This window comes from Embiotoca jacksoni, unplaced genomic scaffold (assembly GCF_022577435.1).
Source record: "Embiotoca jacksoni isolate LCO1_2020_lvr unplaced genomic scaffold, fEmbJac1.0.p SCAF_31, whole genome shotgun sequence".
NCBI classification, from domain to species: Eukaryota; Metazoa; Chordata; class Actinopteri; family Embiotocidae; genus Embiotoca; species Embiotoca jacksoni.
In genome coordinates this window covers 3,532,075-3,592,046 of record NW_027185383.1, presented here as the reverse complement: position 1 = coordinate 3,592,046, position 59,972 = coordinate 3,532,075, and the positions used below count along the sequence as shown (strand labels likewise).

The following is a 59,972-nucleotide window of genomic DNA, read 5'->3' as shown; positions in this document are numbered from 1 at the left end:
GATAAATTCACATGAATCCGACTAAATCCGTTTGTCCCGTTCAACCCTCCCCAGACCAGCCTTTTGTATCACCAGTAGAGGAATGGGAGTGAGAGCAGGGCCGAGCCCCAGCCCGGCTTTCTGAAATGGGCCTCAGCATCATTATCATCAGCAGCGGGCCCTCTCAGATGCGCCAGCACAAGATCAAAGGAAAGCCTCTCAATCTTCTCCCCTCACTGAGGCAGCACAGAGCTGCTCTATAACTGGCATCTTGGTCCTGCGATAATCCTCCCATTGATCTACTTCACAGAGTTCAGTCTGCACCGAGGCTTCTGGGTTGAGGGTTAAAGATGCTGAGGAATGTCTGTCAGAGTTTGCAGCACTGGGTGCCAGATCTTATTAAGCCTTACGCTGGCCGAGTTGCTTTACAGTGTCCTTTTTATCGAAGCAACTTGTTTTTCAAGGTGCTTTGCTTACATGAGGTCATTTTAATGTTTTATGAGGGCCCCGAGCATTTGCACAGATTCTACACACGTCATCATTTAGGCTTTTGTAAAGGATACAAAAATAGGTTATGTATTTAGCACAAGCAATTAAAAAGCATATCCGCTGCAACATGTAGGCACGGGATAGAGGGGGAAATTAATTCACCTTATTTTCTAGTTCCCTCCTTTCCTTTGAAGTCCATGAGGGGGAGTTTAGACTGGAAGGCAGAGGGAGAGGGTGGAGGGTGAGGATGAATACAAGGAACAATAGAGCAGAGAGCCATTACCTCAGCACTGCCACTCGGTCTATCGCCTCTCAACGTCTCCATCTGCTGGCGGCTCGAGGTAGTGCCAGCTCGTCCTGCATGGTTCTGCTGACTGGCACTGCTGAGGTTGACAACAAGGAACACCTGAAAAAAGAAAAAGAAAACAGGTGAAGAGGCTGCATTTTGAACATTTCTGCTCATGAAAACACATATATATGACCTTTATTTAACCAGGTAAAATCAATTGAGAACCAATTCTCATTTACAATGATGACCTGTCAGCACATTTCTAAGGATGAATGGCAAGGTTGATGTTTGGTCAGTGTAAAAGCTATTAAGTGTAGTCCCCGAATAGTCCTGAATGCCTATTATGTGTTGGGACTTCTTTCTGCACAGGGTTAGTGCTTAGTTTTTATGTTAAGCAAATTTTTATTTTTTTTCATTTTTATTTGGTGACCTACATGTTATAATCAAATTAACCTAAGACCAATCACTCAAATCTGTTAAACTTACAGTGAATAACGTTTACATGTTGGTGACCATCTGTAGCATTTAAGCCCTCGCCAAAGGAATTCACACAATACTGAAAAAGCCGATCACTATCAGGTACATCTTTCTGTATTTCACAGTAACCTGAGTTTTTATATCTGGAGTCTGGTGAGACATTCCCACGTTGGCCAAATAAATGCATACTGGGCATACAGTAACTTCCAAGTGACAACAAGTAAATACAGTTTACTTGACGGGGGATAAAATCGAACTTGAATGGATTTAATTCGGAGGATGAAATATTTCTTGAAATAATTTGTCCACTTTTTTACGGGCACAACATTAATGACAGCGTTGGCTACAGTGGAGCCTTTGATCTAAACACATGCCAACAGTGTTTTTTGTGATTACTGTCAGTAGCAGAAGGAGGCAGACAAAAGTTCTGTTCTGGGGATTTAAATATGAGGCTACAACCAGAGGAAAGTTTGCTTAGCTTAGCACAAAAAACGCAGCAAAAAAAGTCTCACATTTAAACTTGCGTTCTGGTTTTGGATGAAACTTAAACAATATATAATTTTGTGAGCTTCCTTTTGAATAGAGCTGCTAGTCTTTTCCTTCCATTTGCAGTATTTACCCCAAGCTAAACTAACAAACGGCTGGATATAGCTTCATATTTAAGTATGCACACATAGGTTTCTTTGAATATGAAGCGGTTGTTAGGTCAGTTTAGTATTAACACAGCAAGCTGGGGAAAGTTGCTGCGCTAAACTAGGAAATACTCCAGCACATAAACCTGTTAATCTCAACTCATCACTTTTATACTTCACTCTTTGTAAATATTACACAAACAAGGTTATCTAATAACCTTTGGCTCTGCTGAGAGGCAAAAACTTCCCCTGTGGACACAGCCAGACTAAATGTTTTTCTGTTTTTATGCTCAGCTAAACTGACTGCTAGCCGTAGTGTCATGTCCAACAGATATCAGAGTGGCAATCTTATTATTTAACTTTCTAAGAAGGCAAATAAGTTGTTGTTTTTTTGTCCAAAATGTCAAACCTCTTTAATCTTTATTTTATGTTATAACACTAAAAGTTTAAAAGACTGAGGTGAAAGTGAGGCAGATTCCAGGATTTTGTATAAGAAATAAAGTGCTGCTAAGCCTGCCAAAAAATGTGGTTCAGGTTGTAGAGGCTTGGTCACCGTGTATTAATGTGAATTTTGTTCCCAGCCAGCTGGGAATTTGTACTAGTTGAGACTTATCGCATGTGTTTTTCTCTTTATAAACACTCTTAGGCCAACTCACACACACACACACACACACACACACACACACACACACACACACACACACACACACACACACACACACACACACACACACACACACACACACACACACACACACACACACACGCCTCCGTCTTAACCGCACAATTTTTCCAAGCTTGGCAAAATACATTGATAAGCAAGTGCACGCATACACACACAGATACACTGCAGTGTGAAATTGGGTCAGCAGTGGAGAGTGGGCTTTAATGCTGAGCACATACGCTCTCTAAAACTGATCTGCATATTCATGTGGGTGGCTATCAAAATGACACACACACGAGTAGACACGCGCAGATACAAGCACGCACATAAATAAGTACATGCATGTACACATTGGCCTAAACTTATCCATCCCACACACGTGCCCACATGCACGCATACATGCAAATGTGCACACACACACACACACACACACACACACACACACACACACACACACACACACACACACACACACACTTACTGAGACAACAAAGCACAAAGAAAACCCTGAATCTCATGGATATTGTAACTGTCAGGGAGCTACAGGGGGCATTTATGTTCTACTCGTTCTAATTCTGTAGTTAAAAATGAGCTTCTTCCTCTCCTAGCTGGACCATGTCAATCATTTTTTCTCATTTTCCTTTCACTTCTCTTCCTCTATTCCCCTCTTTCTCCCGCTGGCAAAAAGCAGTGACCATCTTTCAAGAGGAAAGTGAAGTCTGGCTGATGCTGGCCGTCCGGCAGAACGGCTCCCATTACCGCAGAATTTGTGAGTGAGTCGTAACATTGTCAGAAGTCTCAGAAGTGCTCACACTTCTCCAAAAAGATATCCACGCACCAAAAACGGGGAAAAGAAAAGAAAAGAAAAGAAAAAAAAAAATCACCATTGCCTTGAATGATTCTGCTGCTGAGTTTTGGAGGAGACTTGGAGAAAGAGAAGCAAAGTGAAGGCGAGGTGTGAAAAAGGGAGGGACCGTGGAGGGAGGGGGGGAGAAAAAGATGGAGAGAGGGAGAGAGAATGAGAGGTCTCTCCCTGAGGATATACTTGTCAAAACCCCCTACTTTGCGTTTCTGACTTTTTTCGGCAATGAACAACAGTTTTCTCTGACAAAGCATTTTCCTGCTTATTTGCAGACGGAGGGAGGAGACGGGGCTCAAGTTGGAACGTGAGAAACTGAAAGGATGTAACAAAGGATTCAGAGCCAGTAAGCAGATAGCTCTGAAGGCCGCTAGGGGCCGGGGGAGAGGCGAGGGGAAGGGTGGAGGGAACGGGTGGTGGTGGCGGAGGTGCGGGCTGGGGGTATCTTTTGAAGAGAGAGATGGTAGGGGAAAGAGAAAGGAGGAGACCGAGAGAATGAGACACGGAGTGTGTGTGTGTCTCCTGTGTATGTGTTTGGGGACCCACACGGTGAGGCCTGAGCATGTGATTTATTTCAGAATACTAATGTCTCTTTGATCTCCTCTGCTTAAAAAAAAAAAAAAAAAAAAATAAAAACCACCCTACTGGGATCGTGGGCGTACACGCGCACACACACACACGCACACAAATGCATATATGTATTTATATACCAGCCTGCACACAGGCGAACATACCTACGAGCACACACCCACATTAACATTATTGTGTCCCCTCAACTGGCTGCTGAACAGGGTTCATTTATGCGCGCGCGCACGCACACACACACACACACACACACACACACACACACACACACACACACACATGCAGTCACACACACGCACACGTACTCCAGGGCGTCTAATCTACTTTAACTATCATCAAATCCATAGAGATCCAATTACAAAGATAGAGGGATATTTGTTTTTCTCTGTACATCCTAAAAGACTAATTAAATTTTCATGTAAAGATGAAATTATTTGATACAACACAAATGTCTTTTCATTTTCATAATTGTAACGTAATATATTTTAATTGGGAACACTGTGACTGTTTCTGCCTATTACAGCTGCATTTGTAAGCCTGTTAACCTGCACAGCAATTTCTCTCTCTCACACACACACACACACACACACACACACACACATAAAACAGACTTATGTGCCTCTCTTTTTACCTTGCTTTCTTGTATACTTCCATCATTATTCAAAGTCAGGGTTATAAGGGTAAGAGCATATCCCACAATGCACCGGGCAGAAAAGCAGTCAATCATGTAGCTAACAAAGGATGCCGGCAAACCAGACATTCAAACTCAAAACAGAGAATTTTCCCCCTCTGAGATGCTTGTCTTTCATTTCTACCCTTACCTTGAAAAAGAAAATCAGAAAATATGTTACATAACAATGAATATCAGACAGAGTGCGTGTTTTGGTGGTAGTAGCAGAATAGGAGATAGCGTGAATAATAAACAAATAATGAAAACTTGATGAATGAAATAAATGAAAAAGGAATAGGAATAGAACTTCAATGCAATCGCAGCTGCAGGTGGTCGGAAATACTCAGGTGAAAACCTGCACTGCAGGTTTCTTGCAAACTTAACGCGAGTCTACAGTCTCTGTGAGGCTGTACTTGGGCTCAGCATGCTGCTAAAGGCTAACATCATCAGCATACTGATGGGTTCACAATGAACTCGCTAACATGCTCATGTTTAGTGTTTTAGGTTTGCTATTCTCTTATATATTCCTGGCGAAGGCAGGGTACACCCTGGGCAGATTGACAGTCTATTGCAGGGACAGAGACAGACAGAAACAAAGACCTCATTCACGCCTACGGACAATTTTTCAGAATCACCAATTAACCTGACACGCATGTCTTTGGATGGTGGGAGGAAGCCGGAGTACCTGGAGAGAACCCACGCAGGGAGAACATGCAAACTCCACACAGAAAGGCCCCGGCCGAGGTTCAAACCCACAACCTCCTTGCTGTGAGGTGACAGTGTTAAGCACTGCACCACTGTGCCGCCCCCATTTGCCAACTAGCACTTTATACAAATACAGTTACGGTTTATTGGACCGTCATTACTAACCAAGTTACATTTCATGAGGATGAAGCTGACTGTGATGGTGATGTAGGCGGTCAGATTTACTTTATCCTTTGTTGTCTGCAAGGCTTTTTATGATCTAATGTTCCAATTAAATGAAAGTAGAGCTTTTTGTTTGCTCCCTGCTGCTTACTGGATGTTGGCACAGCCTTGAACGAACCAGAAATGATCCAATAAATAAAGTTAAAACAAATTATTTGTGCTAACTTACTTATTACAAAGTTTCACAGCAACCTATCCAGTTGTTGTTGAGATATTCCACATTTATGCTCCACAGTCAACTCCTCTTTCCGACATCGTACATGTCAGCTTTTATAAACACCAGATGTTAACCGTTAACTGCAGTATATGCATAGACATTATATAACAAATGTACATCTGGTACTTGATAAACTGGCATCTCAGTTGCTTCTATAATTAGTTCTCATATAATTACAGATCAATACAAATTATCAACCTTGGGCAGAAGCTGCTTTTCTTTTGATTCAGATGCCAACACCTCACTTTTAGTGTTGTTGATGCACAAGTTCCCGACAGCTGAGAAATTATAGTGCTGTGAAACTGCGGCTCGGCTGGAAATATCTTGACGTTGTCGGAGTTTGGACAGTTATCTGCAGCGGTGAGAAAAATACACCACCACAAAATGACACAATAGGTCTAGAAATGGAAGGTGTAACGTTGAGCGCGAGAGTTTCGAGTGTATTTTCTTTTGACACTTGCGACATGTCTCTCCGTACCGCTCAGGCTTGAAATACCAAGGGGTTAGTCGCTTCTCTCCTCCGGCAAGCCCCTGGTCTCAGTTGATACATGGTGTCTGTCAGCTCCTCCCTGATGAACACCTCCAGCAGCCGCCTCAGGGACGTCAGCGCATGCAGCTGCTGGCCAGGCTCTTCTGGGTATCCAACCCTACTTTTCACAGCAGGCAGCAGATGTAGCAGCTTGGTGATGCCATCTCTCATAAGGGACTTTCACGACGCAGCAGCTCCAGTGGCTTATGGAATCAGATGTGGTCATACTTTACAGAAAGGTATAGATGATCTGACTTGCTTCAAGCCCAGCAGACAGAAACCTCCTAAAACATCAATACGGCCTTCATCTTTGAGATATTCATTAAAAGCTGCAGTAGATATAGTTCATATTTTAATATTTACAACGGAACATATATGTCTGCTGAAGAGGTGGCAGACCCACAGATAACTAGAGGGACCCTCCACCAAGGCCATTAGTTTACTCTTGTATGATATGCAAATCTGCAGCTGCAACCACAGTATATGTCTGTATATATTTCCATAACTATTAGAGTGATGTTAAAATACACCAGTGTTAAGCTGAAACCTTTCAGCTGTTGTAACGGTTCCAGTTCTCCGCTATGAAACCACTCCCTCCTGTTTACTCGTATTTATCAGCATTAATTCGAATTAAATGATCGTATGAAAACAAATGTCAGATTTATGTAAAGCATCACAAAATGAGCCTACAAATCTACGAGCAAGTGATGTGCAGCATTAAATGTTGCTGCAGCAAGGAATTGTGGGATGGCATTATCGTTCTTTTCATGAAGGTGGTCTAGGGTATCCTATGTTGAAGGAAGTATGAATGGAAGCATTGAACCACCTTTCCTAAGCATTTTGACAATTCAAACAGCTCTCATTATGGCTGCCACTTATTTTCTTCCAGGTCATTTTGCTCAGTTATGACACTCCTAATTAAAACTGACAATCTGAACTGTCGCTCCAAAACGACTGCTTTCTGTATTACATTTGAGCAAGTACATGTGTATCCCAGAGGACTGCTGGTACCTGTGAATGTGGATTGTGATGTGGAGTCATCATATGTCTGGGATGGCCCATGTTTTGTCACTATTAAACTTTACTGCCATCTGCTGGATTTTAAGATGTACTGCATTTAGTTTGCTAAACGTCCTATCTTCCATAATTTATGGATTTGCCCCTCTGTTTCAGATCTGCTCCATAATTTAAATGCTTCTTCCTTGATGCATGCTACAGCCTTTCACAGAAACTCGGGTAGGCAGATTTTTCTGTTATTCTGCGAACTAACAAACAAACCACACCAAAAACATAACCTCCTCAGTGAAGGTAATTATCAATAAATCCTGCAGGTTTCCTATAAGGTCTGCAGGGGCTTCGTTTCTCATTGTTTTTTCTCTCCTGGAACTTTATTGTTGCAGTTGTCTCTCGCCACTCTCATCAGCATTGTTTTCCGGATGCAGCAGGCAGCTGCTTTCAGTAAAACTCAGAAACAGTCAGTAAAAAGACTCCAGGTAGATATTCCTGTCTGGAGTAGATACGAAAACAAAGCTCATATGAGAGTGAATATTGGACGTTTATTGATCACATGGCCACAAAGGCAACTTCCATTGAACACTAATGCTGCTACAACTGAATATATGACGAGGCCAGTGTTTGCCAACACATTCGTCATATCAACTTGTGTCTACAGTTGTTTTTACAGCCTCTCTTGGGACAAAGACAAAGATCAGTTAATGCAGCTCTTTTCACCCAACTGAAAATAAATAAAAAACACAAACCTGTGTCCACCATTTATTGGAACTACCCAGTGATTAGTTCCTATGAAAGCTGTGACAGTGCAGACAGTGAAGCTAAATTTGAATACAAATGTTCAATTACCTGCAGCATTATCATCATCATCATCATCATCATCATCATCATCATCATCATCATCATTCCAACACTTGGGCAAATATTGTATGGTTGTTTCATTTATTATTTATTGGTATTGCCAATGAATTGTCCCTGAAAAGCCAAACATTTTAGTGTCTTTTTGCATTAAAAAATTGTTTCCTTCTCTGCATTGTTTGATCAATCAAACCGTCTATCACTTGAGTTCGTGATTTCTAGTGTTGCCATTAACGTCTCTGTGGGCCATAAGGATTAATCTTGACTCTGTCATGAGGCTTCAGCTGCAGCTCAGGAGTCAGCCTTTAGTCTTAGCAGCTTTAACAGTCACCCTTTTTTTTAAAAATCAGTGCTCGTACTTAATAATAAAACATGACGCAAAACAGGACAAACTAGACTCAAACAGGATGATACAGCAACAATACATCTTAATGACAGAGTCTTAACAGAGAAAGCATCTGATTCAGGATCTGAGGAGCGCCATGTTTGTGCAATGGAAAGGTTTCCTCCACCAACAACCGGGAGTAATTGTAGGGGGGAAAAAACATGCATGAATAAGCTTTTGCAGCTTCCTTAGTAAAAAGGTGGAGTTCTATGGTTACTTAGTTGTTTAAAGACCATGGGAAAGCCCTGACACCACCCCCGGACAAGCAGGTGTAGGTCAGGAAGCAACTGCCACCCAAAGATACCCTGAAGCAGCCAGGTGATGCAACACAACTGTCTGCTTTGGGACAGCTGAGCCAGCAGCAGCAGGAGTAGTAAGAAAGTAAAGGGCGCCATCTTGTGGCCTCTCCATTGTTTGCACTGGGTGGGTGGAGCCAAACAGGAGGACTTGGTCTGAACTTGCTCCGCTTCTTTGTTTTGTTTTGACACTAGGAAGTGAGGTCGAGATGGTCCTCGAGGAGCTGAAGGCCCGTCTCAACAACAAGGAGTATACAAACTGGCTGAAAGCAGGCCAGTGTCTGATCGTACTGAAGAACGGCCTCCACCCGTTCACCGACCGACACATGAAAGCTTTCCACGGAGACCTGCTCAACCAATACTCTCCGCTCCGCAAGGCCTGCGAGACGTCTTCCTGTAGCTCCAGAGGAAACAAGGTAGTTTAGACTGTATGTGTAAAGAGCAGGAGTCATCATTTAATGCATGAAACACCTGTGAATCACCTGCAGCTTATGAAACGGCCGTGACTCAGTCGAAGTTTGCGTACTTAAATTAAAGGCTGTTTTAAATCAACATGTTTCCGACTTGTCACAGTAATCTGTAGATGTGTGCGTGTGCAGCTTTCCTCGTCATGCAGGGTGTGTACAGAGTGGAAGAAGGTGATCCTGAAACACCACAGACAACCCGATACCACGGTCAACTGGGACAACTGCGTCCCTCCTCTCTGGAGGACAGACCACTGGGAACTGGCCAAGGTCCTGCAGCCTGCACACACACACTCAACTTTAACCCTGCTGGGATTAACATTTAACATAAACTGTCGTGAAATAAAGGAGCTGCTGGCCTGGATTTCTTTACAAAGGGCCACCGCGCTTTACAGGAAAACAAACACAGCAGTAAAACGTGCTGTTGCTCCAGTTTTAACACACCTAAGTGCACTCGAGGCTTATGGGAAATGTAGTCCAGTTTTGATAGTGGTACTGAGTCTGCCGGTCGGAGATCACCATGAAATATCTTTCACATGTTCTTGTAGACTTGAAAATAAATAAATAATACATTTAAATAAATAATACATTTTAACAAAGAGACGATGTTGCTTTGACATCGCAGTAGGTCGTCTTTGTGTATTAAGATTTAACTGACATCTATAACTTCTGTGCATTGCATTTGGGGATAATCAGAAACACTTCTGGTCAGGAACTGTATAATCAAATAAATAAGTACAATATTAAAGCTCGAGATTTGTAAAGATTCAGGTGAGATTTTGTTTGGACTGCCATCTAAAGTAAGAAACTTTGACTAGTGTTGGTCTAAGCTGCCAAACAAGATGCTCTTTCTTGGAAGAAACTGTTAATTAACAGGATCCATGATGATAAACCTGCTATTGTAGTACTGTGTTATTGGGACAATTTTTTTTTTTTAACTTTTTGAAACGGCTGGAAAGGAAAGTGTCAAATTATAAGGAAATATATAAATTAAATATTCACTTGAAACTAGTGGAAAAGATAAAAAAGTATAACAGGATCCATATTGTGTTTGAGATGAAAATATACACTAACAGGATTAGAAATGGGTGTGATGTTGATTCTCAGTAAGTTATTTAGAAATCAACAGGATCTCCTGAGTGTGTGAGTCTGATGGACATCTCTGTCTCTCTGTCTCTCTGTCTCTCTTCAGGCCTACATGCCACGAGGTCTGGCGAAAGTGAAGGCGGCAAATCAGTGTGACGCCTCTGCTCTGCTCAACCTGATCAACTACTGTAAATGTTTCCAGTCTGTGAATCTAAACCCAGTGAGAGAGGTAAAAGTTCATATTGGTAAATAATGTCTGTCTGCTGGAGATGGTTATTTTAGATTAGTGTAAAGACTTTTTGAGTTTTAGAGGTGCTCGTAAATGGATTTTGTTATGTTAATACAGAGCCTATTGTTTAACCTGTTTTCAGTCTTTATGCTAATGGCCTGCAGGCTCTCGCCTCATAATGAACACAGACATGAGTGGTGTGAATATTTTCACCTCACTGTCAGCTAATTGCTCCTCTAGGTGTAACAGTGCTCCAGAAAAGAATGGCATCATTGCTAGAGGTTGATATGATTGATATTAATTCATTCTAATTCATTCAAAATTAATGAAAGTGGATTTTTCTTTTTTTTTTTTTCTTTTTTTTTTCCAAAAAGGAGCCTTATTTGAACAGTGTTTTAAGTGATATTCTGTAATTTGGCAAATAATTTGTGTGTCAAGTCAAATCAGTTTATTTATCTGTCAGATTAACAGAATTAAAACAAACCAGACTTGAAACAAAAACAATTAAGCAATAAAACAAAATTAAAAGAAATACAAAATAATATTAAGAACAAAAACAATGAGCAGGAAATAATATTGGGAAAAATAGAATTTAAGATTGAGCCTAATATGGAAATGCCAGTAGAAATAAATATGTTAACCTAAAGATTGACTGAGAAACGTAGTCACTCATGTTAGCAGAATAATCAGTAGTTCCTTTAGTTTAGAGCAGAGACACAGTTTCCAACGCACTCCTCAGGATAGGAGATACGAATCTCATGGTACACAGATCAAATGCTGCAGTGACATCAAGTAATAAAAGGACAGCAGGATCACCAGCTTCGGCAATGAGTTCAAGTTTAATGAGAAGGGCAGACTCGGTGCTGTGATGAGATTCAAACCCAGACTGAAAAACCATCTATCGCAGAAATCGAGTGCAGTGTGTGTTCTTGCAGGTGATCCGATGCAGGAATGAGTTGATGCATTCTTGTGAGTTTCGTATGAAGGACAATTGGATGAGACGCTACGAGACCAGCCTGAAACAGTTGGTGGAGCAGTTCGACCGTGTTCCTGAGATGGCCACAGCGGAACAAAAGATAGACGAGGTGAGCATGTTTGTGCACCGCTGCAGCTGAAACGTGTCCTGTGATGAGAAGAACTCTGCTGTGTTGTTTTCTGACACAATTTGTGTGCTCGTGGTTTTTTTTGTCCAGATTCTGACCGCTGATTTGTCAATACATGTCTCTGGTTTGGACCACATGGATGGAATAGAGTCTGATTCTGTCAGCCAATGGGAGACCAATGCTGACTTAGTCACCCAATGGGAAGCTGAGCTGCTACAAGAGATGTTGCGGGAGTTTCTGCATGTTGCTGATGATGATGATGATGATGATGATGCAAAGACACAGGTGGGAAGAACAAATACAGTTTTCCATATGCACGTATACATAGCACATAAAACAAAATATGTTCTATGACCTCTACTTTCTGTCTCGTCCTCAGCACACTGAGCAGTTGAGGAGTCTGGGTGGCTTCCTGCAGGCCAACAACGACCTGAGCGAGAGGTTTGCTACAGAGCTTCAAGCCATCAACTCACTGCGGGCCAGAGACTAGTAATGAGGACTAGGGGAGGAGGTGACTGTACACTATATCTTTCCATTATTATTAAAAATAGGTCAAGGTCAGAATTTAAGTTGAAGGAAAAGAGATTTGTGACAGAATGTATGTTAGCGCTATTATAAATATGTAAATTTAAAATATTGACCAAATTCATTGTTCTTCCAGATTTTTGCAATTTTTTTTTTATCTAAACTTAAATCTAAATTAAAAACTGAAAGAATGTACCCATGAGTTTAAATAGCCAAATTAATCATCGTCAAAAATAATTTACGAGAGTGGCCAAATAGGTGTAGGTTGTACCTCGTTATGCTTACCCTTCTCAAATACAAAAATGAGACGTGATATCGTGTGGTCTTTGTGGGATCTATCTATCTATCTATCTATCTATCTATCTATCTATCTATCTATCTATCTATCTATCTCTCTATCTATCTATCTCTCTATCTCTCTATCTATCTATGCCTGATGTATCAGAAATATACTGAGTATTTGTTTGAGAGGGGTGTTTTGTATTTGTAAACAAAATTGTGTTTTTAGTAAGTCATGGGGTATTTGGAAAACATGTTTTGTTTTTTGTTCGATTTTGCCAGAAATGAACTCTATAACAACCACATTTATTTTCTCTCTGCAAACAATATAACCTGAGTTGTTAGTCATTTTTTTGTTGGGTTGTTACTATAAAAGTAGAGATTTGGCAAAGGGAACCAAACACTACTATTTGTTAATTATAATTACCATTAATATGCTTAATCTCTAACTTTTAACTACAGCTTTTAAATAACCTGAATGTGGAGTAAATACATTTGCCCCCTAAACATATGAATACAGTTTAGCACATTATATATGTACTCAGTGCTTACCTGGGATTAAACTGGTTGTCCTCAGGGGGTCTCTGCTCCTTTGTCAGTCCGTCATACAGTCCGTGTTCCTCGGCCACAAAAAGCAGGTAAAGGCAAGATCAAAATGCCACACAATGATAAGAACACAACACAACATAAAACACTATAGCAGCCACAGATTACACGAAGAAATCATTTATTTCTTAGTTTTCTTGAAGCAAACGGGGTACACATTGGAAACATTTAAAGTTTTGAATCACACTCTATTATCCTCAAAACAACACAAAAGTTCATTTATGCACTCGTGGAAGAAGCAGGTTATTTAGCTCTTTTACTTAAGTAAAACTACCAATACAAAAAAATGTTCTGTTGCAAGTTAAAGTCCTCCTGAAAAATCCCTCTCAAGTCAGTTTTAGCATCAAAATGTTGTTAACGTACTGGTTTGGTCCCTCTGACCTCTGATATATGACTATACATGGCATCATTACATTATCAATAGTGAAGCATCAGTGTGTAAGCAGCATGTTACTGTTGTAGCTGCTGCAGGCAGAGCTAGTTTGAACTACTTAATATTCAGTTTTATAATCAGGGCCAGCAGATAAATCTGAGGGGTGGTCAGATTATTACTGTGAGGGGAAAGAAGAAAAAAAATAAATTCTGATATGTTTTCAGGTTTTTGGACTTTTTCTCTAATCTTTGATTTTTGCTGAAATGTTGGATTATTTTAAATAATGTGAGAAGTTTAGAGGGAAAAACATGATTTGGTGGAGCTTCTAAACACTCTTAGACGTTTGAAATGACTACTGCTTTTTGTAAGACGTCTGAACCCAAAAAACATTGAAAACAACTGGTTTAATCTTTAACAATGTATTGTATGTTAAATATGAGTAATATTATCCATTGTATCAAATCTTTTGAAAGGTAACTAAAGCTGTCAGATAGATAAAGTGGATTAGAAAATGATTTCCTTCTGAAAAAGTTGCATCAAATTGAAACGCTCAAGTAAAGTACCTCGAAATTGTACCAATACAGTACTTGAAGAAATCAAATCACTGGATGTAAGTCTTTCTTTGTATTCCTTGTCGTCACTGATGTAGCGGAGTGCAGCCTCCTAGACAGTCAACTAGTGATATTGCAACCAATTATAAGATTTACATTATCCTTTGGGAAAATATCAGTGTTAAAACTCTTTACGTTGTATATTTACTGTATTTATCATGAATGTGTCTAGTTGTTCTAAAGCCAGCCAGTATATACAGTAGTTTGGCTCTTTGCCATGTGAATTATATAAAACCAGTTAACTGGGTAAAGACTGAGCTGCCATCTTTCTTCTAGTCTTTTCACTCTTTTTTTTACAACATGAAAACACTCTTGACAGCACAAACACAAACCGCAGCTGTGACTCATGTTTTTATTCTGTGCATGTCGGTGGTGGTTTACATGTTTGTGCACATATCTGTCTGTTTAAAACTACTCCTATTTGTTTTGTCAATCCATCTGATGGAGTCCTAATATAGGCTTTAGGATTGTGTGTGTACATGAGCTTGCAGTTAAACAAATTCTCATGCAACATGTTAACTGCTGTTAAACTGATTTAAATTTCTTAACACAGCAAGAGAAACCCTAATAAAAATAGTGGAGCGCAATTTTCTTTTTTCGTGTTTTGTGGAGTAACTAAAACAACAAAGCCAACAGTTTGCTTTCGCTTTCCAACAGATAAAAGCTATTATTACTTTTTTTTTTTTTTTTTTTTTAAGTGCATGGCCCGTGAGGTGCAGCTGCAGAAAAGTGTGAAAACCAGAAAAGCTTTTCCTGCCTCAACCTCTCACACACTCAACTGCTGCTACAGTCTGCTATAACCTTCAGCAACACGGCACAAATGAGTGCCTGGCTCTGAGGCAACATGGAGACGGAGGGGATGCTGGTCCAGTCTATTTACTACGGGAGGATTGGAAGCGAGGCCACAGAGAGGCTGCTGGAGAGGTTCGGACGTGACGGCAGCTTTCTGCTGAGGGACAGCGAGACAGTGCACGGGGCCTTCTGTCTGTGTGTAAGGTGAGCTGCACGAATAGGACATTTTTCATGCAGACTCGTGCAGTTTCAGTTATGTTTCTGCATTATTATTTATTTAATGTGTCTGTTCATGAGGAAATACACTTGTGTGCGTGTAGAGTGTTTATCTCCTTTTTTGCCTGTGTAACACCTGCCACTAATAGATAGTTCTGACCACAGACTAATTTCAGAGCAGCAGTTCATAACCAGAAACTTTAAAGTAAAATACCACAGATAGTAAACTTGTCAGCTTATTTATGTAAAAAGATAGAAACTACATACAAAAGTTGGTACCAAAACTCACATAAAACACACATGAAATGTAAATACAAATTTCTTTAAAGCAAATGAAAATAACGTTTTAACCCAGTGACAATTTACCTTTTGTCTGGTTCACTTCCGTTTGCTTGTTTTCTTAAGTTTGTTTCACCCTATTTGAGTTAAACAATTTTTTTCCTCAAACTACAGGTTCCTTTAAATTTTTAGTTTAGTTCCTCCTATCTCTGAAATTGACTTAAATTTAGATTTTATATATCTATATCTATATCTATATATCTATATATATATATATATAAATTCTCCACCTCAGTATATAATCAGTCCTTGAGTTAGGTTGCTCAAAAGTCCAAGTGAATTCCTCTGGTGAGTAAGATGTTGTCCTACCGCAGCTGGGATGTGTGAACCTGTGTCCTTAAAGGTAAAGTGTGGGTCGATCTGCAGAGGTGTTCATCAAAAGGGATTTCCCCAACTCCACTCCACTCCGAGGTCTCAAGTGTGCTAATACCAAAAACTTACCGTAACTAAAGAAAACAAACTCGGCCACATCCTCCTTCAAATCAACCAAAAAAAGGAATCCAGCGACATAAACTGAGCGTGAACACAATCCCTCCACGAATTATCTAAAACTTGCTGCTTTTTCTTCCTTCTCTGACTCCTGCAGTTTCTGTTGTTTAATGATCTCTTCCCTCTTCTCTCTCCCTCCCTTGTTTGTTTTATAGCAGCGCTGTACTCATTAAAATAACAGCACCAAAAGTTAAACGATGTTGTTATTTACCTTTCTAGATTACATGTGTAATTTGATTAACCTCTAATTTATTTAATATCTAGGTTAAGCGTGATTTGCAGATTGTAGAAGAAGTCATGTTTTAATTTAAATAAGTAGACTTTCACTGAAAATCACTTTACATGTAAATTTATAGTATTTTGGGTCCCTGGCACCTTTATACTTATATGTTGAATTGAACATTTATAAACTCACAGCTGAGTTTGTCTTGAAAGAAAAAGAATGTCACTAATATCACAAAGGAGACTCAGAAAGTCAACAAAAATTGAGAGAGTTCATTCAAGAAATAATACTGAAAACTTTTTGATACGGTACGTGTAGCTGTTAACCATGAGTTAGCCTGAGTGTTCCTCTGAGTAGATACAGTACATAAACTAGTTAAACAGCATATCATTATCTCTACAACAATCTTAAAACTGTAATACTTGAGAACAGTGGAGGAAGCATTCAGACCCTTCACTTGAGTAAAAGTACAACTACCATCATGTACAAATACTCCATTCCAAGTAAAGGTCCTGCATGAAAACATGAAAGCATTAAATCAAAAATTAAAAGTGTACACACTCATGCTGAAAAATGACCTCTGTAAATAATGTACTATTATTTAATGTATTATCTGACTGATGTTGCTGATGCAGCTTTATAAATAAAGCAGCATTTTACTGTTACAGTTGGCTGAGGAGGAGCTCATGTTTTTGCAGAAGTGCAACTAATGACGGTTTGTTTCAGAAAGCTCTAACAATGGTAGTAAATGTCACCACAGAGCACAAAGTGACACCTTCACCATGCTTTACTTTGTTAAACCAGCAGTCCACACTTCAAGGATTATAAATTAAATTCATTAAAATGATTTAAAGGGGGCAAAAAAAAAAAAATTCCCCTCGGGGATTAATAAAGTAACTACCTAACCTAACCTAACCTAACCTAACCTAACCTAACCTAACCTAACCCAAAGGCAATGAATTCTCACATTGTAGCAGCTGCAGTCATGAAATCTGAAGTATTCTTTCAGGATAAATCATTTTCATGATCATCCAAGTAGTTGATTTTCTGACAATCAATTTATATGCTTAAGGTGCAAAACTGTGTGAAATAAATGTAGTGAAGTAATACACATTTCCCTTTGAATAAATGTATAGTACAAGAGCTTTAGTTTTCTTTTAGTTATTATCAGTTAGCCGTATTGAGTCTGCACATTGGTTTATTTAACAGAAATACACTTTTGGTTGTTAAAGAACCCACAGACATTACATAATTTCAGCTACAGATTAAAATACTCTGTCTATACTTTTAATAAAAAGAGAGAGGAAACGCATGGTTGGATATTTTCATATTAATCTGCTGAACTGAAACAAAACTTTTTTGATAGATTTTTTTTTTTCTGAAAATTTTTGCAAAGGTGTCAAAGACCAACGAAAACTTTACTGCAGTTGAACTCAATTTACAGCAGCACAAGTAACCCCCCCCCCAAAAAAAAAAAATGGAGACAGAAATAAATCCAGATTTTCATTACGTCCAGTTTCTTAAAGCAGACAGGGAAATTATTCCTACATTGCAGGGAGAAATATTTGATCATTTTGACAAATTTCTTCTCAGATTGAGATTTTACATGCAGCAGCATATTGTGTGCAGTGGCTGGTTTCACTTGAGTGTGCTGAACAAACTGAGTCATCCTTGCGCCCCTGCTTCATACATCATCACGTCTCTCAGTTTTAATCATCACATCCCAACATGCGCTGTTAAATGTTTACACGTTTCACAGAAAATGATTAAATACTCTGAACTTTGGTGTCACAGGAGAGCGCCGTTCGTGCACACCTACAGGCTCATGCACTCCACTGACGGCTGGTGTCTACAGGTGGGTGAGCGTCTGTATGCAAATCACACACACACCGAGGAGATTATTTATGTGTGTGTGTGTGTGTGTGTGTGTGTGTGTGTGTGTGTGTGTGTGTGTGTGTGTGTGTGTGTGTGTGTGTGTGTTTGTGTGTGAGCTGAGCAGGATTCAAGAACGAGACCGCAGAGATTCAGGACTCTGGAAACCCTGATAGAGAACTACAGAAGGGCCACAGTCTCCGTTGGAGGCGTCGCCCCGCTCACAGATCCACTGGACAAAACACAACTACCACACATCGTTGGACAAGGTACAACACACACACACACACACACACACACACACAAATGCACATACACTTGTGCTACTTTATGTGCTGCAGTTAAAAATGTCCTCCAACTAGTCGTACACTTAAATCTGGTCCAGACACAGACACACACAAACAGAAAGCCACACATTATGTTTTGTTCTTTTTCATCTATGAGCTGTCTGTCGCGGTTCCTGACTCACACACACTCTAACACAGTTTCAATGGTCTCCAAATCAGAGTTTGTCTATATGGAAATGAGCAGCACCGAGGCCACGTCAGGAGCCGAGGAAGATGACAGAGACACGTAGCACCTCACAGATCTGTCCATCGCTTTTTGTGGGATTTTTTTGGATATTTTTTTTTTTAATCAGTACAAGTTTCCCTTTAGTTTAGTTTGAAAAAGAGATATTTCAAGTACTGAAGAATCCTTGAAATTCATTCAAATGTATTTAATTTTAAGCACAGTTTAAATTTCGCACACTCTATCGTCGTTGATGTGGTTTTCATTTTCAGCCGACCATAAAATAATAATGTGGTCCGTCATTGTATCTATTTGTACGTGAGAAGAAGTGCGTTTGTCTGTCAATACACCGGAGGTTTCCAATCTAATCGACTCAGTAATCTGGCTTTATGTTTGTATTCAGATATTTTGTGTCATGTAGAAAATGATATTTTACCATATTTGGTTGATCATGGTTGATGTTTTGTGTGTGTTTTCTATCATGTTGGGGGAAGTAACACATGTAACTTGTGTTACTTCCCCAAGTAACACTTGGCTTATCCTTTTTGTTTATCTCTGTCTTTGTCTCAAGCCATGAAGCTGAATAGCCTCACTGACTGTAACAACATAGGAAATGTAGTAATGCAGGAAAGGCAGTCTGTTGGCCTCCACACTGACAGAGACAGCTGCTGCCTGAGGCATCACATTGTCAGCTCGTCTGTACATATCTCAGGAACTGAGGGAATTCTTCATATTTGGCACAAACATTCACTCAGACTAAAGGATAAACTGATTGAATGTGGGGGTCAGAGGTTAAAAGTCAACATCAGTGTAACTTCACATCTGTCCTGTTCTCTTGATAACAATATATGAAACACTTAGCACAAATGTCCACTACGACTCAAGGATGAACTGGTCAAAGGTCAAGGTTGATGCGTCCTCACCAAACAGGGTTGGTGACATAAAGAAATAATTCACATGCTAATTATGACAACATTGCCGCACTTGTAGGAGTCTACCCTCTTCATATCCTCTCCCTGCATGACTACCAGGACAGGGAACCTCCTGTTCCTCTCTGTTAGTCGCACCACAAGATTATTGCTTACTGAGCTGCAGATGTTTGTCGCTGCACCATGTAATAAGGTTTTCCACTGTCCTCGGTACCTCTCTGTATAAATAGTCTTTAAGTGTAGACAGTTTGTTCATCACAAACAATTATTCACGGGAATCATAGATGTCAATATTGTAATAATGTCATTTTTGCCATTTTATTTCATTAAAAGTCTTAAATACATACTGTATCAGTCTGGATGTGAATGTAAACTACAACTGTGAGGCGGTGTTCCTAGTTTTTCTTGGAGCTCTCTGAGATTCCTGTAGGAGATTTCTTTAGAATTAAAGAACTGTGACTGAGTACATTCGTTTGGGAAATGTGTTTATTTGCTTTCTTGTGGAGGGGTAGATGAGAAGATAGAAATTATTAAATCAAATGCAGCCAGTTAGCTTTGCTAAGCACAAAGACTGGAAACAGGTGATAACAGCGAGCCTGCGTCTGTCCAAAGGTAACAAAATCTAGCTACCAGCACCTCTAAACCGCAGTGAATAATGTGGTATGTCTCTTGTTTTTTAATCTCTACAAAAACAACAATTTAGAGTGTTGCATGCCGTATTTCTGAGCCATAGCACGTAACAGTTAACTCTTTGTAAGAAGGGTATAAGTGCACTTCCCCAAATTTGGATCTTAAGCTACTTCAAGGTAAAGTCGCCTCATATTTTATGCAATGCTGGTTGAGTTCAGTTTTTGAGGGCTTTAATGTCTGAGATTTTTGCTTTTACTGTTATTGTCCTGTACATACAGGACTGCAATGCTTAAGAGTGTAAACCGCTCTCACTGGACCAAAATCTATGAACAGGGATTAAGGTGAATAAAATTGAGTAAGTGAATGAATTTTAAAAGATCAGATGACAATATCACACCTGACTTTATTTCACACATAAAAACTTACACAATTTCTGGAGAAACATTTGAGAATGAGTGAACTGACTTGTTCGGCTCATGTCCCTCTTTCGTGAGTTTATAATGAAACACAATTAGCTCACTTGAGTTACATAATAAATCATAGCATGCTAGAACTAAATTCTCCCTAATAAAAATAATAAAAGTATGTTGCTGTCATATATGGTATATTTAATAGTCACAAAACATTGACCAACTTTCTGGACCCAACTGGATGGAATAAAAATATTTATGAAAATATTTAACCATGTTTTCCACAAAAACACATCAACACACATTGAATGCATTCGACACATATATGCAAATTCCTTAATGGAAATATTATATTAGAAAGCTTGAAAGTGCAGATATTGACACATTTAGAGTCATTTTTCTGTTTTGTTCATCTTGGATTGCTTTTAAGATCTGTTTCCAGGGTTTTGCTCTGCGTATTCCACCACTGTGATCTCCTCCTCAGGCATTGTGGGCGGCGCAGAATGGAAGAACTGACAATACAACACAAGAACCAAAACTGTTCAACCATTTGAGTACAAATGTTTGTGGTTAAGTGTCTAATGTGTGTGTGTGTGTGTGTGGCTTACATTCAGTGCATCATTTTTTTCCAGGAAATACTTGTACTTTGGCGGCGGGCAAGGAATCGGAGGAAACAGAGCCTGAGACAACCTGAGACACACACACACACACACACACACACACACACACACACACACAAATGAGCCTGCAGCAAGATTGTCAATTTTAATTCAGCTGCAGTAAAGAAAATAATCATTTTGATTGACAGATTTTAACAAAGAACTTGTACAACACTTAAGGTCAACTTCTGTGTGCAATTTAAGGAAGTTTAGAGTTGATGATGGGTTGTGGCTTTCACAAATAAAAAACACTACCATTGTCCTCTTACTTCTCCTTTGTGCCCTCTGTTTTTGAACATAGCCTCTGTGCTGCTGCTGATAATGGGGGACAAATTTGTCTTTTTTTCTGACACAGGTCCTTTTCACACTTACAAGAAAGGACAGATGTATCAGATGTGAAACAGCTCAATGAGGTGGTTAAAAAAAAAAAGTAGGTGTGAATGGTATGATAAGAGGTATGATGTCTGTGAGGGGCTGTGAGGGGATGTGGGGGCGTGGGAATGTGTGCGAGTCACGCATCAGTCGACAGGTTGGTCGGCGGTTCGGTTAGAAACTAACTGTACCTCTGATGGCGCAGAAACAGCAGGACAGCCAGGAGGATCATGGGTATTCCGAGTGAGATGGAGATGATCACCAGAGGGTTGACAGCACTAACAGACTGTTCCACCGCTACGAACACACACACACACAGATACACACAAAGACGCTAATCATACTGAGGTTGTTGCTTTTATAAAATATAGTGTGAAAATATGAGTGACAGGCCACCAGCCGTCAGTTAAAAGCACTTTAACAAACCGCACTCACTGACAGTGTGACTCCAGTCACTCCACTGAGAAAATCCGTAGCATTTTTTCGCTATTCTGGTCCTCATTCTGATTCTGTAGGTTTTTGTGGGATCTGCATTCAGTTCTGTATAAGAACGCTGGCCAGTCAAGTTTTTGAAACTTTCCTGTTTTAAAGATTAGACAGTTCAGACTTTGTGGACTTGTTTCCATTAAATCAAGTTTGTCTTGTTTATTTGTGTTGTTGGAATACAGAAAATAATAAAATAAATGGCATGTACTATATTTGGAATAATCAGCACACGTAGTGATCGACACACTCAGACATACTGCACCTGGTCATCCATGTCCAGCTGGCATTCAAAACATTGAGGGTTGAAGTTGGATCGAGTGTGGGGCAGATCCCACACTACATTCAGGTCTCCACGGGTGACCGATGCAGAGATGTTTTGGGGTGGAGACAGCACCTCTGTAACACACACAAACACATCATTAGTAACATAATTGATGATTGATGAAAAAAAAACTTTAAGATCTGCTGTGGACTCTGAAATACAACCTCAGCTGAACCTGAAACTTTAACTTAACAAACTAATTCATAAATGTATCTTGTATATGCCTAAACCGAACTCCAACTAAATGTGAATCACAGCCCCCTTACAGTCAAATAATCAAATAATTGAAACCACTGATGCAGAAAAATGGCCACACGGTTTCAGAGCGGGTTACATTCACAGACTACAGCTGAACTATTATAAGAATAAAGTTTTAGTTTGAAGAAAAATGATCCAATAATAAGGGAACAAAATTGCAGAGAAAGAAAGTGAGTTAGTTATAAATATATGATAATAAAACCATTTGTGTCTTTTTTCCAATTTGAAAAGTTGACTCTCTGTCGGTTCTTTGATCCATCACTTAGGTCCAGACTGAAATATTTCAACAGCTGTTAGATGGACGGCACCAAAACATTGTAGATAGATTTGTGGTTCCCAGAAGATGGACCATCATTGTTCTGTGATCTTTTAAATTTCTCCTCAGGCGTTTTGTGAGCTCCTTTCCTCCAAATGCATGCTATACTCTTGGCAGTTTAATAATCCGTGCACACTAATTGTCGTGAAACAATTTTCAAACTAACGCCTATTTGTTTCCACCATGTGACCTGTCACAGAAACTTTTTCACAGTTAACTTTGTCGATACAGATTGTGTTGCACCTTAATAAGTCATCTGATAAAGCATGTTTACTGTTTTAAAAATACTTCCCAAAAACAGATGTTAAAGATCCACTGAGATCCTATTTAAAACCTTATCTGGAGTACTAGCATTTGTAACTACTCAACAAAAGTGACAGTGTTTGTGTGTGAGTATTACCGAGGATGTCCATTTCGTACATATAGGTGTAAGTCGTCCACTTGTCGTTCAGGGACATGTTAAAGTGGAGGACTACATTTGACACCTCATGCTGGCTGAGAATCATAGACATCGATCCGACTCTTTCCACAGACGTACGGTTTAGAAACTGAACAGCTTCGTCGTCATCACAAACACTGAGCGAGGAGACAGAGAAAGAGATAAACACTCAAAACAATGTTCCAACACTATAAATATGTTCTGATCTCTTAAAGGTGAACTGTACTCTGTCTGCTTGAAAAGTGGTTACGCTAACCCAGTTTGGTATTAGTCAATTATTCATGTTTATTGTCACAAAGAAAAAAAGCCACCTCATGTCTTATTCGGTGGTGAAACATCCTATTCTTTGAGAGATATTATTATCTATTATACATTATATACAGAACATACCTAGATATAAATATGGGTAATGTATGATTACAAAAAATTAGAATACCTGATATAAACAGAGAGCTGCATGTCCTTCTCTAAAATGTGGAAGGACCAGGAGCAGTTCAGCACATTTGTGGAGTGAAGGAGGCAGGTAAAGGTTTCTTTCACATCAGTCTTATCTACAATGGTATCCAGCCCTGCAGAATTCTGAACAACAAGCTGGAAGAGTTTCACAAACATAAAGAACATAAAGAATAGAAAATAAAACAAAGAAATTAATTAGATTTACTGCATCTGTGAGGCCAGTTGGCAAGTTAAAATATTATTTTCATTACCACGTTATCTATGTCCATCTGACAGACATCTGAATCGTTGCCCTCAGTCTCTGTTAATAGAAAACATACATGTAGTTTTCGCATGAGAGAAAACACAAATATAATTGATGGTAGTCATAAAAGTTTTAAATATGAAAACATGCACATAACAATGTGCAGCCCAGTGTGGACATCAACATGGTCCATCAACATTAAAACATGCAGCACATTCTCCTTGGCAGTACGCAGATATTGTATGTAAAAGTGAACGTAGTCTACGGGGCTGAAAAGTGAAGAGATGCAGAAATGCTTTAAAGTGTAATACCAATGACGGCCACCAGGGGCTGGCTTCAAAATATCTCTGGCTCCAATTCAAAAAGCATTAATTTCTCTTATAAAATAAAAAGTCAATACATTTTTGTGATGTCATTCACGAAATTCACTCCCTCTAAAAAATAGTAATAATTATTATTCTTCTTCTAAAAAAAATAAGTTTTTTTCCTTGAACATTTTCTACAGAGAAAGATCAAAGATGACGTGCGACCCCACCCTGATTAAAACAAGCTTTCATAAAGAAAACCTTGTTTACCGCAGGAAAATTGTGTGGCATGTTTTAATAGCCATGTTTTGATAACCTTTGATCACCATGCATGTCTTGTATTAACAGTGTATGTGCACGAGTAATGTCAGAGGTCACCCACCACTTTGTGAGACCCACAGAAGCAGCAAACTGGACCACAGTATTTGATGAACAGGAAACAGCTTCATAGCCAACCTATGGGGGTTTTACACACACACACACACACACACACACACTCCCACCCCACAAACTATATAAAAAAATCCAAAACAAAACTGAATCTTAACCCGGACCCTACCAAGTGTTAAATCTGACTCTTCCCAGGGGAATGTCAATTTTTGTCCCCTAAGTGACACATGTCCCGATGGGTTGGTGTGCGTCCAGGTTTAAGTCCACACCAGGATATAAAAACAAGCATACAAACACACACAAAGACAGAGAAACAATGAACATACAGTTAGCAGGGTGTAAGTGTGGAGTGTTGTATCACACTACACTTGGCAATTTTCTGTTTTTTCATACTTCCCCTTTTTAAGTGCTTACATGCCGAAGCTGAGTGCCAGTAAGACGTTTAGACAAGTAAGCACATAATCAAACCCAAAGAAACTTCTTTCTTGAGGTAAATTCTCTTTAGGTTGTTGAGTTTCAACAACAAAAAGTTTTTGCTTTGTTTACACACTCAGCTACTCTCCTTCAAACAATGATAAATGGACATAATCGCAATTTTCAATTCAGGGTTAAAGCTCTCTAGAAAAAAAAGCTTACACAGAAGACTCCTGCCAGTTATATTATAATAACAATATTGTAAACAGCATTAATAAGAAGCCGTTACCTCCTGCTGTGCCGCCACTCTGCCGCTGACTATTGTTCTCAGCGCTCTCTGCCAGACGACAGTGACACATTTCTGGGGAAAGATTGAGCAGTGACGTCACCTACTGTACAGACCTCCAGGAAACCAAGGCTTTCTTTCTCTTTCTTTATGCTTGATTCATAGATTTTTATTTTTTTTAATCATCCTATCTTTATGAGTTTCTACACAAGTAATGTTTTGATCATCAATACTGATGAAAGACAGAATCAATATATTTTGTATATGCTTGGAAACTTTTGAAAATGTTACAGAATCAGTAACTTAATAAAACCGATTTGTTTTTTGTTTTTTTACATGTTATGTTTCAATTTGCTTACTTACAGGCAGCAATAAAAAGGACGACATTTTCTCAGCTGAATTTTTATTTCATGCATCATAATGAAGGCTTTGAAAAGTATTTGGATGTTAGCTGAATTAAAAAATATTTAAATTTAAAGTAAACTTCACAGATTTTCTTTTAGTTTTCTGGTCTAAATCTTCTGGTGTGTAAAATCTGATCTTCATAGTTCAAAGGGCATCCTGGTTTTGGGTGTTTCGTGGTTTGATAGCTTGAGGAAGGCCATAGAGCCAAGACAGGAGCACTCATGGGTTTCACTTCAGCTTAGCAGTTGGCAAATTATTCACCCGTGGAATGTCCCGCATGTGATGATTTACATGATTTACAATGTAAATCATGTAAATTTGACATGATTTACATGATTTACCCAATCAGTGAGGGAAAGGTTAAGAACAGTTGCTATAAATAACAGGATGGTTGCTGCCTGAGGGGCATTTGGCAATCGTTGGCTTCTTTAATTCAAGATATCAAAAAAACGTGTTCCCTGACCGGGAATCGAACCCGGGCCGCGGCGGTGAGAGCGCCGAATCCTAACCACTAGACCACCAGGGACAACTGCGATGCATGATCAAAGAAGTTAGAATACATTTTCTATCACTCCACACTGTCATCCTATTTTACGCACAATAAGGCAACGTGCATCCTTGCTCGCAGTTTGTCCGGTCAGTTATCGGCTGTCCTGTCTTCGCTTCACTGTGGTGCGCTAAGTGAGGAGGTAACGGCTCATTGCTGCCTGAGGTGGCGATAGTAAGAAAAAGGGTTTATCTGTTTGTTTGGAGACTAAAAACTACAGATATCAATGGCTTTTTTGTTTTTTCATTTTTGGCAGCTGCCGTGGCTGTTTCCCACCCGGTAGTACTTTCTCCTCCACTATGGGCGTGAACACTCGGGTGTCTGTCACTACATCCGAGGCGTACTGAGTCTCACAATGAGCTCTTGCACAAAGATCAGCGTCCTGACAGCGACATGGTTTTTCTCTGGAAGCTGAGTTTTGAAAACGAAAGTAGCTTCCTACGTTTCTTCCTGACACACCACCTTTAGTATCTGGAAAGGAGGACTGTCTGACTGTAAGTACTGAATACTGCATTGTGCTGCATGCGTTACATAGTTCAACGTGCTGTAGTTAATTTGGGTTTCTTTTTCTTTCAACATTATAAAAAATGTTTTTTGGGCCCGAACACCGAATGGTGCCAAAGCCCTTTTGTTATTTAAAAGATGATGATGATGATTATTATTATTATTATTATTATTATTATTATTCTCCAGAAAGAAATGCATTTTTGAAGGCTTTCTCATATTCAAAAACTCATGAAAGGTGATAAACATATCTCTCCCGCTCACGACGACTGGCTCGCTAGCGCCCCCTAGAGAGATGCGGGTACATTTACCTACATGCACCTTTTACCTTTTACTTTCACCTTTTTGAATTTAGTCCCCATTTTTGGCGATTCGCAAATTATGTACTTTAACGAAGTCCTCCTTAGAGATTTTGTCGGATCGACTTGAATTTTTTTCTGCGCACTCTTAATGTTTGGGATTAAAAGATGTTAAAATAATTCGTAATAATACGAGACAAAAATTGCAACTTTAAGCGGGGATATGCTTGCAGTTTAAATTTGTTTGTGTCTTTCTCTAAAGCAGACTCAGCATGTCGGCCAGAGACACAATGAAGCGCAACAAAACAGCCATTCAGACGGCTTTGTCTGGAGACTACCGGCTGATCCTCAACAAAGTTCAAGAGAATAACCTGATAACCACACGGGAGTACAACAACCTCAAGAGCATCAACAAACAAGACGTGGAGGGACACGTTGTTGAGCTTGTGGATAAGATCATGAATAAAGGAGAAGACACCTGCGAAGCCTTCCTGGACCTCCTGCAAACTGACGAGGTTCAAGCAACTTACCCTGAGCTGAGGAACATCCACCTGAACGACACCATGCTTCTACCTACACCTGTCCAAGTCTCTTCAGTTCACAGTGGTACGTGAACACATAACACTGGTATAGACATGTGCTGTCTGTCACATGAAACTGCATAAAAATATTGTCAGAGTTTCATGTTTAATGTGTAACTCTGCTTCCCTCTTTCCTCAGATCTTCTGCCACAAGAGAGCAAGAGGCGAAAGATGGTGAGGTGTTGATGCTGAAATAGTCCGATATAAGAAAAGAAATAGTTACATCTCAAAGCCTGTGGACACATTCGTATTAGCTGGTATTAACACAGAATTAATATATAAGCTACTGAACACTATTATTTTAGCTTTTAAATGGAAGTGTTTGTGTCCATTTGTTTCCTCTGTTTTCAGGATGATCTTTATCAGTTGAACAGCAAGCCTGTCGGCCTCTGTGTGATCATAAACAACGAGAGTTTCATGGACGGCACATTAAGAAGTGGAACCGACAAAGACGCTCGTATGTTATAGACTATTCACTTTTTGACAGCATTGTTGGTGGTTGAAGCATTTTTTTTCTTTGTGTCCTGCAGAAAGTTTGGCAGAGGTGTTCAGCTGGCTGGGGTTCAGAGTGCTGATGGTTAAAGACCAAACCAAGGACCAGATGGACCGGGTACTGGCTTGCTTTGCTTCTCTGAGTGACCTCGCTCAGCTGCAGGAGTTCGGAGCTCAGGAGTGGTCTGGCAGCAGATTCACAGATCCTCAGCAGGACGTGAAGCACGGAGACGCCTTCATCTGCTGTGTTCTGACTCACGGACGAAAGGGTGTGGTTTTGGGGACCGACCTGAACCCCCTCCCCATTAAGCAAATTACCACAATGTTCAAGGCGACCGAGCAGTCAGCGCTCAGCGGGAAGCCCAAAGTGTTCCTGATCCAGGCCTGCCAAGGGAGCCAGAAACAGCACGGCGTGTTCGTGCACGATCTGGAGGCTGATGAGCCTCTCTCATCATTCATCCCCGAGGACGCAGATCTTCTGGTTGCTGTAGCCACTGTTGAAGATCATGCAGCATTCAGACACAAAGTAGAAGGGAGCTGGTTTGTCCAGACCGTTTGTGAGCAGCTGAAGGAGAGGTGTCCCAGGTAAATCCTGAAATCAACAACATCCACAATATATTTGAGCTTCTTTTTTGTTTTTTTAGATCTGATCACATGATCGTCTCCCATGATCATGTATATTCTACATGTTACCTAGTTATAATTTGTGCACTGAGAGTTATTGTAACACGTTTTTGTACGCTGTACTCGTTACTTTAGGGGAGAGGACGTCACCACCATCCTCCACCACGTGAACTATGGTGTAGGTCTGAGAGAGGCCTCCACACAACATGGTGCAGGAAAGCAGATACCTGAAGTGAGGTTCACCCTGAGGAAGAGACTCGTGCTGTCACCACATCACGAGTGAAACTTAATCACCGCAAACACATCATACTTTGCCTCTTAATGATATGTACAATAAGCTCAGGGGAATTGTTTCTTAAAGCTTTTTTTATCTTTGTAAAAATGTTTTATTGTTTTAAATCTTAGTTTTACATTGAGCCCCTGGTTTTTATACAGCCACTGATTTGTACCAGAGAATAAAGTTTAAAGTATGATGATCTGTCGTTGCTGGGTCCAAGTTTTAACAGGAGTTATTTAGGCTATAGAGATTTTCTTCACTAGAACTTTTTACAAGCAAAAGCCCTAAATTCAGCATCGTGGTAACATTTATAAGTGTGGCAAATAAGTTGTCAATAGAAACTCAGATTTTCAAATTTGTATTATTAGTCAACTGAAACCAAAAGAGCTGTAATACATTCAAATGGAGGAAAAGTTATACAACGTATAACAATTATAGTAATAAACTTTATGTAGACAGCCTTTTAAAACAAAGTTACAAAATACTTTAGAAACCGGGATTAATACATTTCAGAACCAAGGCAAATAAAATAATACAAATAAACTGGAAGAAAAATCCTAACAATAAAGATCTAAGACACCAATAGTAACAGCTAAGAGTTGTAAACAATCTGAATTACAGATTAATATGTATTTCAGTCCTTTTTCTGTACAGTTGGATGAGCTTTTTTATTTCTGTTAAAAAAAAATATTTTATCTCATACATTGACTTAATGATTAACTTGCTGCTTTGAGACAAAACGTTGACTTTTCAACCTCAAATTGATAGTTTTAAATATCAAAATTGATTTGTGGAAACAATTTAGTAAGTCCATATTTAGTATTTGAAAGTTTGACATTTTAAGTTACAAAAGTAACAATGATTAATAACTTTATCATAAATAATGTATAGTCTCCAGCCCCCCTCGTGACCCTGTCCGGGGTAAAGCGGGTATAGATAATGGATGGATGGACGAATAATGTTTTTTATCCAGATGCGGCTGCGCATCTTCACTGCGCTCATACAACGTTCTTTACGGTACCGCAGCGTCGTTGCCATGACAACTTGGATTCGTCCGTATTCTTTTTCCGTATCGGAAAAGAAGCTGAACAGAGAAGTACGGAATAAGACCGCTTTCCTCAACAACAACAACAACAACAACAACAACAACAACAACAACAACAACAACGAAATGACAAAAAACAACCTTCCTGTCGCGACAAAATTGTGTCTTGTGAAGCACTTATAACTGCGCAGGGACTTGTTTTAGTAGCGGGAGTTTCTGCCGTAAATAAAGACAGCGTTGACGATGGAAGCGCCGCTGGAGGACGTGAGTCCTGTCGGAGCCGAGCAGGAGCTGCGAGCCTCTGATGAAGCTGTCGGAGCCGAGCAGGAGCTGCGAGCCTCTGATGAAGCTGTCGGAGCCGACGAGGAGCTGCGAGCCTCTGATGAAGCTGTCGGATTCTTGTCCAGCATCGGTGAGTTGACAGTATTTGGTTCAGTATGATTTAGAGGATCGGTAGGAGACCAGAGCTGCGCGCACTTGAGTTTGGCACCAGCTGCTTTTGGCATCTTGAGCTGCTCCAGTCCAAAAAAACAAAACAAAAGAAGAACAGGACAGGAGCTCACTTCACCTGAGCAGCTGACAGAAAACAGAAAGTGCTTCAGAAATATTGAAAACTGTGCATTGTGGCTGATATCCAACCTAACAATTGCCCAACTGAACTTCTGTCAGAGCCTGCAGAGCTGCAGAAGTGCGTGTTTCCAGACAGCCTGCTGACCGCGTCGGAGGGCGGCGGAGACCTGGGCAGGTTCAGCGTGACGGTGGAGTTTGCTCGCAGAGTGCAGCAGCCCTGCATGCTGCTGCATGCTCAGAGCCACGGAGCCATTGATGATGAGTCCCCCTGTGGAACAACAGTGACAGGTGACCGGACGCAGAAGGTGCTGTCAAGTTCACCCCCACTGTTTCACATCAGTTTGCTCCTCTTCATCTATTCTTCTCTGCCTCGTTTCACCATTTAAGCCTACCTAACCTCTGACCTGGAGGTGCTGGAGGAAGATTACCACGAGTATGTCCAGGTGAGTCCCTGCAACCCTCCCCGGCTGTCTCATTTTAACTGGCATGGACCAGCTAATGAAACCATTGTGCCCTCGCCGGCCTTCCATATTTATGACACATCTTTTTGTTTTGATTTTGCATTTTTTTTCCCCCCATAAACACGCCTGAATCTCTTCTTTAGCTGGAAGGCCACAGTTTGGACAAAAGGTGTCACATGGTGCAGCGTGATGGGCAGATGGTGATCGATAGAGCTTCCACTGTGGGAGAGGTAAGAGAAGAAATACAGTGAGAGTCAGCTGGATGAAATACTGACAAAACTGGGCTTCAGCCCCATTTCGCTGCTACTTCTCCTCCTCCTCATCATGTTGCTCCAGTTTGACTATAATTAGCTCACTGTTAAACCACTATTTATCAAAGTCGTGCTTGCAGATGTCGTCAAACCTGCTGTGATGAAATGACCGTAAGTTGTAACCCTTCTTGTGTGTGTGATTCTGCGTACAGGAGGTGACAACGGAGTGTGTTTCTTATCCCATGTCTGTCCTGAGAGGGCTGGTAACTGAAGGCTCCTGCTTACTGCTGATGCGCCTGATCGCTCTGAGGAAGAAAGTGCCAGAGCACATGACCTTTGTCTCCTTCGACCGACAATCACACATCATCCACACCACCTTTGTGAGTAGTTACACCTGCGGAAGGCTTCTTGGTCCTTCAGTGGCGTACTTGAGAGTTGAACTCTGATTATTTGTCTGTGTGGTCAGAGTGAGCTGGGTCTGAAGCAGCTGGAGGTTGGGGATGAGGTCCTGGAGGTTTTTGGGGTGGAGAAGATTGTTGACTCTGTGGAGGACGGCCCCACCACCTGGCAGTGCTACTTCCTGGATGACGGGTAAACTCAATGACGATAACTCTTCAGGATGTTAAACCTGTTGGACAGTCTCACTGTATACCACTATAAAGCAGAGTACAACTGTTGATTGTACTTTTTTATGATTCTTTTAGTCTTTGCAGCTCACTGAAGGCCTGAATACTTGACTTGAGTTTTAATTAGGGCTGGTTGATATCGACAAAATCTAATGTCACAATATTTTTGCCCAAAAACCTCTATATCAATATTATGACAACATTGTAGGGATGATTATTGGTGCTTTTACATAATATTTACAAAATGAAAAAGTGTAAAGTGTCCAAAAAAGTGTGGGAAATTGTTTGTACCTTTTATCCTGATAAGAGACACAAAACCACTGACAGGATAAGCATTAAGTATAATCCAACAGCCGAGCAAGAACTCTTCACTTCAAAGGATTATAATGTTCAGTTTTTATCAACCTCATTAGTTAAAATGGGAGGTACAAAATATTACAAACACCTCTCAGTATAACCCAGTTCAGTTCAACAGCACCGCAAATTACAGTCTCCAACATGACCAGGAAAATACAAACAATACAATTTAAAACAAAGGGAAAGTAAAATCTTATGAAAAGAGGATTAAATGCTAGACTGTTGTGTTATACCTAATGCGTCACCCTTCAGTGGTTTTAATGTGATGGCAGATCACTGTTTGGGGTATTTGAGTTTGTATATGAGGAAGTACAACATAGAGAAAACTCCTTGAAGGTCATTTTGTTTCTGTGCGTGTGTATTAGTTGTTTTTCACGACATAATGTCATCACAGAGGCTGTACAGATCCAACGGCCCTCACGGAACATTTGTAGTATAGAAATGAGACTTGACTTGATGAGTCCATTGCGTTCATACTGTTTATGTCACTTTTTGCAAAATCCATCACTTGAGACTTGAATTGTTGAACATTTTGTTTTCTCTGATCAGACACTTGGCCAGCAGAGCTCAGGTGGGATCACCGGTCACCATGAGGCTTCTGCAGCTGCCATCACAGATAGAAAAAGGTCTCACACACACACACACACACACACACACACACACACACACACACACACACACACACACACACACACACACACACACACAGAGAGAGAACAGACATTCATCTAATGAAACGCAGTCACTGATGTTTGTGTGTGTGTGAATATCAGGTTTAGAGAAGATCCCCCTGGTGTGGGAGGAAGACATCCAGATGTGTTCTAAGTTCCTGGACAGAAAGGTGACACGTGATGCTCTTAAACGATACAAAACTGTTTTTGTAAAACACGTGTGTTTTCTTCCGCACATCTTCTCTTGTTGAACAAAGTATAAATGTGTGTTTATGTGTGGTTGTGTCAGGAGGAGCTGAAGGCGGACCACGCCTCTTACCTGAGACAGCATCCAGACATCCGAGCCCTCATATCGGACTTCCTGCAGTTCTTGTTGCTGAGGAAACCAGATGATGTCTTCCAGTTTGCCAGAGAATACTTCCTCCCTTTTGCTTCTCGCCGTCCACCAGAACCAAACCTGACAGACCCGTCCCTCTGAAAGCACACTCATATGACTCACAACTCAGTCTTTTTTTCTTTTTTTTTATAACTTCCTGTTCATTTATCACTTAAATTTACTCTGAAGTTTTGAGGTTGTATCAGTCTTGTGAGTGATAGATGACTAGTAGTATAAAAGGAAACACGGTGGAGAGGAACGGTAACTTTTACACCTCAGACTGTGTGACCTTTACAAAAAACGTTAGGGAATAAAGTAGTTTGTTTTAAACACGGTGTTTGTAGTTTGGCCTCTTTTAAGTGTTACGTCAGACCTGTTTGGCCAGAGCAACCGTATTCAAATTTGTCCACTAGAAAAAGTCGAAAACAGAATTGAACTTCTTAAAACGGAAAGAAGCTGGTGTGTTTTCAAAATAAAAGTATGCACCCTGAAACAAAAATATCTGAAATACGTTAACGCCTTGGGCTGTGGCTGAGAAGTTGTGAAGTCACGCAGACTGGTCTTCACCTGCGTCACGTACACGTAAACTTAAAATGACACGCAATGCTTATTTAAATCCCTCTACTTGTGAATAAAAATGGCTTTTACTTTTGACTTGAAGCGGAAGTGACTACTCTGAAAACAGGCGCTTATTTCCTGTGAAAGTGAAACGCGTGGAGAAGCTCTGAAGAAGTGAAGGTGTTACGACCTCAGTTGAGAGTTTTTCCGCTGACAAGAAGTAATTTTACCGAATAACAGAAGACTCATCTTTTCTCTTTTGGGCCGTCAGCTGACATCGACGGTTGTGTCATCAGTGGTAAGTTTGATCTCACGTGATGAAGACTGTAACGTTCACTGAATTTACTGTGATGTACCCCTATTTTAACGTTATATTATGAAACACAAAAGTTATCATTTTGACCGTAATGTAATACCATCGTCAAACCGAATCAACGGGACAATCATTTACAGTGACGCCCAAACTTGAGTTCAAACTTTTGAATTTACAGTTTCACAAAATAAACCGCGGCTTATTTTTTTACAGTGACGTCACAGCAGTGTATTCCTGTAAATGTCAACACCGGAAGTCCAAAACACTCACAATTTAGCAGTAAGAGTAAAGGTCTTTTCGTGATAGCGGTAGAAGATATGTTTTCAAAAAAACTAAGAAAAAGTGAACAATAGTAAATCCAATTAATTAGCAAAAAACTAAACAAGTAAAATGTTGCTTTTGATAAAAGCTGACTTTAAAAAGCTACTTAAACTACAAAGCAGAGGTGACCACATCAAAAGCTCTCATTTTAGTTTTAAACCAAGGCAATGGTTTCGTGTCTGAGGATGTGAGACTGCAGATATGTAAGTTGTAAAAGAGAGTGACTCAGTGATGTAATATGGCCGGGCGGTGATGTGTTTTAAAAAGTGATAGGTGCTTTAAAACAGGTCAGCAATTACCTTCCTCATATGTTTATCAGCTATGGTGTAGATTTCTATATTAATCATGTTAAAACAAGTATAGAGGTGATATTCAGCAGTGCATCAGTTAGTCCTCCTTGTACTGTGTGGTGTCTGATTTGTATCGTCTTACTTCATCAAGTTTTTGCCACGGCTGTTTCAAAAACTCTCATTGTGGCTCCTCCAAAACATTCACAGCTAAACTTTTTCTCTGTGGTTGTTTCTGTTTCTCGGTCTCCTTTGATTCTTCTTCTCTGACAGCAGCACTAACCTGCTTTGACCCGAGCAGCAGGCCCGTTCTGCTGGGAGCGGGTCTGTGATGGATCGACTGAAGCTGTCCCGCATAGACGATGAGCTGGACTCCTCTGAGGTGGCAGCGCTTTGCTTCTTGTGTCTAGATGTTGTCAACAGGAAACGCCTCGAGGGGGTGAGTCCCACAAATATATACTGCTGCCTTTACACTTGTCTCAATGTGTGACAGTGTGCTACCTATAGACACCTTATACATTCAAATTCATAGATAGACTTTCTAAAGTTTCTGTCCTCACAGTGAGCCATTGTGTTTGTGTATTTCTTGGTTGTTTTCTGAAAGATCAAGGATGCAAAAGACCTGTTCTTGAGACTGGAGGAAAAAGGTCTCCTGGAGAACGATGCTTTTCTTTCCCAGCTGCTCAACACAATCTGTCGACCTGATCTGCTCAAACTCCTGGAGACAGACAGCAGACAACGAGAGGAAACAGATGCTTATCCTGTCCTGTCATACTACAGGTAAAAACACTTAAACAGTACAGGATACATAAAGTAATAGTAATACAGAAATAATACTGAAATATTTATACTTTAAAATATTTTTAAAATTTCTCTTTTGTTCCCTTGTCTTTCTCTCCTCTTCTTCTGTTTTGTCAGGGTGATGCTGTACAAAATACACGAGGACATGGTTGAGGAGAATCTTGACAAGATGAAGTTTCTGTTGACCGACAAGCTGGGCAGAAGACAAATAGAGAAGAGCGATGTGAGAACACCCACACACCTTGCCAGCACTTTGAAAATCAACTTGTGGCACCCACAGTTATATAAGACATAATGAGAAAGCTCTGAATTCACAGTTAACAGTTAAACTCTCTCAGCGTGACCAGCATAGATAGATAGATAGATAGATAGATAGATAGATAGATAGAAAGAAGAATGGCTTCCTGTATCGCTCCTTTATACAATGAGGTTGAATGAGTCTGTTGCTGAACGTTCCCTTTAGTTTGTCCAGTTTGTTGTGAAGCAGATGGGAGGCATTGTCCAACATGACAACCTCCTCCAGCGTGATGTGCGTCGATCCGACAACAGACTCAGCCTTTCTTATGACTTTGTTCAGTCTGTTGGCGTCTTTTGTTTTGATGCCTGCACACCACAGCAAAGAAAATGGTGCTTGCAACAGCAGACTAATTCAACATTTGGAGCATTTTGAAGACAGTGAGGAACCTGAGCCTTCTCAGGAAGTAAAGCCGGCTCAAGCCCTTCTTGTAGATGGCCTCAGTGTCAGTAGACCTCTCCAGCCTGTGCTAGTAGCACGACTTGGTGCCTGTAGTACTAGATTTGCAATGTAACTGCAAAATTTTTAATAACAACAATACTCCTCTGTTCTAATTACAGACTGTGCTGGATGTGTTTTCTGAAATGGAAAAACAAGGTTTAATGTCAAAAACAAATGTCAATGAATTGCATGCAGCACTGCTGGAGTTGGATCAACAAATGGCATCGACTGTGGAGAAGTACAGGCAAGGTATGAGACACACTTTCATTCAGAGGCACATTTACATACTGTGTTTCTGGAGGATGGATCAAATGATTGGGCTCTTTGCAGGCCTGAACCAGCAGCATCAACACACAGTACCTCCTGATGCCAGCATGGATTACCAGGTGTGTGTGTGTGTGTGTGTGTGTGTGTGTGTGTGTGTGTGTGTGTGTGTGTGTGTTTCTGAACAGTTGATCCTGCAATGAGTAACATTTCTGACCTCTGTGACTGGTTTCTTCTCACAGGTGGTCACCAACAACCCTCAACCACAACAACAACCACAACAACATGTTCTGTCCATGTCTGAGACTCAGCCCAGCAGTAAGTTGCTCCTTTCACTCTTCTGCTTTTTATTTTCATCATACTCCAACTACACATGTGAGTTAACGTTGTTTGTGTTCTTCCGGTATAGAACAGAGTATTTACTCTGATTCACAACCAACCATAGAACCCTATCTTTCTGATGAGGTAACCTTCTCATAGAAATACTAATCTCATTCATTCAGTCATTCATTCTTATATCAGAACATTGACATGAGTGATTTGTCTCTGGTGCTGTTCTTGTGCCCCGTAGAAAGATTACTACACTCTGACTCGTAAACCTCGTGGTTCGTGTGTGATCATCAACAATGAGTTGTTCGAGGGACCGTTGAACCCTCGTGGAGGAACTCAGATGGATGCAGGTATGTTCTCTCGCCTTCAAACTGCCACATTTATGCTTGCAAGACTATTTTATCTGAAGCCTTGAGCCAATCAGGATGCTCGCAGGTAATGTGAATATCATGTGATATAATGATGTTCTCCACTGATATGCTTCCACAGATTCTCTGAACAAAGTGTTTACCCGCTTTGGCTTTACGGTGGTGATTCACGACAACCTGACTGCAGAGAACATGCGATATACACTGACGGAGCTCGGAAAAAAAAACTTTATAAATGATGACGTGTTGGTGAGTAATGTCACACACCTCCATACCTTTATCTTCAGTGATCACTTTATGTTACAGTATTAGTTACACTTGGATCGACATTTTAGGAATAGCCTTTTTGCGTAATTGCTAAGAGTTAGAGGAGAAGATCGATACTACTCTCATATATCTGTTATAAACAGCCTGAAGACAGGTCAAGAAAGAGTCCACTGTACATGGTGCAATCAAACGGTTCAGAGACTGCACTTATAATTACCAAAAATTGTTGGTAATGTAAATCTGGCCTCCAGCTCCTTCAATGAGGTCCCGATGTGCAGCGATACACCACCCTCAGCGCGCCTTTGAACGCTCCCTGAAAGTCCTGTTCTTTAAGGACGTCAAGCACCATCTTCGATTTGCGCTGGATCTCCTCCACAGATCCAAAACTTGGTTTAATTTCAATTTAATTCAAATTGATAAAATGTTATTTATATAGCGCCAAATCACAGCACAAGTTCTTTCAAGGCACATAACATAGTTAAGTCCTTCCAACAGAACCGTCCAGCATTATAGAAAAATACCCAACAATTCCCACATGAGCGACAGCTGGGAGGAAAAAACTGCCCTTTAATAGGAGGAAGAACCTCCCATAGAACCAGGCTCAGAGGTGAGCGGACATCGGCCTCCAATTTCATGTTGAGGAACAGAAAGAAGAACCAAAGTGCCATCAAACCACAGTTCTGGCCGTTTGCACCAAATGTTTCCTCTCAGGTGCAGCAGAACTCTACAGTAGAGCCCTGTGTTGACAGTCTGACCCTTGGGGTTGAATTCACGGTGCACAACCCCACGAAAAGTCAAAGACAACTACCAGCCTGCTTTTGGATGCGCTCCTGAAACTGATGCACTTTCTTCGGTCTTGGACAATGACGTTCCGCCCCTCTTTAAATGTCACTCGAAATACCTTGAACGCAGGCTTTCTGAAGCATTTTAAAGATCTCTGTGGCCGATTTCCAGAGCTTGAGACATAATTTGATTTGCATTTAGTCCACAGTGAAATCACAAAACTGCCTGTGGTGACCAGTGGTCACAAAAACACATGTAACAGATTTTGATGTTGATCAAACAGCTTGACTTTGGCGTAATTACTTGCATTTTATATTTTATATTTAATATTTTTTACTGCTATTTTACTGCTATTTTATTGCTTTTCTATTATTATCTTATTGCTTCCTGTATGCTGCTGTAGAGAAAAAATTTCCCCTCGGGGATTAATAAAGTAACTACCTAACCTAACCTAACCTAAACTTATTCTGTGCACATTAAGATGCTTCACTCCATTTGTGCACATTAGTAACAGTCTCTGAACTTTTTGATCACACCTTGTCAATTTTTGTACAAATGTTAATAAACCAGCTGCTGCTTCATATTTACTGTACAGAGTGGTATCAATCTTCTTATCTAGCTCTTAGCGTATTTTAGAAGGGTTAACCTGCAGGTTTCTGTGATAGATTGGGATTGTTTACAGGGTTAGAGGGTATTATCTCAAAAAAAAAGAAAAAAAGTTGAGACATAATTCACATTAAAATATGTGTGTGCCTCTGAACTCAGGTGGTGTGCGTGCTCTCCCACGGAGAAAATGGATGTGTCTTTGGTACTGATGGGCAGAAGGTGTACCTGCAAGAACTGACAATACCCTTCAAAAGTGATAGAGCCCGCACTCTGGCAGGGAAACCCAAACTTTTCTTCATCCAGGCGTGCCAGGGCAAGGACTACCAGACAGGATCCATGCCGTGCTCCGCGATGCAGGAGGTGAAGGAACAACTGAGCCACCTGGAGGCAGACGCGGGTCCCCTCCAAGACGAGACGGTGCCCTCAGACGCAGACTTCCTGCTGGGCATGTCCACCGTGCCAAACTGCAAGTCATTTCGAAACACCTCCACCGGCTCCGTCTACATCCAGGAGCTGTGCAAGCAGCTGGTCAAATCAGCAGAAAGGTGAGAGACGCCTTCGGGAAGAATTTGGGATGATGATGTGCTTTTAGGCTGAGCTTTAAAACCACGCTTGACCCTGACTTAATCCCAGCTTCTATCATAAAGGATGATCACTCACTTACTCATAATCAAATAGTTTCCTGTAAAGATAGATTTTTCAAATAGAATCTGTATACAACTACAAGAATATGGCTCGATGTAATCCACTGCTTATTCAGTTGTTTTGCATCGTTGATAGAAATAAATGATAAAACATGTCAACGTACTATGAATTACAAAATGTTTTACTGCAACGTCACAGTTCTCGGGAATGAAATTTGAATACACCCCAAGTATTCTCAATGAATCTTATTCAATCTTTCTATTTATGACCGTTTTCAGGGATATATTTATCAGGGATAATAAATAAACCATCAATATTGACTTGTCATGTTAACGATAAGCTCTGAGCACACCGTTATAACAGAAAAGTCGTCCCTTGTTCCAAGACAAAGAACAAAGAAGGATTTCCTTCTGCCAGATTTGTGAACATGAGTAAAATTCATTCTATCGCTGTACCTACCTGTTGGTCTGCTTGTGGTGTTTTCAGATGTCACACAGCAGGACATTGTCAATTAAAGATATTATCATTTGTAATACATTTCCGATGTTTTCTTTGCAGCTCGGCGATTGATGACATCCTCACTGTCCTGACTCGTGTGAACGGGGAGATCAGCAAGGGAACATTTTTGTACTACAAACAAATGCCTGAGCCCAAATACACCCTCACCAAGAAGCTTGTCCTCAAATATGTGAACTCACCTGGGTCTGAGTGAAACTTGAGAGTTTGAATTTGTACCGTGTGTGATATTGTCTCTAGTACAAATGGTTGAATGAGAAAAAAAAGAATCATAGTCATTATAAAATTGTATTCCAGAATGTTTTCCGTTATTCTTGTACCATTTTCTCTAAATAAAAAAACAAGAAAACACTATTTTAATAGTTTTTTTTCTGTCACTTTATTCCAGACCAAAACAAAGTGGTTGTAATTAAGCAGGAAATTCATGTTGTCACCTGTCCACAAACCTCCCATTTACTTCCAACTGATTACAGATTAGTATGTAGTATAAGCGGGGGGTGGTGGGCAGTTATCTGACTAAAAACTATACATTTTCTTGTAATTTTGAATTATTATCATTACAATATTTATCTGAAAATGTACTACATGCCAAATAATGATCACCAAACATTGGCAAAACAAACTTAAACTGAAACTATAGTGGCTTAGGTGCTTTGAAAAAAGAATTGGGTCCTGCTCATAGTGTTATAGTGGTAGGGAAAACCATGTGATCAGTAAATATCTTTATAGTGTACATATTAGTTCTCAAGATTATGCTCTTTCAAGATGGTGTGATTTAATGAGAAATTAATATCATTTATAAAACTCCAATAATTTTAGAATCCAAATCTTAAAGTAAAACCAGCACCACTTTAAAATACTATTTTAAAATATTGAATTTAAATAAAGTACAAATATTAATAGTAAAACGCACTAAATTAACTTAAATTATTTAACACGTCACATAATAAGAAAAAAATGTGCAAAATTACATTTACGAAACAAAATTATTACAAAAATATATATTTTATGTCAAAGCTAGGCAAATATCTACTTTATCATCATGACGGGCAGATTAATGTTAGAAATCCAAAACATTTAGGAATTTGTCGAGCTCACTTTCAATATAAAATTTTAGCTGCAAAATAATTATTAACCCGCTGAAGAAAAAAACTGCTTTCAGACTCAGAACAACATAGACAGGCAACAAGTGAAGTGCTGGTGTGGTTGTAATGCGCCTTTATTAGGTGACGCGCCTGTAGAGGATGAGTCAGCGACGACCAGCGCGCCGACCCGCCCTGGTTGCGCCCTCTCTCTTTCTTTGTGTGTGTGTGTGTGTGTGTGTGTGTGTGTGTGAGAGAGAGACACACACATCCCTCCGGCTCCACCCTGCTCTCCACCGTTCCCGGAAAAAAAAAAAAAAGTCTCTTCACTGCTGTTTCACATCCGCTGTCCAGATTAAGACCGGGACAGCGCCTGCGAGCACACACAAACAGAGACAACACGGTAACAACAAACCGTGTACAAAGTAACCTCCAGCTGACAGCGGAGGGGTTTATCTCGTTTCATAACCGGAAATAAACACGACCAGGTGGACGTCTCTTAATTTGGTAAGTCGAGCTGATTTTCAGATGTCATGTTTTTGCCTATTCGGCGTGGAGACATATTTGAGTCGTGGGGTTGACTGAGTCTGTTGCTGTTTGTGTGGTGTTTTACGTGTACAGACGGCACTCGGACGCCTCAAAAGGCTTTTTGTTGCTGCCCGCTGTTTGGTGAGCAGGGTGGAGCGGGTGCAGAGCTCTGAAGGATTCACTACATTACGCAGTCAACTTTCTTTCTTTCTTTTTAAGTAAAACCTTTCAGCGGTGCAGGTTTAATTTCGCTGTGGTTAAGCTGCTCAACATGCTGACTGCTGTCTATGATCTTCTGTAGGTATATGAAAAGGAGAACTGGGATAATACACATTTTGTGTTGCACATCATTTTGTCTGCTTATTTTATTTTTCATCCATGTCTACTTTTGATATTGTGTGTGAGTAAACTTCAACCCGGAATGCATCTGTGTTTAAGAAAGACATTTTGGCTTGTCAGACCAGGAAAGTCACAGGTGTTGGTAATAACGTTAATGACGGCTTCACTCCAATAATGTGTCCCAGTCAGCCAGCGGGGATCATATCTGGATCATATCTGGATCACATCTGGATCATATCTGGATCACATCTGGATCAGAAACACCTAAAGGGAGTGCTGCAGGTATCAATGATGGCCTCTAATTAAATACACCTGTTGTTCAGTGATAGGAAAATTCCTCTAGGTTCATCCACTCAGCTCCCAGCCAGCCTCTACAAACACACACACACACACACACACACACACACACACACACACACACACACACACACACACACACACACACACACGTTTGTATAGTTTATCAAAGGAGAATAATTTATAGGGTTTTCCTTTTGTTTTCTGGATGGCTGACGTGCTCAGTGGTCACAGTGAGGTGGATTGGCGGGTACTTAAAAACGATCCATTTTCACATCATTTTTTAATATTATCATTATAGAATTTATTTTTAAAAACACACTGTGTGCCGTAAAAAAAAAAAATCTAATAATCACTAAATATCAGTACAAAGAGGAGTTTAGTGCAGTTTTCTCATCCTCCCACAGTCAGCACTCAAAATCGTTTTTTTGTTTTGTTTTCAATTGGCTCAGGTGCTGTGAATAAGTACTTGGGTGCGGCACATAAATGTTATAATGGTGGTGAAATCCCTGATGAGGATTCAAATACTACTGCTGAAGTGTCTGGTCTTTAGTAAGGGACTGCAGAAATAATCTTGTTAGTTGGCAGGCTGATCCTTAAGTTTCTCTTTGCAGAAACTGCGTATTTATTTTTATTATCCATTAATCAGCAGGTTATGTTCTCCATTAACTATAATAAACATGTGAAAGCAGTGAAAAATCTCCATCATAGTATCTCAGAATCAAAGCAGAAATCTTTGTATGTTTCGTTTTGTCCGGCCAATATCCAGAAAGTTATTTACTGCTGTTTAAAGGCAAGAAGAAGCACATTTAGGAACCTGGGAACTTAATTTCTCTTTTGCTTTGTTGCTTCAAAAAATTACAAACTAAAATAATAATAAAAAAAAAGGCTGAAATAAAGTATAAATTTAGGATAACAAAATAAGATCCTCCTCTTTTTCTCCAAGTAAAGGCAGACGACTCTACGTTCAGTCAAAAGAAAACATACAATACAGCAAAAATGAATGTGACTTTACAGTTGACGGAGCCAGTGAGTATCTCAGGTGCGGGGCCTCGCTGCCAGGCATGAGTGAGCAGGTATTTGAGGAAAGGCAGTATAGTTTAGGCTACATGCAGGTAAACGGACTCGTTACAGTTGTAACTATGCAGTCTTGGTTACAACTCTGACTCAGAAACCACATGATGACTTTGACTTAGTGGTGACGATGAGGTCCGCATATTAATCAGACGAGGGAAATCCTCTTGAGTTTCTTGTCTACCAGCCACTGGGACATTTTCCAAAGGTAAACGCTCCGGGAGCAGAGTTACACCCTCCTGTTCAAACGCACATGAACATTAAGTCCTCTTGTTTTCAAACTGTGTCTCGGTGGCCAAGCAGTGATCAGCTGTGTTACTCATTCGGCTTGACTAAGACACTCTGAAGCACTTTTTTCCACTGATTACACTCTGTTTTGTTGCTTGGTGCTTAGAGTGTGATGTAATGGCAGCAAGAGGTGGAGCCAGCTCTTGAATTCCTTCACTGTGTATTCCCCTAAAGGTCCCATTGAGAAGGAAGCTCTGCTGCATTTGAACACTTTTAAAATAACTGAGCAAACAGGAGCAGGCAAAGAAACACAAGTCTGTCTTATTCAAGTGGTTGCCTGGTATGTATAGCAGTACCGTAAGCAGTAAATCTACAAAACATGGAGTACAAATCCCTTTTTGGAGAGGTGTTTGAGGAACGCCTATAAATGATTCACACTGTAAAACTGGGTTAATTTTGCTTGTTAAGCAGTTCAAATAAGTAAAAGCATCACTTTTAGGATGGGAGGGGTATTATTGGAAATTTCCTTCAGAGGTCAGTGTGGTGGTTTCTGAGCCCATGATGTTTTTTTGTGAACCACACTGCTGAGCAAATTCTTATGTTCGTTTTAACCTGATACAACTCCAAATCTATACAATAGAGCTGCTCTCAACTGGTGGGTTGCAAACCCGAAGGTGGACCGCAGAGCCATTTTGAGTGGTTGTGGGAAAAAAAAAAAAAAAAAAAAAACGTTGAGGGAAAACAAGCCAAACCTTTATTTTGAAGTCTAGAATTTCTGCTGCTGCGCTTTTATTTTGAAAGAAAGCATTTCCCATACAGTGGCCATTTTCTACCAGTGCTGTCAAAGTGACAGTAGGGCCAAGATCCCAAATTGGTAGGTGGCGTGTCACTTCGTGGAAAGCGGTACGTACCGTTTCCTAGTGGTATGGCACTTGGACTTTTGAGAGCTGTCAACTTTTTCACACGGAATTGGTTTATTGAGAAACATTTGGAAAAAAAAAAAAAATCGTTTTACCATTTATTACGTATGCTTGTGTTTCATCAGGGGCCGAGTTTATACCGATCATAAACGGCAGCATTGATACCGGATCAATACCTAACAATTTGGGATCTTGCTGTCTCTCCAAAATGATGGGAAGTAAGCTGACCCCTTAGCACATGAACAGGGTAAAGATTAGATAAATTTGACTTTTAATTTAGTTGAAGAAAAGTCTTTTTTTAAAAAAAAATAAAATTCTATATTATTCTCCCTTTTAGTTAATATTTTATACCATTTAATTTAGATGAACATCACCAATTTAAGCATTTGAAAAACATTTATCTGTAGTTCAATCTGTCGTTTAACTTCATTGAGTATAGTTGCACTTTTGTTGCACTTAATTTAGTTTTATTTCACGTTTCTAACAGGGCATGGAGGCATCGTGTGTTACTGCACTATTGTTTTGTGGCTCAGTAATGTCAAAACTTTGGGTTGCGACATAATGACTCTGGAAAATTGTGGCTCCTCAGGCTGGAGCGGTTGAAGAGCGAGCTCGAGTACGATTATTACCCAGTTAAAAGTCCTTTATTTTTCAGTGTTGACATGAATGTGGTTCAAACAGCAGCTCAATACACAGGACGCAAACCAATCTGTGCGTTGTCATATAGTCACTGAGGGCAGGATTATGCGTTTGTTTATTTCTTTATGTTTGTGGTGTTATACGAGAGGTTTGGGCCATATGACAATATATACCATGAAAAGATGATTGTTTTTTATTACTAAAAATGTAGTACCGAGGCAACATCCTTTTAGCGTCGTTGTTTGTGTTTAAAATCAATAAACTGAACTGCTTCAGGGCTGGATTAGATTTCCTGCACACGAGTTTTCAATTTTACACACAATGTAAACAAGAAAGTTGGACATGAAAGAATTTGGATGGTTTAAAGATAAACTCTGATAATTAATATGACTAACATGTTAGCAGGCAGTTCCCTTTTTACACATGCAGAAGATACTGAGCAGTGTTGTCATGTGTTCGGAGTTGTGTTTCTGGAAGCCTCGTAAATAGAAGCACAAAATACAGCACGTCTCATTGAAGTTTGTCTTAATCCTCCCTAAACTGACGGGAGACTTGACTCTTTTCCTGCTAAATGCTCCACTTTGTTCAGCTCCTGAGTGACTGGTGCATGTTGCTGGGCAGGTAGTGTACATGAGAGCTTTTTTTTTTTTTACTGCTGTGGCTGCAAATAACACTCTTTATAGCAGTGAGATTGACCCAAAACCTTAAAGGTGCAGGGCGTAAAAACAAGACGGGGATCTGACAGACAATAAAATGTGATCGTTCTCTGTGGGTTCAGTAAACAATGTAAAACAGGCGTGAACTGTATCTTTTCCGGCTCCTCTCCTCACAGGCGTCATGTCCAGGTCAGACTACCCACCAGGGTACGATGGCTCCCGTAACCCGCTGTATCCACCTCAGGGAGGGAACCAGCCACCGCACCCTGGATATGGCTTCCCCTCCTACGGTGGTCCCCAGCCAGCCCAGCCCTTTGCTCCTTACCCCTCCGGTCCAAACGCCCCTTCGTTCCCAGGACAGCCTGGAGGCTATGCTCCGGGCCCTTACCCAGGACAGCCTGGAGGCTATGCTCCAGGCCCTTACCCAGGACAGCCTGGAGGCTATGCTCCGGGCCCCCACCCAGGACAGCCTGGAGGCTATGCTCCGGGCCCCCACCCAGGACAGCCTTACCACGGTGGGCACCCGGGAGCAGGCTATCCCGCCCCGCCTCCCATGCCCCCTATCATGCCTCCTACCATACCATCAGACGTCCTGAGCTCTGGTAAGACAGCCGCTGCTATGCATAGGTATTTAAAATGAAACATGGAAGTACGAAGCGTTTTGTTACCATGTCCACATATTTTAAAAACAAGCTACAACCAACCGGCAGTACTTAACGTGACTGGCCAAATTTTGATCCCATAATTAGATGGAAAGAATGAATATACTTGAGGAAATATGCTTATTCACTTTCTCTCTGAAGGTTAGATAAGTCAATTAATATCACTCTCATATCTGCTGAATGAATGAACGTGAAGCTACAAATAGCATAAAGTCTGACAGCAGAAGTCTGTCAAGTCTGTTGCAGCACGAAAGTGAATATGTGCATTTACCAGAACATCCAAAAATGCCTTTAATCTCGTAATGTTAATGGAAGTTGGCTTTATTATGTTTCATGGGAGGCTGTGGCTCAGACGGTGGAGTGGGTTGCACACTAATCTAGAAGGTTGGTAGTTTGATCCCAGCTCCTCCTGTCCACATGCCTAAGTGTCCTTGAGCAAGACACTGAACCCTAAGTTGCTCCCGATGGCGTCCCATCGGTGTGTTGTGAGTCGCTTTGGAGAAAAGCGTCAGCTGAATGAAATGTAATGGTGAGATATTGCTTGTGGCTCTTCGTGCTCTTTTGGTGATGCAGGTGATGAGTTTGCAGCAAGCGGCAGCGGTTGGGACAGTCTGAGCATTCGACATGCCTTCATCAGAAAGGTAGAGCACGATCATTACACTGAAGTCAAAGAGCAAAGCACACGTATCCTCTAAGAGCCGTCTCGCCAGCTGGACCGAAATGGATTCTGTGGACTTCACAATTACAAAAAGAAATCTTAACGCCTTCCTGAAGTTGAAATGATGTATTCAGTATAGATAACAAAACAATAAGTTACATGTGACTAGTAAAAATAGACTGTTTATTCAGAAATTATAACTTACATGAAGCTCTAACCATCATGTAAGACATATTATACATGGATGCAGGTAAGTCTAAAGAGTTCACTTCCTTTTTTGTTGCCCTTGTGTAGAAAATGTTTTCCCATTTTTGGTGCGAGACGTTTGATGGCTTCTGTGGAAACGATATTTGCATGTTTTTCCAGGTTTATCTGATCTTGGCGGCTCAGCTCCTCGTCACCACGGCCATCGTGGCCGTATTCACCTTCGTGTGAGTAGACTGAGTGATTGTATTTGTGCAGCCGCGTGTTTGTGTGTCCGCTCGCGTTTAACGGTGCTTCGATGCGTCACAGCGATCCCGTCAGAGACTTCGTACAGCGGAACCAAGCGGTGTACTGGGCATCATAGTAAGTCTCACTGTGCGACATCAACCTGACGGACTTCAAATCGCAATAACGATTTCAAACTTTGCAAATATCACTTCGTTGATTGATGTCTATATTTTTCCATTTAGTGCCGTCTATATCGTCACCCACCTTGTGCTGGTCTGCTGTACGGGACCCCGGTGAGTCGGGCCGCTTTAAAAACAGTGTTTGTACAAAGAATACTTGCAAAACAACGTTGTGTTGAAATGTATTTTATTTTGTAGGAGGAAGTTTCCCTGGAACGTCATCCTGCTGCTCATCTTTGTAAGTCGGACAACGGAGGAAATAGAGGCAGATAATTACTAACTGAACTTGGACCAAATCTATTCTTTTGTCCGACAGACTTGAATTTAGTTTCTATGGATAGAAAACATGTTTGGGATTAAATCTTCTCAAAATAATTAGTTTTCATCGGTACGTGTGCCCGTAAAGAGGCGGCCATTTTGAGCGTCTCGCCATGAAACTACGAGTTGCTTTAAATCTGATGTACATGGACCGACCTTGTCCAAACATCACAGGTATGATAACAGCCCCGCCCTGAAGACACCTGTGGGGTATTATTAGCTCATAGTCATAGCGCCCCCTGTTGGCCACTGGAAATGACACTTTTCATACTTTCACATTCTACGTCGAGCTGGTTGATCCCATGAACCTAAAGTCGGGTCACAATAACATAAACATGTAGTTGATGATATATTGAGACATTCGTTGGACTTTGTCAATGGGCGTCGCCGTGACGATGCGGCAAAGTTGGATGTCTCGCAAGTATTTAGTAGTACCACCAAAAGAAAAAAAAACAGTGCAGCGTTATTACTCACAACATTAAATGATCTTTTGTCTACTGGATCAAAAATTCAATGAGCCACCTCCACCAACCAAAAAAGACTGTTTACCTGCTAAAGTGGCAAAAATCTCTGGAGAACTTCTCCACCGGGTGTTTCCAACATTTTTAATCACACAAATACGTCGACTTACTCTCAAACAAAATGAATACAGAAGATAAAAGTTTGAGCTGCCGTTGATCTTGAAGGCCAAATTTTGCTTCGTTTTCCAACTTCAATCAAATACTGAACGTAAAAAGATGTTTTTTTTTCCTTCTAACTTGTCGCCTGATGTTTTGTGACTGAAAGTCAAACGGACCCGAACACCAAAAAGAAATCAGAAGAACCAAGATGTTATTTGGACACGGGTGAGTGGACAAGACACGTCCTCACAATTTATTGGTCACAAGAAGAAGAAGAAGAAGAAGAGGAGGGAAAAAAAAAAAAAAAGTTTACAGAGAAATGGATGAAAAAGAACAGCCGACACGGGAACAGAAATAGTCACGTAGAAACTATGTCGCACTTCTGTACAGCGGCCGCCCCTCTGGAGCGGCGACGCGGGGATGAAGTCGGACATGTGTTGGTCAGCTCCTCTGTATTGCATGCAGTCTGTTTCCTACAGGAAGTTGATGTTTAAGGTCAACGGATGCTTGAAACCTCATGAAACGTGTGACATACATCCGGCGTGGTGAGACGATATATCTGATGTGTTTTGCCAAACGGCTCGCCATCGCCCCCTGCTGGAGACAGGAAACGAGACAAAAATAGCAACTTTAAGCGGGGGTACACGGTCCCTCGCACGCTGCACTTTGCCAATGACTTTTTATTAATGTAAGAGACAGCTTCAGGGAGGCGGCGCGCCGGAGTGCGAGGGCCCGTACATCACTGCTTGCAGTTTTAATTCCATGTTACAATTCGCCCAGAAAGCTGCAGCCCAGCTCCGCTGCAATTGTTTTCCCTTTTAACATTTTCAGTCCACTTCACCTGGTGAAAGTTGTAGTTTTTAAAATCACATTATCACGAGAATGAAGTTCTGAGACAGGAGCAGTCTGAACTTACTGATCCACCCTCGTATGTCTTTAGCACTGGATTACACCGCTGGTAAATATTTATGCTCTGTTTTACCTTATTTTCTGCCCACAACAGAGATGTTTATGTTGGTTATAGGTTTTCTGTAATTACAGATGTACTTTTGGTTCCATAATTAAAATACGGCCGTTTTCAGCTATAACGCCTTCAATTTATCTCTGTTTTTGTTTTTATTTTTACAGACTCTGGCTCTGTCCTACATGACTGGATCAATATCCAGGTAAGAAAAGCTGTATAGTCTTCCTACCATGATGTAAACATCCAGTTAGTTTCCTCAGTATTTATTGTGTGTTGCTCTTTTGGTTTTAGTTTCTACGACACAAAAGCAGTGTTTCTCGCTCTGGTCATCACGGCCGTCGTTTGCATCGCCGTCACCGTCTTCTGCTTCCAGACAAAGGTAGGTGTGTGTGTGTGTGTGTAGGTGTGTGTGTGAGAGAGACTGACTGCTAAGCCGTTTTCAATGAGCACTGTGTATTTGTTCAGTTTAAACACGCCCGTTTGATGTTTCTCCTTCTAGGTTGACTTCACCAAGTGCAAAGGCCTTTTCTGTGTCCTTGGTATCGTTATGTTTGTGACCGGCATCATCACAACCATTGTGCTGTCCTTCAAATATGTGAGTTGAAGCTGATTTGAACAACTAAACACTGTTGCCCGACACCTTTTTTTTTTTTTAGGTTAACAGATTTCTTATTGACCGTTTTCTGTTGCAGATGCTGTGGCTTCACATGCTTTATGCGGCTTTAGGAGCGATAGCCTTCACTATGGTGAGTGTTTCACAACTTTACTTTTAATTGTGATATTATACTTGTGGTATTACTTGAAGTATTCTTACTCTCGCTCATCTTTGATGCTACCTCTGTGTCTCGTAGTTCTTGGCGTACCACACGCAGCTGCTAATAGGGAACAGGAAGCACTCCATTAGTCCTGAGGAGTACGTGTTCGGCGCACTCTCCCTCTACGTCGATATCATCCAGATCTTCCTCTTTCTGCTGCAAATAATCGGAGGTGCCACCAGGAAATAACTAAACGGCTACAACTTGTGTCAGCTGAATGTGGAGAAACATCGAGCAGTAAAACCATTCCATACCTTTTCAAAGCCTTTCGATTTTTCTGGAAAAATCACTGCTGGGAAAACGTACATGGGCTGAATTTGAGATTTTGTTTGTGTAGGTTTAACCTATGCACAACAAATGCACTTTTTCTGTCTATATTTGTCTATATCTGCTTCAAGCAACTTACCAGTGGTGAACAAATAATATTAATACTATAATATAAATATCTAAAGACACTGGAATGCCAGTTGTAACATTTATTCCCTTTTACTGGACAAGTTAAAGCAGAAAGTGTCCTAACATGTTCCTCTGCATGTACGGCCACAAACTGTTTCCCGTTTGTGTAACTTGAGAAAACTCATCCACACAGAGGTGCCCTTGCTGTTAGCTCTAAGGTACAGTAGAGGTGGGTAACAGCACGACATTTGATCCTCATTAACTTGCGTATCAGAGTTGATACTTTGGGGATTAATACGTCCACCCCTCAAACAACAGCAGCACTCAGATCTGCTGTCGTGGGTTCATGTTACACTTTGCCAATGACTTTTTATTAATATTTTACCTATTTAAGAACTATGTAAGAGTGCCTTCAACCTGATGATGTTTCGGAGACGTTTTTTTTACTTCAAGATTCGGGTTGTAATCGATCATCTTTTCTAGTCTTGTTACATACGTGCCTGTTTCTGCTCAGTTCCAGTCAGATCTGGGTCAGACGGCGAGTCCCAGCAGGGCGGGTGTTTTCCACATTGTGTGCCACGATGTTACAATGTCGGAACATTCCTGAAAATAAAAGTGTTCCAGCCTAAAGTCCAAAAGTTCCCACCCTGCTGGTCCTCCACACTCCACGAATCCTAAATGTAAACCCAAACCAAAGTTATATACACCTCTTTAATCAAAACGAGGAAGGTCAAGCGTATCAATGTACAGTGCAGATGGTCAGTGTGGGGAAAGGGCTTGTAAATACACGAATCAATGCTGAACAGAACCGGTTTGCCTTTTCATGTCAAATAAAGACTATTCTTTGTGAGTTTTGCTGCGCAGTTGTTCCAGTGATGATTCTTATTTAAATGTGCATTTCAATTTGTTATAACCTTCACATCAGTCTTTAAGCAGCAGTTCAGGAGTCACTGATTGTGACATTCAGGATATGGAGCCAATCATAGCTGTGCGTCATTGGTCCAGTTTAACATCCTCTGCACGGTGGCGGTAGCGACTCCCCTCATATTCTCCTTCGTTTGATATTTTCATCCTCTGTCGGACTTTCAGCTGCTTCAGTCGGTTTTTGTCCACTTGTCTCTTGGCCAAGAGGAAGCTGATTATACCTGCAGGGAGGCCGATCATCCTGGACGGGGAGGAGAGGGACAGGCAGATGTTTTGCTTAGCAAGCAACACGCATCCATGACTGTACCAAAACTCAACATGTAGCATGGAGGCGGCAAAGTGACAAAAACGATCAGTGTGACGGTTGGACAGCAAATATAATGATGATGAAGAGACGTGACTTCGCAATGCTGGTTTAGACACACTGTCCCGCTTAAAATCCTGCTGTTAAATCCATCACAGAGAATTTGTTTAAGTTGAGAGTTTACAATAAACTGCCAATTCAGGGTATAGTTTTGCGAGATCATCCAACTCAACTACTGTATTTTCAAGTGAATAATATAAACAATTGCATCATTTTTCTGTCGACCACAATATTAGCTGTCAGTTTCTACTTATCAGCCATCAACACAGACACAGTAGGCCAACTAATTTAACCAAGATGGTAAGATTGTACAATTCAGGAGATTGAAAATACAGACCGTCATGAGTATTAGTGAGCAGATGTTTTACCAATGAGAAAAATAAAGTGATAAAAAATTAACTTCTTTTTAACTGAACCATATTTTCAAATATCTGAAGCAAGCAACATATTTGCATGTTGTTCAAAGCGTTATTTCAGTACAATTAATTGAATTAATGCTGCTACAGCAGTAAAACGCAACAACAATTGTGTAATATTTGTAGCAGAAATGATGTGACGCATTAAATCGGTGCATCCCAAAACTAGAGTGGGATTTCTCTGTTTGTGTGCACCGTCGCATTCAGAGACATTAACTATAGGAACAAGCTGGTTTAATGGTTTCACAGAAACTGTTTTGCTTACGTGATTATGGGGCAATAAAGTCCATGAATGTTTTATTGCACATTATACAAGGACTTAATAAGGACAATTTCTAATCCGATTAGTGCGGTTGATAATTTATGTAGAAGTAAACCTTGCTGTGGCAGATTTGATTTGTGATGCTCGAGACAGAAGACAAAATCCTCTTTTTTTAATATCATATCTAATATGACGTGTTTATCTTTTGATAAATATGTAATATTTCAGCTGTATCAGGTGTCTTATGGTTTCATGACAGCTGGGAACTTGTGTGTGTCTTGACATCTGACTGGTGATGATGGGAACATGACAGACTCCCTCAGGTATGTTTTCACTGGTGGACTTGTGTTGACCGCTGAAGGTGTCAAAAGACAGACGTGCAGACTCACCAGGCGTAGCCAACCACCTTCATGGGGTTCTTGGCCTTTTGACTGGGGATGTACTCGGGACCCTCCGGGTCAGCGTCCCCCTCCGGGTCAGCGTCCCCCTCGGCTCGGCCTCCCGCGGGGCTCCGTGTCTGGGAGCTCCTCTGAGGCTCCGTCCTGGAGCTGGACAGGGAGGCTGAAGGGGAGACGTGTAGTCGCAAACACCGACACACCGCCGGGGTTTGACTGGTCTGCGGGAGGAGCCACCGGCCGGGAACAAGGCGCACACCTGGGGGACAAACTGGACTTTTAATTGGGGAGGCTTCGGTCACAAAAACATTGGAAATTCACCTGCGCTGACCCAAACTGTTACAACACGTGCTACAGCCAGTGTTATTGATAAAGATGTTAATTCCATAAATTTCTTCACGGCGGGTTGAAGTAGTGTTTTACCTTTCAGTGCTGTCCTGACGGCGACCAAACAGGATGCCGCCATGTTTGCTGAATAATCACAACCGGGCATGCGCAGTGGAAATATAATGCCAACTGAGACTGCTGCCACCTGGTGGACAGTTTCTTCACGGCGCTTTTATGAGATGATGCCGGAAATAATTGTAAAAAGTGCAAAAGTATGAAGCTAAGCAGACATTTTTTTTCAACATTATATTTATTGAACCAACTTTTTTTCTCCTTACGTCATCATCATGTAAAAACACAATATAACTTGAAAACATGTAGAAGGCCTTAGTTTAAGTGTCTAATTTACAGTTATGGAAAACAAACAGCAATTTTACACAATTCAGGGAGGTCCCATCAAAGCCAGCAAACAGCTCGAGGAAAGAGCAGCATATTTACATCTTAATCCTTTTTACAGCAGAGTTAATAAACTCAAACAAGTCTAACAGCATCTCCAATGCTTCTTTTATGCTTGTGTTGGATATGAGCATGAAATAAAACACGATGAACATTGTATTGTCATCAGCTGTGAGAGAGTGGAGATCAACAACAGTGAAGGATGGAGGGAGGAGCTCAATCTTCCAGGTTGTAGTTGGGGTTGACGACCAGCACGGCTTCCTGCTCTGTGCTCGCAGGCTCCGATCCCTTCAGCCCCGCCTGAGAGAGCTGGATGAGGATGTGATCCTGGGGACACGGAGACACACAGGACTTGGTGTAAGTGCACACGACTACATTTGGGGGTTCCTTCTTTTATTGTAATATGGCAAAAAGTGGACTCACGTAGTGCACCAGCCTGTGGATGACCTTCTCTATCAGACCCTTCTTATTGACGAGCTCCTCCTCGGAGTCGATCTCGGACTCGATCTCCTTCAGATACCAGTTCACCACCGCGCTTTTCTTCAGCTCCTCCTCTTCCTCAGCTGCGAGACAGACGGCGATGAAAATGTGAGTCACGGAGCAGATTAAAGGTGGGAAACAGAGGCACAAAGGGCGCCAGACAGGAGAGCGAACAGCTCTTACCGTCCTCTGCTCTACGTAGATGCAGCACCAGCAGGTTGGAGATGCGTCTGTACTCGGTGAACGACAGGCGGAGGGATGGTTTGGGCTGACCGCCGGGCTCGGCGTGGCCATTCACACCGTCGACGTGACCATTAATTCCATTCACATCACCGTTCACTCCATTCGGGACGTTGTTAACTACAAAGACAAGTTTACATGAAATGAAACCAAACTATCGGTCAAGTGTATCATACATTTAGATGCGCGTGTGCTTGTGTGTGACAGACGGTACCTTCCTCCTGCTGCTCCTCCTCCTCCTCCGCTTCCAGTTCATCCTCCTGCTCCAGGTTGATGTCCGGCGTCTCCACTCTGATGATGGACTTGTTCAGGAGACGGAAGGCTTCCTTCACGTGTTTGGGCTGCACCTGCAGACAGGAAGTGAAATGACGAAGGTCAGTGTTTGTGCAATACCTCTCACAACTATTACATAATTAACTAATGGCAATCATTTGAGCTGATTGCAATTATTTTGCTAAACTGTTAGAATTGTTTCCAATCATCCAGCTGTTTTTATACTGATGTCAGAAATCTCATAATTCCATCACTATTTCCTCGTTGTTTTCCACCGTCTGAGGATTGATGGGTGTTCATTCATCTCAATTATTAGTGTGACAAATCATCAAGTTTCATAGCTGTGACAGATCTGCTTGTGAGTTATCACGTTTATCATAATTTTCTTTGTCAGTGCCTTTTATTTTAAAAGAACAACTAAGTCAGCCTTTTGTCTGGCCGACATCAATTTTTGTTTTCCTTTGCGTACCTCATCGCAGCAGTGCATACGGGCCATGCCCTCCGAGAGGCGGATCATGCTCTCCAGCTGCCGCACCGTGATCCTCCACGCAGACTTGGACACGCCTCCAGAGCAGTCACGCTGCCGGAGACGCTTGTACTGCTCCACGATGAAATCCTCGGAGTCACTGGAGATCTACAGACATACGGTGTGCATATGTGTTAGTATAGAACAAAAACAAAAAGTATGCAAACGGTAAAACTTGAATTGACCATGTCAGCAAACAGAGACAGAGACAGACACACACAGAGACGGAGACGGAGACAGATACACGCAGACACACACCTTAGGTTTGAACTGCCTGGCGAAGAGCAGGTATCTGCGGATCTCATCCAGAGAGTACAGCCGGTCCACTGACTCCTCCACACGGGAGTGCAGGTCCACAATGCGCCTGGCGATGGCGTAGTCCGTCACCTAGGAAACACAGATTGACACACATTATAAGACTTGGTCGGAAGATGGGTAACGGCATTAATAAGATGTATGAAATGAAAGGAATAAACAGAATGGCGACTTTAAAACATCCAAGAACAGATTTCAAATGTAATTTGATCATCAATATTAGAACAAATGGACGGACTGGTGCTGCACACCTCGTTGCAGTCGTCCACCAGGATGAAGAAGAGGTCGAAGCGGCTCATGATGGGCGCGGTCAGGTTGACGTTCTGCTTCAGACTCTTGCTGCGGTCGTAGCGCCCGCTGACGGGGTTGGCGGCCGCTAGGATGGACGTGCGAGCGTTCAGGGTGGCCTGGAAGGAGACGGAGGAGGAGGAGTCTGATTAGTCTACAGCGAAGACGGCAGAAAGGCCTTCTGGGTAACAGGAATTTGACTTAATAACCATATATCATCTTCTCTGTATAAGGCATCAGGAGGGCTTCTCTTGGCCAACATGAGGTGATGTCCTATTTTCTGAAGACCATAAGGAGGCCTTTTTGTATGAGAGTCTTTAAGTGTATATCCGTTATGTTGTGCTGGCTGAGGCTGCCGTTTGTCACCTTGACTCCAGCCTTGGTGATGCTGATGGTCTGCTGCTCCATAGCTTCATGGATGGCCACCTGGTCCTTGAGGTCCATCTTATCAAACTCATCGATGCAACACACACCCTGAAAGCAAACACGCTCATTAATAACAGCACCGAATTTACACAAATATCTCCTTCGGTGCCGTTTAGGACTCATAAACACTCACGTTGTCGGCGAGCATCAGAGCTCCGGCCTCGATCACAAACTCGTGGGACTCCTCGTCTCGGACCACGGCCGCTGTGAGACCTGCGGCGGTGCTGGCCTTCCCGCTGGTGTACACAGCTCTGGGACTGAATTCCTCCACGTGCCTGTACACAGATATCACTATTCAAAACTAAGATCTGTGCAACAGTCAAAACATTCCCTCCTGCTTAGGAAGCATTACAAAGTCAGAGTGAAGGGAATTTGTCTACGTAGCAAAACAGCTGTCCAACCAATCAGGACACACGTTATCTACGATAAATATTCATTCAGTGCTTTCGTTGGGAGAATCTGTGTTACACACTTGAGGAACTGGCTCTTTGCGGTACTCGGGTCTCCGACGACGCAGACGTTGATGTCTCCTCTCAGCGAGGTTCCCTCCATGGTCGTCTTGGGAACGCCTCCGAACAGCATCAGCAGGACGCCGCGCTTCACCTCGTCGTTGCCTGCAGGATCGCAGCCATCGCATTAACGGAGGAGTCACAGCTTTAACACACTTTACCGAAGCGTACTGTGGTTAGAGAAGCGGCTCGGCAGACGTGCGATCACTGACCGTGGATGGTGGGGAAGAGGCTGGTGCACAGGTTGTGGTACAAGTTCTTGTCCTGGCTCATCTCGAACACCTTCTCCCACTCCTTCTCCGTCATCTGGCTCTTGATGCTTTCGGCGGTTTGCTCCTCCTCCCGCAGCTCCTTACCGCCGAACTACGATAAAGAAGATTCGCGATTAAACGTCCGACCTTTGTTTGGATCTGTGCTTGATGTTTAGCTGTCGGCGTGTTTGTTACCCGGGGGTTGGTCGGGGCCACGTTGCAGGCCAGGAAGGCCAGTCTGTACGACAGCTCTCTGACTCCCAGAGCTTTCAGCCCTCTCAGACCTTCGGACTCGAAGCCCTGAGGCCCTCCGGCCACACGGGTACCGGTCTCTGACCGCACACCTGGAGAGACGACATCCACGCAGACGGTCATGAGGCCTCGAAACTGCTAACGGGATTGCTTTAAGTAGGCTGAGGTTAAAACCGTACCAGGCGTGGTGAGCTGAGAGACGTCCGGCACCACGATGAGAGTCCCGGTAAAGTCACAGCGGTCTCCGGCCTGAGCCGTCTCCACAGCCTCGGCCCTCAGGACGATCTCCAGGGAGCGTGGGATGGAGCCGCGGGGCAGCTCCGCCTGCGTCTCCTGGATACGCACCTGAACGCAGAGATCAGACAACAATCAGAAACCTCGGGGCTCACGCTGCCGTCAGACGAACAACACTTCCTGTCTCATAGCTACCTTCTGGAAGTCGATGAACTTGGACTTGTGCGTGTCGAGGTGGAAGCGGGCGCGGTTGTTGCAGACGGGGTTTCTGCAGATGGTCGGTGGGGAGTATTTGAACTGCTGAGGGACGTCTTTGATCACCGCCTGGCAGTCCATGCACAGGAAGGTACCGCTCACCTGCCACCACAAAGCAGCCATCGTGTTATCATGAGTAACGTCATAAAGCAATATTCACGCGTCATGTTCACTGATCCGTTTGTGGTGCGGAGGATCTTACCAGTTCAGGATGGACGGGGTGTGTCCTCACCACCTGACCGCTGATCCTCACCAGGGTGCCAATACGCATGGAAGACAGCTCACGGATCCTGTACGGTGCACATTAAAACAATTACATTTCACATTCCCCTCCGTGTTTGAACACTAAACAGATGTGTACAGTGTTTTAAGCCGATTTGTTTGCGTGTCCTACTTGTGTCTGGTGGGCAGTTCCTCGATGGCAACGTAGAACTCTTTGTTTAGAGGAACATTCCCGTGATCCCGAGCAAAGTTGCGCACTGCCCGACACAGGAAGGGGTACACCCTGAAATACAGAGAGCACTCCTGGTTCATCCACAGCTGACATCCCCGTGGCTGTTAATGCTCCTGCAGGCTCTTTATTCAGCAGATCATATGTGTTCACTAAGAGAGGCAGCAGCAGCGCCGAGATCAAAAAGTGCCTGTCGTACTTTTCAGACTAAATCTGAGCAGCTTCTCACTTCAGCACTGAGATGAGTTGAGTTGTCTCACCTGTAGTACTCCTCCTGGATGGTGGTGGCCAGCTCCTGGTTGAAGCCCTCCAGGTCTACAAAGCTCACCAGCAGGGTGTTCCTCTCAGGCCTGATCAGCTCCTCGGCCTCCCGGACATACTTCACCTCCCCTTCATCGCTCTGAAACCTGCACAAAGGCACAGACAGCAGGAAAAATAAAGAAACACGTTAAAATACACGAAAAGACGATCAACACAGATCTGGACCGTCATAGTTAGTAATACGGGAAGTATCATGAGATCAACTGGTTCACAGCGTGTTTCGGTCGACAACAATACACTGAAGCCTGCTGCTGGCTGACTTACTCCTCTAAGAAAGCCTGGAATAACTTCTGGCATTTTTCCGCCAACTCGTCTTTCACCATCGCCCCGGCATTCTCCGCGGTTGCAGTAGCCACGTCCATGCTGCAACTCTGCTAGACTACGATAAAAAGCTCGGAAAAGTTGTGAATATTTCGGTCCACACTGCTCCTCTCAGCACCGACACACACAGCACGCTCAGGTCCTGACGACGGAGCCCAGTTTCGCGCGAAAAGAGAGCCCACGTGACGTTTGGCGCGCCGCTCTCGACCAATTGGTAGTGTCGTGTAAACATCCCCGGGCGTGTAGCCAATTAGGAATGAGAACGTAAAGTGACGCGGAGTCCGTCTGTCTTTTCCCGCGGTTCGCTTCCGGCTTCAAACAAATAAAGTTCAAAGGAAAAAATGGTCAAGACGAGTTAAAAAATAAAAATAACGTACTCTTACTTTGCCTTGGAAGTACACGTGCTATGAACGTTACAAAATAAAGACAGGGTCCGAGCCTCAAAATAATGTGACCGTTTTCAGATCTGAAAAAGCTCATGAATGCAGTGACATTGTC

General features: G+C 41.6%; 9 protein-coding genes and 1 non-coding gene across 13 annotated transcripts; 6 read left to right on the top strand and 4 right to left on the bottom strand.

Moving 5' to 3' along the window:
• Nucleotides 1-9,007: 9,007 nt before the first annotated feature.
• Nucleotides 9,008-13,129, top strand: LOC138207383 (uncharacterized protein CXorf38 homolog). The gene is made up of 6 exons (XM_069164564.1): nucleotides 9,008-9,283; nucleotides 9,467-9,601; nucleotides 10,524-10,646; nucleotides 11,582-11,731; nucleotides 11,840-12,034; nucleotides 12,129-13,129. The coding sequence occupies exons 1-6, from the start codon at nucleotides 9,077-9,079 to the stop codon at nucleotides 12,237-12,239; spliced, it is 921 nt and encodes a 306-aa protein (XP_069020665.1). The 5' UTR covers nucleotides 9,008-9,076; the 3' UTR covers nucleotides 12,240-13,129.
• A 98-nt stretch (nucleotides 13,130-13,227) lies between these two features.
• LOC138207384 (SH2 domain-containing protein 1A-like) lies at nucleotides 13,228-19,971 on the top strand. The gene is made up of 4 exons (XM_069164565.1): nucleotides 13,228-15,139; nucleotides 17,997-18,057; nucleotides 18,202-18,343; nucleotides 18,581-19,971. The coding sequence occupies exons 1-4, from the start codon at nucleotides 14,988-14,990 to the stop codon at nucleotides 18,649-18,651; spliced, it is 426 nt and encodes a 141-aa protein (XP_069020666.1). The 5' UTR covers nucleotides 13,228-14,987; the 3' UTR covers nucleotides 18,652-19,971.
• A 550-nt stretch (nucleotides 19,972-20,521) lies between these two features.
• On the bottom strand, nucleotides 20,522-25,561 carry LOC138207341 (interleukin-3 receptor subunit alpha-like). Its single transcript, XM_069164501.1, has 10 exons — nucleotides 25,504-25,561; nucleotides 24,793-25,016; nucleotides 24,113-24,162; nucleotides 23,842-23,996; nucleotides 23,367-23,542; nucleotides 22,333-22,466; nucleotides 22,020-22,164; nucleotides 21,776-21,881; nucleotides 21,162-21,243; nucleotides 20,522-21,065 (listed from the first exon to the last, which is right to left on the bottom strand). The coding sequence occupies exons 2-10, from the start codon at nucleotides 24,857-24,859 to the stop codon at nucleotides 20,979-20,981; spliced, it is 1,002 nt and encodes a 333-aa protein (XP_069020602.1). The 5' UTR covers nucleotides 24,860-25,016; nucleotides 25,504-25,561; the 3' UTR covers nucleotides 20,522-20,978.
• Nucleotides 25,562-26,359: 798 nt separating this feature from the next.
• trnae-cuc (transfer RNA glutamic acid (anticodon CUC)) lies at nucleotides 26,360-26,431 on the bottom strand. The gene has a single exon. It is a non-coding gene; the product is annotated as a tRNA-Glu (tRNA).
• A 209-nt stretch (nucleotides 26,432-26,640) lies between these two features.
• On the top strand, nucleotides 26,641-29,426 carry LOC138207360 (caspase-8-like). Of its 2 annotated transcripts, none has more exons than XM_069164529.1 (6): nucleotides 26,641-26,946; nucleotides 27,521-27,861; nucleotides 27,976-28,010; nucleotides 28,188-28,293; nucleotides 28,367-28,913; nucleotides 29,088-29,426. In XM_069164529.1, exons 2-6 carry the CDS (start codon nucleotides 27,528-27,530, stop codon nucleotides 29,233-29,235), a joined length of 1,170 nt encoding a protein of 389 aa, XP_069020630.1. In that variant the 5' UTR covers nucleotides 26,641-26,946; nucleotides 27,521-27,527; the 3' UTR covers nucleotides 29,236-29,426. The 2 variants fall into 2 exon arrangements, with proteins under 2 accessions (XP_069020630.1, XP_069020629.1); XM_069164528.1 differs by having other exon boundaries at nucleotides 27,518-27,861.
• An 861-nt stretch (nucleotides 29,427-30,287) lies between these two features.
• On the top strand, nucleotides 30,288-34,240 carry catip (ciliogenesis associated TTC17 interacting protein). Its single transcript, XM_069164530.1, has 9 exons — nucleotides 30,288-30,686; nucleotides 30,944-31,132; nucleotides 31,232-31,287; nucleotides 31,449-31,535; nucleotides 31,769-31,936; nucleotides 32,023-32,147; nucleotides 33,089-33,165; nucleotides 33,313-33,380; nucleotides 33,500-34,240. The coding sequence occupies exons 1-9, from the start codon at nucleotides 30,518-30,520 to the stop codon at nucleotides 33,686-33,688; spliced, it is 1,128 nt and encodes a 375-aa protein (XP_069020631.1). The 5' UTR covers nucleotides 30,288-30,517; the 3' UTR covers nucleotides 33,689-34,240.
• Nucleotides 34,241-34,339: 99 nt separating this feature from the next.
• Nucleotides 34,340-40,735, top strand: casp8 (caspase 8, apoptosis-related cysteine peptidase). 3 transcript variants are annotated; one of them, XM_069164526.1, is made up of 12 exons: nucleotides 34,340-34,442; nucleotides 35,342-35,504; nucleotides 35,670-35,845; nucleotides 35,984-36,089; nucleotides 36,722-36,851; nucleotides 36,933-36,988; nucleotides 37,109-37,184; nucleotides 37,276-37,331; nucleotides 37,438-37,546; nucleotides 37,686-37,813; nucleotides 39,380-39,765; nucleotides 40,424-40,735. In XM_069164526.1, the coding sequence occupies exons 2-12, from the start codon at nucleotides 35,397-35,399 to the stop codon at nucleotides 40,575-40,577; spliced, it is 1,485 nt and encodes a 494-aa protein (XP_069020627.1). In that variant the 5' UTR covers nucleotides 34,340-34,442; nucleotides 35,342-35,396; the 3' UTR covers nucleotides 40,578-40,735. The 3 variants fall into 3 exon arrangements, with proteins under 3 accessions (XP_069020627.1, XP_069020625.1, XP_069020626.1); XM_069164524.1 differs by having other exon boundaries at nucleotides 35,339-35,504; XM_069164525.1 differs by lacking the exon at nucleotides 34,340-34,442 and having other exon boundaries at nucleotides 34,453-35,504.
• Nucleotides 40,736-41,692: 957 nt separating this feature from the next.
• Nucleotides 41,693-52,038, top strand: LOC138207293 (protein lifeguard 3-like). The gene is made up of 12 exons (XM_069164416.1): nucleotides 41,693-41,970; nucleotides 46,321-46,746; nucleotides 47,380-47,447; nucleotides 47,831-47,895; nucleotides 47,978-48,031; nucleotides 48,139-48,189; nucleotides 48,274-48,313; nucleotides 50,142-50,179; nucleotides 50,269-50,356; nucleotides 50,477-50,572; nucleotides 50,670-50,723; nucleotides 50,829-52,038. Exons 2-12 carry the CDS (start codon nucleotides 46,326-46,328, stop codon nucleotides 50,979-50,981), a joined length of 1,128 nt encoding a protein of 375 aa, XP_069020517.1. The 5' UTR covers nucleotides 41,693-41,970; nucleotides 46,321-46,325; the 3' UTR covers nucleotides 50,982-52,038.
• On the bottom strand, nucleotides 51,886-54,037 carry LOC138207294 (uncharacterized). The gene is made up of 3 exons (XM_069164417.1): nucleotides 53,973-54,037; nucleotides 53,544-53,808; nucleotides 51,886-52,353 (listed from the first exon to the last, which is right to left on the bottom strand). Exons 1-3 carry the CDS (start codon nucleotides 54,013-54,015, stop codon nucleotides 52,182-52,184), a joined length of 480 nt encoding a protein of 159 aa, XP_069020518.1. The 5' UTR covers nucleotides 54,016-54,037; the 3' UTR covers nucleotides 51,886-52,181.
• Nucleotides 54,038-54,193: 156 nt separating this feature from the next.
• Nucleotides 54,194-59,614, bottom strand: mcm6 (minichromosome maintenance complex component 6). The gene is made up of 18 exons (XM_069164415.1): nucleotides 59,418-59,614; nucleotides 59,093-59,239; nucleotides 58,776-58,886; nucleotides 58,584-58,671; nucleotides 58,322-58,483; nucleotides 58,072-58,237; nucleotides 57,836-57,984; nucleotides 57,602-57,752; nucleotides 57,353-57,494; nucleotides 57,014-57,155; nucleotides 56,821-56,928; nucleotides 56,418-56,573; nucleotides 56,110-56,238; nucleotides 55,795-55,959; nucleotides 55,267-55,399; nucleotides 54,996-55,172; nucleotides 54,756-54,895; nucleotides 54,194-54,659 (listed from the first exon to the last, which is right to left on the bottom strand). The coding sequence occupies exons 1-18, from the start codon at nucleotides 59,513-59,515 to the stop codon at nucleotides 54,549-54,551; spliced, it is 2,475 nt and encodes an 824-aa protein (XP_069020516.1). The 5' UTR covers nucleotides 59,516-59,614; the 3' UTR covers nucleotides 54,194-54,548.
• Nucleotides 59,615-59,972: the final 358 nt, after the last annotated feature.

Coding starts and splice junctions, on each gene's coding strand:
- LOC138207384 (XM_069164565.1), top strand. CDS start 14,988: ATGGAGACGGAGGGGATGCTGGTCCAGTCTATTTACTACGGGAGGATT. Junction 15,140..17,996: donor GCCTTCTGTCTGTGTGTAAG/GTGAGCTGCACG, acceptor TTGGTGTCACAG/GAGAGCGCCGTTCGTGCACA. Junction 18,058..18,201: donor CTGACGGCTGGTGTCTACAG/GTGGGTGAGCGT, acceptor TGAGCTGAGCAG/GATTCAAGAACGAGACCGCA.
- LOC138207360 (XM_069164529.1), top strand. CDS start 27,528: ATGTCGGCCAGAGACACAATGAAGCGCAACAAAACAGCCATTCAGACG. Junction 27,862..27,975: donor AGTCTCTTCAGTTCACAGTG/GTACGTGAACAC, acceptor CTCTTTCCTCAG/ATCTTCTGCCACAAGAGAGC. Junction 28,294..28,366: donor TGGAACCGACAAAGACGCTC/GTATGTTATAGA, acceptor TGTGTCCTGCAG/AAAGTTTGGCAGAGGTGTTC.
- catip (XM_069164530.1), top strand. CDS start 30,518: ATGGAAGCGCCGCTGGAGGACGTGAGTCCTGTCGGAGCCGAGCAGGAG. Junction 31,133..31,231: donor CTGTGGAACAACAGTGACAG/GTGACCGGACGC, acceptor TCACCATTTAAG/CCTACCTAACCTCTGACCTG. Junction 33,166..33,312: donor GCCATCACAGATAGAAAAAG/GTCTCACACACA, acceptor TGTGAATATCAG/GTTTAGAGAAGATCCCCCTG.
- mcm6 (XM_069164415.1), bottom strand. CDS start 59,515: ATGGACGTGGCTACTGCAACCGCGGAGAATGCCGGGGCGATGGTGAAA. Junction 57,985..58,071: donor CTCTCAGCTCACCACGCCTG/GTACGGTTTTAA, acceptor TCGTCTCTCCAG/GTGTGCGGTCAGAGACCGGT. Junction 55,400..55,794: donor GTATGCACTGCTGCGATGAG/GTACGCAAAGGA, acceptor TCCTGTCTGCAG/GTGCAGCCCAAACACGTGAA.
- LOC138207293 (XM_069164416.1), top strand. CDS start 46,326: ATGTCCAGGTCAGACTACCCACCAGGGTACGATGGCTCCCGTAACCCG. Junction 46,747..47,379: donor ATCAGACGTCCTGAGCTCTG/GTAAGACAGCCG, acceptor TTGGTGATGCAG/GTGATGAGTTTGCAGCAAGC. Junction 50,724..50,828: donor GAGCGATAGCCTTCACTATG/GTGAGTGTTTCA, acceptor TGTGTCTCGTAG/TTCTTGGCGTACCACACGCA.
- casp8 (XM_069164526.1), top strand. CDS start 35,397: ATGGATCGACTGAAGCTGTCCCGCATAGACGATGAGCTGGACTCCTCT. Junction 35,505..35,669: donor ACAGGAAACGCCTCGAGGGG/GTGAGTCCCACA, acceptor GTTTTCTGAAAG/ATCAAGGATGCAAAAGACCT. Junction 36,090..36,721: donor GACAAATAGAGAAGAGCGAT/GTGAGAACACCC, acceptor TTCTAATTACAG/ACTGTGCTGGATGTGTTTTC.
- LOC138207341 (XM_069164501.1), bottom strand. CDS start 24,859: ATGAAGCTGTTTCCTGTTCATCAAATACTGTGGTCCAGTTTGCTGCTT. Junction 24,163..24,792: donor TCTGTGGGTCTCACAAAGTG/GTGGGTGACCTC, acceptor TTCTATTAACAG/AGACTGAGGGCAACGATTCA. Junction 22,165..22,332: donor AGCTGGACATGGATGACCAG/GTGCAGTATGTC, acceptor TCTTTAAAACAG/GAAAGTTTCAAAAACTTGAC.
- LOC138207383 (XM_069164564.1), top strand. CDS start 9,077: ATGGTCCTCGAGGAGCTGAAGGCCCGTCTCAACAACAAGGAGTATACA. Junction 10,647..11,581: donor ATCTAAACCCAGTGAGAGAG/GTAAAAGTTCAT, acceptor GTGTTCTTGCAG/GTGATCCGATGCAGGAATGA. Junction 12,035..12,128: donor ATGATGATGCAAAGACACAG/GTGGGAAGAACA, acceptor TCTCGTCCTCAG/CACACTGAGCAGTTGAGGAG.
- LOC138207294 (XM_069164417.1), bottom strand. CDS start 54,015: ATGGCGGCATCCTGTTTGGTCGCCGTCAGGACAGCACTGAAAG. Junction 53,809..53,972: donor CGTCAGGACAGCACTGAAAG/GTAAAACACTAC, acceptor TTTGTCCCCCAG/GTGTGCGCCTTGTTCCCGGC. Junction 52,354..53,543: donor AAGGTGGTTGGCTACGCCTG/GTGAGTCTGCAC, acceptor CTCCCCGTCCAG/GATGATCGGCCTCCCTGCAG.